Raw genomic sequence first — 71,323 nt, forward strand, 5'->3', positions numbered from 1 at the left:
AGGATTAAAAATTTGGTTGTTCATAAAGATTAAATGCTAGCTCTCCAAATACTGCTCAAAACTGAGTTCTGATCACACAAGTTTCCTTTAGTATCATAGACACACATTTTTCTAGATTTTAGTTGGGCAAATAAAGCCGAAGTAGCCATTTTTCCTCATCCCTGAGTAAATATTCTTATGATTGGTACATGAGCCCGGAATAGATTTGTCTTTGAGCTGATGTGAAATAATTATTGAGCTGATGTGAAATAATTAGGCCTGATGTTTTGTGAAAACACGTATATCGTTCCCCTTGTTCCTATTTTTTTTCTTCAAAAAAGAAGGATTGGTAAATCTAGACTCACATAACTTGCAACCTTCTGTCCACTTTTCAGATTCTTCTGAGCATGTCTGCATTGAAAACAGCAACATTAGCATGGGTTACGATGCTATCGTTCTTAAAAGTGGTTGGGATGAGTATGGGATTTCCTATGGGAAACCTACCTCAAATGTCCACATTAGATGGGTGAGGTTACAGTCAGCTGCAGGTTCTGGTGTGGCTTTTGGTAGTGAGATGTCTGGTGGTATCTCCGATGTGCTTGTAGAGCATAGTTCTCTACATGACTCCCTTTTCGGGATTGAGCTGAAGACAGCAAGAGGAAGAGGTGGTTACATTAAAGATATTCTCGTTACAAATGTTATCATGAAAAATGTGCAAGTTGGAATCAAGGCCACTGGTTACTCTGATTCACATCCAGATGAGAAATATGATCCTTCTTCGTTACCTACAGTTAGTGGCATCACCTTGGAGGACATTATTGGTACAAACATCTCCATTGCGGGCAATTTCACCGGGTTATCTGAATCCCCCTTCACTTCCATATGTTTATCAAATATCTCTTTCTCCATTGCATCCGGCCCTTCTACACCATGGCTATGCTCTAATATATCAGGTTCTTCTGAAAATGTGTTTCCTGAACCATGTCCCGAGCTTCAAGGCTCATTTTCCAGTTGTTTTGCTCTTCCAAACCCATATACTGAAGTTGCAGTTTTATAATCCCCTACCCCGATGGGAACTACTATTCATTCATTGAACCTGAGCAACGAGGCACATACCTTGTTCTTGTTCTGGTTCTGGTGTACAATCTTCCAATAAGATGCAAGTCAGAATCTTCGGTCTCATGGTTTACCAAGTCAACGTCAAAAACTCTGGTGAGCATTCTCTTCAACGCAGCAGCTGATTGTTCATGTGTACAGCATCAGTTTCTTTTATTCATGTGTAAGAAAAGTTTTGGTAGTTCAGTAAATTCAGATACGTTGTTCCTTGCTCATGTCATTCTTCATTTGATTTTTTCTTTTTACGAAATTGTCTTACATTTGTAAATTGGGTCTATGGAGATTGCAGTAAGATTGTTTAATGCTTATATGGTTGAAGGGGTGTTATTGTTGATTGTCATTGTTGCAATAAAAGTTCTAGCCATTTGATTTAAACATACAAAGCCTATTGTTCCTTCTTTGGTTCTCGAGATCTCAGCCCAAACATTTGAAGATCATGAGGGAAATTTTGTAATGCAGAACAATTGAACTGTTTGCGAGTTTTGTCTCATTCAATCCTACTGATTGAACAATTGAACGGTTCGTGAGCTTGTAGCCATTGCTGATTGTTCCTGCAAAGGTAATCCAGAAGAATGTTGAAATACTTCAGCTTACTAGTTCCTCCAGCTTAAGGAAGAGGAAACAGGATTTGTGCAGTATTCTCAAACTATACAATGAATTATTGGTAACTAGGAGCTTTCTTCGAGAAGGGGAACTTTGGAATAACGGTAAAGTTGTCTCTGTGTGATCTATAAGTTACGGGTTTGAGACGTGAAAACAGTCATTAATGCTTGCATTAGGTCAATTAGACAGTCTACATTATCATACCCCTTCAGCTGCAGTCGCATATCAAAAGTTAGCTTGCACAATCAATATCCCAAACTTCAGACAATTTGTAACTTTTGCAACTTTAGAATTACTAAGAAAATAAATGTACATAATCAAGGTTGATATACACGTCTTTTTTTGGGCATATGGCCATGAAGGGATTCATCAAAGCAGAAATTAAAATCTGAAAATTTATCAAATTCACCCCTCATGTCTAACAACAGCTTTTGAAGTTCCTCCATTGTGTTTGCTCCCTGTTACAAATTTCAATCACCAACTTATTGCAAATACTAAAATATATGAAACCAGAAAAAAAAAAAAGGTACTTAAGGAAAATTACCTTAGATTTCTCAGCTTCCATCATTGTTATCATTTCTTGCATAAACTCACAGAATCCCTGTTAACATATAAGTAATTAGTTCTTCTTTGCACAATCAATAGCAAATTCTAGTTATTATATATATACTACTCCCTCCGTTCACTTTTACTTTTCTTCTTGCACTTCTCTTAAAAAACAATAAATAAAGTACATATTGAGTAGTTAATGTTAAGGATAAAATATGAAAGACGAAAAAATGTTTTTCTCTTAATATGTTAAAAGTGAATGGAGGAATTATAATTTAATTAGAGCTGAAATAAGTCAGAATAAGAAAGAAACTGACTTTATCAACATCAGTATCATCTCCCATGAGGTGAAGCAACCCAATGTCATATTGTGATCTCTTCCTCTTGTCTGAGAGAACTGCAAATTGATGGATAGTATATGGTCAATCCAGACATATATGGTTATATAAAATAGAAGCGGAATTAGAATTTTAATTTGATGGATTCAATCGTCAGGGATTAAACCTCTTGCACTTTCCAAATTTAACATTTATCAAATTTTTCGTACTATTTCTTTTACATATATACACATACCCAGATTATGAAATGACTGAGGGCAGACTAATGAGAACGAGCTAGTAATGTTGATTACAAAGTAATTTAGGGGATGCAAATAATATATTTGACAAATCATACGCATGAAAATAAGAGAAAAGTGAAATGTTATATAAAACATAATACAAGTTCACGTGATACTTTGCTCATTAATATGATTTTAAGCTTGTGTCCGAAAAATAGATAAGGTCTATTAGGCCAAAACGAACGATAAGCACATACCAATGAGCTTGACATGTTACATGTAAAGAGCATTAATTTGGTGGGGAGGAGGTTAAGAAGGTAAATTCACATACCAGAATAAGCTTCTTGAACTTGTTGAAATCTATGTTTAGCTTCTCCCCTAATGCAAGGATCCTTCTTCATCCATCTATCTGGGTGCCATTTCTTCAAACAACACACAAAATAAAACATAAATCAAAAGAGAAGTAAGATAAAGCACAACACAAAAAAGGAAACAAAATTTTGTAATCTTAAATACGTAAAATATTGAAGAGTTATCAAATATAAGAAAGAGACATGATTAGATCTAGACGTTCATATATCAATTCACGAAAACTTAATAACTTTTGCCCTGAACCCTTTGTATATATGTAGTAAGAAATGAGAAATCTACTCGGTTAGCGTTTGACCATAAATTTTAATTAACACTTGTAAAAAAATGAGTTTTCAAAATCTTGTTAAAAAATAATTCTTTAAAAAAAATATTAAAATTTTATGTGTTATAGTGAAATTTACTCGAAAATTGGCTTAGGTCAGTTTTTGAAACATGAAAAACTCATCAAATTTCAAGAACAAACAATATTTCCACTTTTCAATTTTTTTTTTTGAAAAATCTACTTCCATAATCTATAGTCACACGGATGCTAGATATTTATAAAAATTTATTTTTTTAAAACATGATATCTTATAAGAAATCATAAACTTCAAATTTTGAACTTACCTCTAGCCATATATATATATATATATTTTCAATAACAGACTAAAAAGAAAAATAAAACGCTTAAATCGGGGGAGGGAAAGACTACCAGAGCAAGCATTTTGTAAGCACAGCGAATTTCAGAATCTGAGGCTTGTTTACAGATTCCAAGAACATCATAGTAGCAGGAGCCTCCAATATTGTTGTTGGACACAATTTCCATTTTCTTGAAACAAAAAAAAAAAGGAAAATCTTTTTTTTTTTGTTGGTGAATATAATACTATAATATATTACTCACTTGGTTTTAGCGTACGAGGAAAAAAAAAAGTGGTTACTTTGTTTAGGTTTTGGTGGATGCAAGAAATGAATTTAATAATAATCACAAAAATCACATGAGCCTAGAAGGAAAATTTATTCATAAGAAGGTTCTAGATCTTTATTACTACTTTTAGAAACTGTTTGGATTTCTGAAAGTATTGTTATACTCACAAATTATGCAAGTTGAGGAAAATGTGTATGTGGTGTTCCTATGAGGGAGGGATTATGTGGTCACCGTTTTCTTCTAGAAATTTCTTGCATCTTATAAACTTTCTTGTTGACGGTTTGGATTGGGATAATTTGGTAGTTGATTAGAGTTATGTATGTATTAGTATGCAGAAATTAGTTACGAAGAAATTTATTTATGATTTAAGATGGTGATTGAAAGGTTTTGGTAAATGGGTAAATAGGTCTCTTATAATCAAATTTCTAACTAATTTAGGATTTGAGATTCAATTATTTATTGATCCATTAACAATTTTTTGAATAATCATTTGTAACGTTACCATGTCATTGAAGCTTGTGATTAGTTGATGGACAACCTAATGCACAAAAATGCAGATGAAATTGTTGAGACTTCACATACTATTCCCCAACTCATTACGGAGGGTCTTATAAAAATAATTTCTAAAAAAATCCATCAAAAATTATATCACCAAAATATTCATAGGCTAACACACACAAAAAAATTGAAGAAAAAAAGTCTAATTCCTATTAAATGGCTCCTAAACGCTCTAAAATGCCGTGAAAATGGATGAGGTTTCACGTAATGCTCCCCCAACTCATTGTGGAGGGACCTATAAAGTTTTTTTTAAAATATTGACTGGAAACTACATCAACAAAATATTCATGTGCTAACACAAGAAAAACTGAGAAAATCGTCTAATTTCTATTAGATGACTCATAACTGCCGAAAAAATTATTGAGGCTTCACGTACTGTTCCCCCAAAAAATTACGAATGATCCTAAAAAGCTTTTTCAAAAAATCGATGGAAAGCCATATCACCAAAATATTCATAGTCTAATACACAGAAAAAACTAAAAAAATCGCCTAATTTCTATTAAATGACTCCTAAAACCCCAAAAATGTCCTAAAAATTGCTGAGGATTCACGTACTGCTCCCCCAACTCATTAGGGAGGGTCCTATAAAAATTTTCAAAAAAAATCGAACGGAAGCCATATCACCAAAGTATTCATGGCAAACACACACGAAAAACTGAAAAAATCTTCTAATTCCTATTAAATTGCTCCTAAATGCCCAAAATGTCGTGAAAGTTGTTGAGGTTTCACTTACTACTTCCCTAACTCATTATGTAGGATTCTATAAAGTTTTTTTCAAAAGAAATCGAGCGGAAGCCATATTACCAAAATATTCATGAGCTAACACACACGAAAACTAAGAAAATCAATTAATTCCTATTAAATGGATCCTAAATGCCCAAAAATTCTATGAATATTGCTAAGGCTTCCGTACTGTTCTCCCAACTCATTACGAAGGGTCCCATAAAGTTTTTCCAAAAAAGAAATCGACCGGAAGTCATATCACCAAAATGTACATAGGATAAAACACACGAAAAATAAAAAATATGCAATGCATGTTCTTTTCAATACACCAAATCAAACAATGCTCGAGATAATTCCTGCAAATTCTATGCAAGCATTACTAATATACTACATTTAGCATTATTCTTATACATCCTACCAAACGACCTTGAGAAAAAGTTATTACACTTGACATGACTCACATGCACTATAGCAAGGACATGTAGGGGCTGGGCATATTTTGATTCAAATCGAAAATATCGATCGAACTGATTTTTTATTAAATTTTGATTTTGACTTTTCGATTTAAACGATCGATTTTGGTTTGAAATTCAAAATTTCAGTTATTCGATTTGGTTTTCGATTTTTAATTAATTAAATTTGATTAATCGAAAAATTAATATTTAATATAGTTGTATACTTGTATATACAGGCTGAGCCCATTGACCATTGTAACTGGGAGTGACCCGGTTCCGTTGTTCCAATGCCCACAGTGCCACTCCACATCCTAACCCAATTCCAAATTACTTTAAAAATCAAATTGAAATCCCAAGTTCTCATATTTGTTTTTAACTTATTCTTGCTTTTATTTGTAATTGAAAATGTTTGTACCATTGCTTTATTGTTTATTGAGGAATAGCATAAGTTGTCGGATTTTCAAACAAAAGCTTTTCTGGAGATGCGTTGTTTGCTAGTAGTGTATTTTTCGAAATAATAAAAAGTTAGCAACAAATCAAAAATCAAACCGGAATAAACTGAACTGAAATTATAAAAACCAAATCGAACTGGATTTATTTCAGTTTGGTTTGGATCAAAAATCAAAAAATTGAACTGAAATTTATAAAATCGAATTAAACTGACCTAATGCCCAACCCTAAGGACATGCCCCTAGATAGAAAAATATGGAGGATTATGATAGAAGGTTAGTAGGTCGAACAATGTCTAGTTTCATTTTTAGTATTGTTATTATTACTTTCTTATTATCTTATTCTTCAAATTTAGTATTACGAGTTGTTTCATTTGCTTCAGTTATCTCTTCTTCTTTTTTCTAGCGTTGTGACTGTTCTCTTCATAATTGTTTTTAGCATGATTTCTTTGTTATTGTATTCGTTTGACATACTTGTCTTTTATATTTTTTTATTTGAGTCAAGTGTCTATCTGATACAACTTCTTCACTTTCATAAGATAGGGGTAAGGTTGTGTGCACACCACCATTTTCAAATCCTGAATTACACTTGGATACGTTGTTATTGTTATTTTTCAATAGGATAAATTCCGAATAACGCACCCAAGGGTGTGACCAAGTAGTCAATGAAGTAGTTTAAAGCCATGAGGTTTCAAGTTTGAATCCCAATGAAAATAAAAATACTAGGTAATTCTTTCCATTTGTCCTAGCTTTGATGAACAGAGTTACCTGGTACCTGTTGTTGGTGAGAGGTGACAGGCATCTCGTAAAATTAGTTGAGATGCGCTCGAACACATTTTGCTATAATTTGAACCCATATACACACACCACTCAATTTGCTTACTTTTGAGCAGTTTTCACTTCATTCATTGACCCCTTGTACGTTCCTTACCTTGGGTGTAGCTCAAATTTTGAGTGTTTACCCAAAATCATTCTTAAACTATGTTTCAAAATTATATTACATTCTTAAAATATTATTCTTGGCAGAAAACATTCTCCAAATATTTAAAAGTTAACAACTTTCATCCTTCTGGAGTCCCGACTAAATCCAGATAACACACTGTAGGGCCCATTTGGGAGTGCCGCTCCCAATATGATTTTTTTTCATATCCGGAGCTCGAACCCAAAACCTCTGGTTAAGGGTGAATCACAATGTTATCATCATTGAACATACCTTGGACAAAATTGTTTCCCACTATGTGATAATAGTCTGTACAGCCAGGACATCAACAAAAGTAAGAATCAGAGAAAATTAATGGTTTCATAATCAACTTCAGTTTTTTACTATAAAGCACCACCAAACTAAATTGAATATGTGCAAAATGTACATGTCAAATCCTCAATTGTGACACAAATGTTATATGGAAGTACAAATTGATCTCTACAAATCTAATGATGTAAAAATTACACGCAACGGAATTATTGCCTTTTCAGATAAATCAAACTACAAATTTTGAAGGGAAAAATCAAATAGGCCAGAGAGACTTTGTTAGTAAAGCAAAAACAACTCTCTCATACACCCTCCGAAATAATAACAAAAAAAATAAAAGAATTGGAAACAGCTTGGCCACAATACATCCCTCCTACTTCCTGTTTCCTGCTTTTCGCTTAATTTCAGTTGGCATGGCGTGCCTCCCATTCCGCTGAGGTGTGTGGCCAATTCCATTTGTCTTTCGTGATGGTGAAGGCCCTACTTTGTAAGGCATGGTCCTGCCACAATCAGTTAAACGAAATGTTAAAGATGAACTGAGACCAAATAGAGTAGAACAACTATGGAGGATTCTTATGACTGACCCTTATTAGTTTGGAGATTGAAATGTAGTTGATTGATTGATTAACTATTATGTTACTTTTGAAGTGCAAAATAAATAGGTGAACGAGAGACTACCTTGTTTCTGGGCTCTTCGCATGCTTTGGATTTGATCTCTGGATCTTTGACTCATTCCCATTGGTCAAACTTTTTAGTTTGGAATTATTGAATTGCCAAAGCAAATCTGGCTCAGACGAATCACTAGTCGTAGCATCAAATTCTTCCAGCTCATCAGCAGGAGTGATGTCAAAGTGGTCACTCAATGGGAAAAGATTACTTGATTTTTCTTGGCACAATTTAGATGATTCTGAAAGATATTTCTGAGCAAAGGCATCAGACATGCCATTTTCAGATTCCCAATATCCAAAGGGCTTCCCCACACCATGGATAGAGTCCTGTTTGTTCACCATGACTTTGTCTACCCACTCACCTGTGCCCATGTCTTTATCGTATCCTATGTAGTTTTCACAAGGAATGTTGACTGGTGGCCAGGGAGGGGAATTTCCAAGTAACTCATCAAGATCATAGCTTGGCCTCTTTTGTCTGAATGCTGAATTACTAGATATCTGCACATTAGTAGATGTCAATCAAGGTCTTTGCATATTAGAACCACATCAAAATGGATGATCATAAAAAAGATTCACTAATGGTATCTTGTCCTCTAGTTTTGATATAAGCTTATTCAAGTCTCGTGCTCTTCCAAGTATTGCCACATCTATTTATTGTTTGAGCTAGAACACCACTAAACACTAAAAGACCTCGATATAATTGCATTTACAGAGACAGCCAAGTCTAAAGACTTTACCTCTATGTTGCCTACATCGTCCATTGGTCTCCTCTGGATATTTGAATCCGCTAGAATTTCTCTTTTCTGTGGGTTGGATTGAATGGGTGATGACTGCATGCCACATGGACTGCTCATTACCTTATGGTGCATGGGGACCGACTCCTCTTCCTTTTTCGCTAGTGCTGCTTTCAGAGTTGCAATCTGATAAAACCAAGATATTGTCCTTGAGAACAAACCAATCTATACTAGGAATATTTTTTTATACTAGAGAGAGAGCAATAAAAAGGAAAAAAGAAAAACCTGCTCTTTGAGCTCTTTGACATCTGTAGAGTCTTTATTTACTCGTGCGGCGCCTAGTTCAACAGTAGAAACACGTTCTGCAAATTTAAGTGTGCTAATTGTTTCTCCTACTGCTTCAGGTTCAGGGCTAATGTGAACGAACATCAAAGTTTTGGCTTGCCCACCTACAAGAAAGTCACATCCCAAAAAGCAATCTTTACTAGACAGAAAGAAGAGAGTCACAAGAACAATCGAGTTCCATGATTTAGCTTATATCCTACCTAGTGAGTCTTGCAGAAGCTGTGTAAGTTTGCTGTTACGGTACGGGACATGTGCATTCTTTTGGGCAAGAGCAGAGATAACATCACCCAAAGCTGAAAGAGACTTGTTAATGTGCTGAGCCTCTTTAAGTCTATCTCCTGTTACTTCAGATTTGTTCACTCTCTCACTTCCTGCAAGATCAACCAAATGCATACAACCACGAAGAATAGCTCCAGAAGCCAAGTTTCTTCCCTGAACATGCACTGTTAGGCAACTGCACATTCAAGACCAGACAAGTTAGCATCTCTGCTACAAGTTTCTTACGAAGCAATAGAAAGTAAATTAAGAGAGAAAAGATTTGGCATTCAAACCTGTGAGAGCGACTACTACGGTCATTGAGTGCTGTTGCACCCACTGAACGATTCTTCTGCCCTAGATTCATCAGATCGATAACGTCACAAGTTGAAGCCACACGAATCAAGCTTGCATCTGGTACAGTTAGTCCTTGAGAAGCACTACGTATTTCTAACGTAATTTTAGGTTAAGGAATGCAGGAAGCTTAAGCACGACGGGGTTGAGAATGAACATGTTGTATTAAAGTTACTTAAATAGTTCTAAATATAAGAATGTTTTATTGCCAAACATACAATATGTCCAGAAGAAGAATAGTAAAGATCGTTAAAATGCAAGTGACAAGATATTGAGAAGGATATCTTTTATTTACACCATCAGAAATTAGGAGATCCTTAACTTGCTCATTGTATATCTCGATCATCTGCACAGACACATCATAGTGGACGGTATCCTTTCTTTGTTCTGCAAGAAGGAATAGATCACCTAAAGCCCTGTAGTTTACTCCTTGACTTTGTTCGGTGAGATTGTTAGGTCCTGTCTGAATACCGCAAAAGAGCTTCTTAGCACATACAACAGAGAGAATAAGACTTTACTTGTGATGGAAATACATTTCTTTAACTAACCATTGTGTAGGTTTTTCCTGATCCTGTTTGGCCATAAGCAAAAATGCAGACATTATAGCCATCAAGAACTGATCTTATCAGTGGTTGCGTATCAGAAAATACTTCGCCTACCAAAAATTAAGAAGTGGAAATCACTGAAGAAAGCTGAGGGATAACAGAATTAAAAGTACAGTTCCAATCTTAATAAAAGGTAAACATAAATACCATTTTACCAATAATTTCAGATACAATATTAGATGCTCTTTTATGTTTGACATTTACCTTGAGTTGAGCAAGATCCAAATACTTTATTGAAGTTGAAAGACTTTCTCCCTCTGCCATTCTTTGATGGAATACTAATTGTAATGGTACCATCTTCTATGTGATCCACACAACTAGCAGAATTAGATTGCCCGGGCAAAAAGGGTCTTACTCGACAGTAAACCCTTATGCTTCCTAATCAAGCAAAAACAGACAACCTTCAGTTCAAAGCTTGAGTAAGAGATGAAGAAAGACACGATGACGCGGTCCAACACATAAGAATGTCACCTTTAAGGTCCTGAACTTGATTATAAAGCTTGCGATTTTCTTCAAGAACTCTATGATAACCAGAAGCTGCATGAGCTAGGCCATTTATGTGCATGCCTATAATGCAAGATATAATTAGGTGGAAACACCAATCAAGGAATCCACATAAACCCATGAGATCCCCACACCATACAACCAAAAAAAATAAAGAATTGTGCAATATTCCTACCAATGTTATGCATTTCCTCATGAAACTTCATCTGCATGAACTGCATACCCGCTTTCGTAGTTGAAAGAGTTTGCTTCAGGTTCTACAATAGGACAGTAAGGCTCATAAGAATATAGGGGAGAAATTAATTTTTCCATGTTTAAGGGTCTAATCATGCCTGTCGATCTTCAATGCTTACCTTAATGTCTCTTTGCTGTTGGTCAACAATGTTGTATTGCTTCACGTATCTTCTTTCAAGTTCTTCATCTGGCAAGGAGTCCACTTTCTTCTCTAGGGTCACGTTCCTTTGGTCAACCTGATTGAGAAGGAAGAAAAAATTGCAAGTAGGAGGGATCATGTCTTTTGACATGAAATTATACTTCTCTAATTAAAACAGTTGGATATTGTAAATTAGATACCTCACCTTTGCACTATCAGAAGTATGTCTCACGAGGGATTTGTTACCACAAGAACCAGTTGAATAATCTGTAGTTTCTTTACTCTGATGGAAGGATGTTACATGGTGTGTCAGAGCATAAGATGACACATGTAAATAACATAAAGAAAGTAGAGTAACTGTTCCTACTTCTTTTCACTTGTGTAGAAGTAGATATTGTAAGAAGGAATCAAAGGATGGAGTCAGTAAAAGAAGTTTATCCAAGCATAAAAATGGAAAGAGAAAACTGAGAGCACTGAATCAATAGTGACTAATAGGGAAGTTATAATCCAACTTCAACAATGAATAATCTTGTAATTGAACAGATAGATGAATATTGATAAACCTACCAGTTCAATTTTGCTTGCAACACGATGCTCAAATTCCTGAACAACCTTATTTAACACCGACTCCACAAGCTGTAGCATGCAGAACATTGCTGGAGTTTAGAACAAATGGCACTAGATACCAAATAAAATCACAGATAATAGCTAATAACTCTCCAGCAGTTTACAGGTGGTGAACTGCATGAGTCTGTACTATGCAGGAAGTTCTACCACCACATGCCTATCATAGGTTAATGAAACAAAGATGTTATATCTTTAAGGTAAATGATTAAGGAAAATGTTTTTCTAGTTAAGACAATGTCTAGATAATATCTATGCAGAAAAAATTCTGGTGCAGGACTTGACTTTCACGAGTTGTTGTGACAAATACCAGATAAAAAGAATTTAAAAGTCATCAGAGAGGACATCAACCATATCTGAAGAGCTAATCGTGTACATTGCTTTTAATGCAGAAGGATCAAGATTTCTGGTAACGAGGAACCAAAGGATATTGAACTTGTGAATTAAATAAACACACGTGATTTAAAGTAAAATCAAGAATGAAGAAACTCAATATTTTTCAGATGTCAAGCTAACAAGGAAAAGCCTGAGTGACAAGGCTGGGGTTCCAAGGACTACAAGGTCCAGAGTTAAATTCTACCAGACAACAAGGTCATTTGTACACTCTATAGTAAATTAACTTCGCATCTCCAATTTCCCCGACAGAGAATAATTTCCAATCAAATCAAAAAGAAAATTCAACGTTATGCAATGTTACGAGAAATAAAATCTCAGGTTAGTACAATGTTATACAATTTCTTACTAGTCTAAGTTCACTTGATTGCTTTTCTTTGTGTCTACCAGACAACAAGGTCATTTGTACACTCTATAGTAAATTAACTTCGCATCTCCAATTTCCCCGACAGAGAATAATTTCCAATCAAGTCAAAAAGAAAATTCAATGTTATACAATCTTACGAGAAATAAAACCTCAGGTTAGTACAATGTTATACAATTTCCTACTAGTCTAAGTTCACTTGATTGCTTTTCTTTGTGTCTAAGCACATTTGATGCTTGTGTGACACTCCCTACTTCAGCTGAAACGATTGAACAAGTGAAAGTAATTTGGAGAAAAATGTAGGAACAAGTGAAACGATTGAGGCTTTTGCAGAATTGCTTCCACATTACCCTACAAAAATGTAAACGGAAAGTTAATCAAACTTAATAAATTCAACTTACGTTAGGAACCTCTTCTGGCTTCTTATCAGTTAGAATTGCACGAACAAGCATGCTCAAGGAAGAGCTGGACTGTAAGGAGAAGAGTTGATTAAAGAATAGTCCATTGAATTCATTATTCTCAACACATGTATGTAATGCTTTCCTCAGTCAAGCAGAGGTTACCTACCGTTTTGTTTTTTTCAGCTTCAATGCATGCACCATTTATAGGTTTCTCATACATACTCCTTGACAAAGAATTTGTGAATGGCTCAGAATTTTTCCGCACAATTTGTTTCACTGATGCATTTGATTTTATATTTCCACCAAATTTCCAGACTCCGGTACCACCTTCTAGCTTCCAATCACTGTAGGATTTAAGTCCCAAAACACAATTCACAATCCTTGATGATTTTCCTCCCTGACAATTGTCAAGAATGCAGCTGTATCATTCAACAACTCTAATACTTATATAGAAATTCCAATAACAATCATAACAATGCCTATACAACAACACTAAGACTCAATTTACTAAGAGTCCCATTGTGATTATAGACTACTTTGGACCCCCATCAAATGCACTTAAGACTTACCTGCTCAAGATCAGATGCCTCAAACAAGGGAATCCCCAATTCCTGCACAGCAACTAAAAAATTTCTGACATTCTCAAAGTACTGGTATGCAGACAAAGCAGGTCCATCTGAGATAATTGCAGAGTCACATGGACTTTCAACAACCTGCAGTAGTTGATCAATGATAAAGGTCAAATCTCTGAAGTGAAAAACAACAATTCAAAGCCACCAACAAAAAGATCCCTTATCAAGAATCTTCTTTAACTTGAAATTTTCCTTTTTGAATGATCAATCTCTACTAGTATTGTATTGAGGGATTATTGTTTGATTGGTTGATTTGCTTTATTACGATTCGGAGGTAGATGGGGTTGGATTGAAATTACCTTGGGCACAGCCCCAGGTTGAATTCTATTGAGTACATTGCAAAGTATCATTCCACTCCTTAAACCAAACCTGAACTCTTCCTCAGATGGTTCAGCTGGCAAACTTTTAGCTCCCACAATTCCAACTATCTTTCTTATCCACGCTGCTGCGTCATACCTCCTTCTTGCTACAGAATTCAAACATAGGATCATCAGATCACTCAACATCAATGATTTGGAGATGATAATTCAAATTTCCAATTTATTCATAAAATTACATGAACACGCTAGTAATTACATTGAATCTACAGCCTAATCACTAATGATCAACCACAAAGTAAAAGACACAAAGGAGCAGAAGTTACCAGCTTCTTCTGCTTTACGGGCATCCAAATCAAGATTTCTTGATCGGCTGTTGTTACCATGCTGCTGAAGAACATCCTCTACTACAGACGTCACCGAGAAAGACAATGCTCCATCGGCCGCCATTTTTTTAGTTCAAACAGCTAAAGAAAACACCTTTATCTTGATAATAATGAATTCCTAAACATCAAAAATCCCTAAAAACCAACAAAACCCCAAGCAATAAATTGTCTGAAAGAACCCAAGAATGAAAGGTCAGACATCAAATCCCCAAAAACCAACAAATCCCCAAGTAGTAAATTGTCTGAAAGAACCCAAGAATGAGGGGCCAGACATCAAATTCCCAACAACCAACAAAACTCCAAGTAGCAAATTCTCTAAAAGAACCCAAGATTAAGAATTCAGAGCTCAGAACAAGATCTAAACTGATTGAAAAAAAGTATAATAAACCTCACCGAGGACACCCAAGTAAATGAAGATTCAATTTTTTTTCCTGTAATCTTCTTCTTGTATACACTACTACCCCTTCACCAAATACAAATTACACTACAAAGTACTAGTAATGTGTTAAAGACTTCAGTGTTGGCTTGCTTGATTCCTCTTTTTCTGCTTTTTTTCACCCACCCCTCAACTCAACTCACCTCTCTCCCCACGAAATGCAAGAAAAGCGCTTTATTTGCTTTATACAAACAACGAAAAAAAGAAAGAAAAACTGCTGCTTTGAATTGAATTTGTAGAATTTTAGAGCTACGTAGTTCCGAGCCTAATACCGGACCCCATTTGAATCCATTTTCTCTCAGCGCGTTGTATGACTCTTTTGTCGAGCAGGTGGTTAAATATTTGAATCAACTAGTAAGAGACTAGGAAGAAGCATTTTAATTCTAAAAGTAAAAAATGTATCAACTACGTCTGTATAATACATTATTTTTTAATATAATTTATATAACTGTGAATTCAAAATTTGAAGTTTATAAAAAATAATAATTATATCAGGTTAAGATACAAATAATAAATGGATTTACAGTCGAATATTTAGTACAACATCAATAATGAGTGAAATTCCACAGTAGAATGTGAGGATGATGATATAGCGTATGTCGATTTTATTTCTGCCTCATGGAAATATAAATATTTAGTACATGTTTTAATACATATATAAGATTTGATCGAAAGTTATTGAATTCTCATTAACTCATATATTACCTCTGAATTTGCTCCGAACTGTCATTAAGCTGTTTTAATTTCTTTGTCCGTTTTTTCTTCTTAATTCGTTTCAAATTTTTTGCAACTTCGTAATTCTAACTTTTCATATTACATGTTTTAGACCATAAGATTAAAATACATTTTGATATAGTCTAAATGTTTTTAATTTAAAATCATAAGATTCAAAATTTATTTTTACTTTTTAAAATTTCATATCAAATTAAAATGGAAGGAGTAATAAAGAACCAATAAAGATTATGACGAAGTGATAACTACCTCTTAATTTTAAATCGGAAACTTTGGATTTGTAGATTTAATCGGATCCAAAATAAACATCGGGTATTTGGGTGAATTTTTTTTTAAAAAAATAATAATAAAATAATAATAATAATAATAATAATAATAATAATAAACAAATTATTATACATAAATTATCTATTTAAAAAGTTTTTTTATCTGTAAATAGTTGATTCTCATATTGTCAAAACATGTATTATAATTTCATAATTTACCCCGTTGTCGCGGGGGGGGGGGGGGGGGGGAGGGGGAACGATTCCAATTTTTTTTTTTTAGAGTTTCCATGCTTCTCTGTGCTCATGTGCCTACCTCGAAATACTTTACTTCTAACCTTATAAGGTTCCGAAATGAAGCTTCCTGAGTCGCCCATTAACGTATTAATTAGTTAGTATCGCTAACCAAATGTCGCATCACGCATACATGATTATATTTATTTTCTTTTGCGACCAACTAAATTTTGCATGATCAAATTGTTAGTACTTATTAAAATTAAATAATTACTTTGCACAAATAAATAAATTAAATTTGATATGACAAGAAATAAAGGTTCATCATGTGATGTCAAAAGTTAAGGGAAATGAATGTTTCTTGAATAGATTGATTCGCACCACAATGCAAAGAATCCAATGTGGCAATCGAGGAGGCAAAAGAAAAAAGATTATGTGTGTTCGGTGCGGGAAAAAATATATTCTTAAAAAATAAGTAAATTCATTAAGTAATTATAAAATATTATTTTAAAATATATTTATATGTAATTTAGCAAAATATTATAGAAGTGAGAGATGGGAAGTGAGTTCGAAGATGGCGTGGGTTGGGGATGATCAAGGGATAGGAGTTGGGAAACAATAAACTTAAAGTATTACTTATGAATTATTATTTTTTTCTATTTTCATAACTTGTTTTCTAGAGAAAATATTTTTTAATGATATTTTAACCAATTAAACATAAAAAAATTAATTTCCTTCGTACTGAACACACAATAAGGAAACATTTTTTTATGTATAGAAATTTGAAAAGTAAGTAAATTTTTTACTTATTTTCTTATATATATTTGGTAAATAAGCATTTAATATTATTCAAAAACATTTGCATATACTCTAGAGAAGCATTATAGGGATTTAGAGCTATAGTCGGAACGGATGAAGTGATATGAGGGGTGGGTAGAAAGCTAAATAAACACATGAAGAAGTCAAAAAAATTCAATATCTAAATATAAATATAAAAAAATAACGTTAATCTTGTATATACAATATAATTTCCCACCTAAAAGAGTCTTAGGTTCGGATAAATCCCACACCATTGCTCCAGAGAAGTGTTTAGAGATAGGGGAGACAATCGACATGAAATATCATTGATAAAACTTGTTATCTCTATTTCCAATTGAAAAAATACTTTGATCAATCAAATATCAAAAAATTGGGCTAATTGAAATTCCAAAAAGTTAGGAATAAACTTTGTTACACAATTCTGACAGGAATGGGTCTTTTATAATTTTTTGGAGCAACAACAGCTACATTTTCAAAAGTGTTACTGTTTTATCCCTTTATTTCTCAATAATTATTCAATTATATTCAAACAAAAAAAACAAGTCTTATCTTTTGAAGCTTCATGCATGTTTATATTATAAATGGAGTAATAAATTTTTGTTATTTGAAATTTAAAAAATTGGCCAGCAGAACACGATGAATATGTCACCTTCAAAACAACTTAATATCACTGTTTTATTAGCCCACCTAAATGTATACAACTGTAGTAGTTGAGAATTTGTTTCCCTCCCAAATTAAATTCAAAAAAAGATTTCAAAATTTTGTTATTATTCTTAGTCAAGAAGAAGCTCTTTGATTATTGCAACAGTTATATATGCAACTACTTTCCTATCCAAAGGAATGGTTAGATTTAATTTCAAATTAAATGAGCGGATTGAATTGAAATTGAGGTAGTTAAAATGAGTTAAACTAGTAAATAACTTTCCAAATTTTACTTGGGCTAAAAACCAAGTTGGATCATGATACGCTCAATTTAACATGATTAATCTAAATAATATTGATGTACTTATATAAGAAGGCAATGATCAATAAGCTTATAATAATAATAATAATAAAAATAATATATCCCATTTTTTCAATGAGAACTTAAATTATTCACATTTTAAATTTATCATTGAAAAATATGACCTTACTTCAAGATGGTTATAAGCAGGGTTAAGATTATGATTTCTTTATCTAATAAAAGACAACTTACTAAGTTCTGAATAAACGATTTATATATTTTAACACGAAATATGATCTAAACTAAATTTACTAAATTTTGTCGAATTCGTAAATAGAACTGTAGCTTCGTCCTAGCCTTATAGTTACTCCTATTTAATTTTTGTCATGTTTTTGCTTTGTTCTTTAGGACTTTCCCTTTTCTTTTAAGGCACTTTCTCTTTGCGTCACTATTACTGTTGTTCTTCAGTTTATATCCCTTTTTCTATAAGTCCATAGCTTCCTGCAGTGTGTTCATGTCAATTTGCAATTGCTATCTTTCAGATGCACGGTAAATTTATTTTTATCAATAGTTTGCAAATAACAAACTTCATTACCAAGTGCAACGAGCTCGACTAAAAAAACATTCAAAAAAAAAATTAATTTATAACTTCCTTTAATAAATACGATATATTACACCAACTCAACCTCTTCCTAGTTCCATACGTAATATTGACCCAACCAAATGAAAGGACTCATTTAGAAAGCCAAAATAAAATTCCAAAATGTCTATATCTTAAATATTGTGCCACCCCTTACTAATTAATGGGCCACGTCTTAGTTAGGCTGAAGGTAACCATCAAATTTGTTGTTAGACAGTTACCTATAAATGAATCATTCACAATAACAAAATTAACCAAGCTTAATTCAACAAACTTTGCACTAAAATTTCATTGGACTTCCCTTTTAAAATCTTAGAAACAAAGCATCATTAACACTCCAGAAAAACATCATTAACTAAATTTTAATAATTCAATTTATATATACGCTGATTTTACGAATAATTACTTGTAGTTATTGTTTAGATGATTTGATAGTATTTTTTTAAAAGGTAAACTCGCAATTTGATTAACCAGTTGGAGATGTGTTTTTTATTTCTCTTATTGGTTAGTGGAAAAATTTATTAATTAAAAATTGTGTAAATAAATAAAATTAATAATAAAGCCAATAAAGGCATACCAGTTTTTAGCTAACGTTCGAAAATTCAAATAAGTGGCTCGGATACGAAGCTACTAGGTTAGGAGATAGGTACACATGGAACTTGTGATGTGGTGCTCACGCGTTTGTAGGGGCGTTAGATTAGCCTCCTGAAAATTACACTTGACCTATATTAACCCCCGCCCCCCTCCAACCACCCCCTCGCAATTTAAGATTTAATTATAATTTAGAAATTAACTTGGGAGGAAAGGCCAAAACTTATTAAAATAAAATAAAAAATGAAAAAAATGCGGTTATCTTGTTTGGACCTATTTAATACGCATTTCAAATAATATGTGTCTGAAATTTTGTCATCTTAAACCTCAAATACTGCATATATAATTATTCCAAAATGGATTTTAAAAAAATATTTATTACGAGCAAGGGTGTAGGTAGAAGTCCAATTCAGTCGTATCCAGTATCGTTTGCTCAAATAATATATTGTCTTAAGAAATTTATTATATAAGCATAAATATTAAGTTTAAAACTCAACTATTAACATTTAAAGTAATTATTTTAAAATTTAAAATTCATAAAATTAAAATATAGGCTCTGCTTCTAATTACGAACCGGATTAAAATAGTGATCCCAAAATAGGGTACTTGTACACTTCGTCTGACTGAACAAAACAAAAGAAAGGCTGAAGTCATAATAAGAGAATTTACAGATTTGATTAATTAAGACATCCACGAGATACATAGTAAGCATTAATTAATTGTAAATTTTTTAGGAATCTGATAGTGTAAGGAGCTAATTATATTTTATTATTATTATTATTTTTTATAAAAAATTATTAAATTTAGTGAAATTCGGATATATTTCAAATCACTCTGATACATCATGTTCCGATTTCGGATACTTTCCTCAACGTCTTAATACATTGTGTCTCATTTCAGATACATCACTCAACGTTTCGATACCAGTGGCGGATTCAGGAATATTATAAAGGGGGTTCAAAAAAAATTAAACACGCTAATTAGAAAAAAAAAATGTGCTTATTCGGATTCAAACCCGCGAGCTGAGACAAGCTAAGACGAAATATTGAACCCCATTTGCCACTGAGCTAGTCCTTTAGCTTATGCTCAGGGGGTTCAATGTTAAATATATATACATAAATTAAAAATTTTATCTTATATATACAGTGTAATTTTTTAACGAAGGGGGTTCGGATGAACCCCCTCAACTACACGTGGGTCCGCCCCTGCTCGATACATCGTGTACATCCTGATACATCGCGTAAAGTAATGCATCCAACAAAAAGTGACGTATCCAATCGATACATCGCGTAAAGTGATGTATCTATCCGATTGATACATCACGTAAAGTGATGTATCCAAGAATATGAGAGAGTAAGAATTTTTATAATTTTTTTAAATGATAATTTTTTTTAGAGAATATGATAAAATAAATTGTGTATTTAAATAATTTTTCCTTAATTAAATTGCCTACTGATTTTGATCTGGATTCATAAAAGTTTACAGATCTAACATCGTAATAAAACAGTATTTTATGACTAGATATTCATATCCCTGTGATAAAATAAAAAAATACATAAACAGTTACTACGTTATTATATTTATATATTTATAATTATTTATGAATAAGTTAATGTACGTAGAGCACGAAGCTTTAGAAAAAGAATAATTTGTGAAACTTGTAATCTAAATAATAACTTAACATTTATATAGCTACAAGAATATATCATTTAGATAAATTGAGAAATTTAAACTCAAAATTCAAAAGTATAAACTATATGTCTTAAGGTCGTCTAATATGTATTTATATCGAAAAATTTCACATTTTCTATCAAAGATGATACATCTCGATACTCGAATCTGAAATCTTTTATTAAGAATGAAAAATACTCCACATATAATCACATATAGCGAAAACATCATATCTCTTTCTTTTTTTTTTAATATATTTTTTTTGAGGGGGGGGGGAGAGGTTTAATGGTAATGAACTAATTTTTGGTATAGTGGGTATTAGGAGCTTTCTTGATTAGTATATGCGCATTAATATTGTTTTTATAGATGTATAGCTATTATTAGGAATATTTTTGGATTAATACATGAGCTGAAACTGACCATGAAAAAAAGGAGTGGTTTCCACTTAAAATTAACTATACATTATCTCTATCACAAGATTCACAACTAACATAATAAATACTAAAATAATTAAAATGTATTTTACCAACCCCTCGTTTAATTATTTCTAGTTTTGAAAGCCTCACGGGCTGAGCAACTGTGACTTTTGATGGCATTTATACTCATTCACATTTAAGCAATCACGGGAGTTAATTTGAACAACAACAATATTGAGTGAAATTTTACCAACTCAAGTTTAAGGAGGGTTGAGTGTACGCAAATTTTATTATAATCTTATGGAGGTAAAGAGGTTATTTTCGAAAGAATCTCTGTTCAAGTGCATCAAACTCAAGTAAAAAGGGAAAAAAATAATACAAAAAGCATAACAGTTAGTAAGAAAACCAGTGTAGACCTATAAGAAAAAAAACAATACCAGCAGTAAAATAGTATTATAATCGAAACTCAATACACAACATATGGCGATAGATAACAAAAGTAAGGCAAGAGAACACTCTACCCCTACTTATAACCTTCTACCCTAATACGTGACTTCCACTCATTCCTATCTAGAGTCATGTTCTCGATAATATGAAGTTGTGTCATGTCCTGTTTAATCACATCTCCTCAATATTTTTTTGGCTTATCTCTACCCCTTCCCTACAACTAGCCTCTGGTACTTCCTCACTGGGGCGTTTACACACCTTCTCCTTATATGTCCAAACCATCGTAATCTCGCTTTCCTCATCTTGTCTGTGACAGAAGGCACTCTCATCTTCTCCCGGATAACCTCATTCCTAATCTTGTCGCTCCTAGTATGCCCACACATCTATCTCAACATTTTCATCTTTGTTGGGATATATACTATTAACCATGAGTTTAGATGTAGTATTTATTATAGAATAATTGTTTATTCAATTTTGATATAAGTTTTAATAGATCATATATTCGTTTATGTGTCTATTTACTTATATAGTAGATGATTTAGTGTATAGAGTTTTAGCTTATACATAGATGATTAAATCATCGATTCTTATAAATATAAATTTTTTTGTTCACAATCTAAGATAGCAATTGGACAAGCCATCGGTATGATTGTAGCACAAGATTATATGTAATTTATCTTGATTATAGAAACGGTATAGTTTCAACTTCTTGTACTAATACATTTTGAATGTATTAAAGGGACGAGTAGAGATAGTTGTTTTAGACTGACTCACAAAAACATATTCTCTAAATTATTAAATATACTTATATTCTCAATCCTGATATAACTATTAGGATCTGTATATATTAATTATTGTTTTAATTTATTAAAAAGTGAGATTCTGAGATGGGTCAATATGCCTGATAGATTGGTTGATAATAATATATATAATAAGTCAGTTGATGGAATCCATGTCTCGATATAGAGATTGATGATATACCTTTTTGAGAAGCTTATAAGTTTTCATTGTGTCAAACCTTGCAAGTAGATTTATGAATCCGATACATGAAATAAGTTAAGCGGTGCTCTAAAGCAGTAATTTAATTTATTGATTAGTATCTGTAATCTTAACATGAGGAATTACATAAGTGTTTAATGGAGAATTTTGAAATATAAATAGAGGAGTGCAATTACGAATTTCTAGTGGAATGATTTGTAATTTATTATGGTAAAAATAATTCAAATTAATTATTTTGAATTATTTCCATAATAAGGAGCCTTAGTAATTGATTTTGTGGTCCATATTTAACTAGAACTCACAATCCTATTTTCAGTTTTAGACTGGAAAAAGGTCCCTATAAGTAGGGGTTTCTCCTAACCTAGGAAAAAAAAAGTTTTCTATACAATACTTACCCACTCAAGTATTGAGAGACATCGGCTGTGAACTTGGGATCACTGTAGAAAACTACAGAACTACAGTCTAACTTGTGGATTCGCTTGAAGGTATCTACTCAGGCTTCAAAAGGTATTTATCGAATTAAATTTCAACAAGTTTATGTATTCTATCATGATTATATATGTTCTAGCATAAACTTATGTGTTATCTACTATTCATGTAAGCAGTAAAATTCTTATTTCCTTCCGTTGTGCATATAATTTTTCAACAATCTTCATAACATGCATCTTCTAAATATGTGAATTCTTCGCAGGCCAATAGCCCACCCCCATACAATAAAGACATGAGCTAATTTGACAATAATTAAAACTCTACAACTATATTACTAGCAGCAAAGGAGGTACATTATTTTTGGAGCTACAGTATATAAATACAGTTAGATTTTTTATAATTTTCATTGTAATTTATAATAATATTTTACCATGACGTTCAAGTTCTTTGAATTGATTGTTCATGACATCGTTAAAGAGATTTTGACGATATATCACTAGACCCATAATAATAAGTTCAAATCATCTTAGTCTCGCCTCCCTCATCACAGAGACCACTCTAATCCTAGTATGTCCACACATTCATCTCAACATTCTCATCTCCGCAACATACATCTTCTGAATATATAAATTCTTGACTAGCCAACACTCCACCCCATACAATATAGACAAGAGCTAATTTGACAATTAAAACTCTCCAACTATATTATTAGCTGCAAAGGAGGTACATTATTTTTGGAGTTAGGTATATATATAAATAATGTTACATCTTTTTATAATTTCCATTGCAATTTATAATAATATTTTACTATGACGGTCAAGTTCTTTTGAATCGATTATTCATGACATTGTTATAGAGATTTTGAAGATATATCACTAGACCCACAATAATATGTGAGAATTTATAAATAGATCTGATATGGTAACTTGAAATTTAAAATAAAATTGAAGGAAATATCTCCCACCCCCCTTCACCCCCAAGGTCTTTCATTGGTGCCCTAAAAGTGAATCAACTAATTATAGATCATAATTTGACTTATATAGTTCAATACTAATTATATGCTTCTGTCAGTTCTGTTGGTGGATTATGCTCTCTTATCTCTAAATATATTGTTATTTCCCCCCTCTAACCACTCCCATTATGTTTCCTCTTTTGATTATTTTTTTTACTTTTAGAATAATAAAAAATCATGATAAAATTCCCTCAAAAATAAAATAAACTAACAAGAAGACATTAGAGAACTAAATAACTCTGCAGAGTCCCATTTTCACTTTTTTTAAAAAAAAAATAATTATAACAATGTCGTTCGAGTCAGCTAGTGCACCTTGACTAATTCATGAAATACCTACTATCTTAGTAGCTCACATTGACATAGGTATCTGATAACTTTGTCCATCAAACTTGAATATATGAGAAGAAATCGTCTAATATTTGTGTTTAAGAAGATTCATAGAACAAGCTATCAAGCAATTTCATCAAAATTGTGTCACAAGTTGCAGCAATTAAGTGGAAGGGAAAAAAATAAAATAAAAATATTATTTATCATACCTTAAAAGGGGCAAAAGAAAGTGTTAGTAATATAGAGCTTTCCCATCATGGTAATGCTTTGGAGTTGGCCCAACTTATGGGAATGCCAGGGCAAAAGTTAAGAGACAAAAAGTGAATGTGATTAGCAGTGAAAATCTAATGAAACTAATATATACTTAACACTAATTAATATTGTATTCTCTAACAAAATTCAATACATCTTTTTTTGTGTACATTGTAAAGAGATCACAATTCAAATCTTAGTATCACTAATCAAAGTTATAATTTATTTTGTAGTCATTAATACCAAATTGAATTTCCTTAATTAACTATGTTATTGTATGATAAAAAAAAAATAAGAGAGGGTAAAGTGGTCAATTTCCAATAACATCATGAAAGCCATAGCACTCCTAACATTTTTTCCCCTCACTTTTGTTATTTTGTTACTTTAATTTGCCCACCGACCAGACTTCATAAAGGGTGTGGAAAGCAATTCCCCACATTATCCTTCTTTTTCTTTAAATTATAGAGATATTACAATGACTTATCATGGCCAAAAATTACTACTAATAATTGTTGAAAGAAACCAAAACCTTCATGATACACTTGTAATGTTACAAGGTTATGCACAACATTGATCCTTCGGAGTGGAATTGATTAGTAGTGCTTAGTTGAAATTTCATTAGATAGCTACTCTTTTTTTAGAAAATAGTACGTGAGACTTCCTCCTTATATGGCTCTATTCGAGCATTCGTTGATCCGTGATTTTAAATCAAGAGGTGTAGAATATAATTGAATTTTATTATTTATTTATTTATTGGAAACGGATACTAACAATATATAGCAACTATATAAATATAACAACTTTTCATTATGTAATGTGTGTGTGCTTCCTACATTATAAATATTCAATTACAATTGCTTTTTTAGAAAGGAATGGAAAAAGTTGAAGATTTATGTGTAACCTTGCTTATGAGAGAAAGCAATGAAATTAGAAATAGTACTAAAGGTCTCCTTTTTGAATCATAATCTTCGATCCATCAAGGGATTATTTTTTGTCTAACAAAGGGTGTTTTGTTTGGGGAAAAAAATGAAGAAAGTTGGATAATAAGACTTGAAGCAAAAGATGAACTATCTCAACTACAATTTGGTGAAGTTGAAAAACAGGATCACTCTATTCTTGGATACCCAACTTTAGAAGAAAGCAAGATTAATCCTATTTCTATTTTATATTATATATATATAAGTAGTTTTATAATACATGCAACAACAACAATTCTTGTGTAAGTACACTTATAGAGACGTGAGAAGTTTTGCTTTCGCTATCGACTGACTGTCACGTTAGCAGTGCTATATTAGATTGGCACCCTAATTGGAGTGTTGGGAAGGGTGATGTGTATGGAGCCTTATCTGATTCCTATTTTGTGAAGGTAGAGATCATGTTGTTTTTTTATGAACCCCTCGACTCAAGTAAAACATATCAAACTCAAGTATGGAAAGAAAATATAGTAATGAATAAATCATGCTAAAAATAAAAGAGAAGAATATTAGCAAAAGAACAAATAGGGCGTAAATAAAGCAAAGAAAACAACAGATAATAAAATAGAAGAATAAGATAGTAACATGGAAAACTAGACAACACTCAAATACCTATTAACCTTCTACCCTATCTCTCGCCCCTTCATACCCTTCTATCTAGGGTTATGTCTTAATAGTAGAAAAACTAGACAATGCTCAAATACCTACTACCTCTGTTCCAATTTATGTAGCACCTTTTGAATTTCGAGATTCAAACAAATCTATTTTTTATCGTAAATTTTTCATACATCTTTTAAATATTTTGAATTGTCAATCATGGTAACTTATAGTACTTTTTACGTAGTTTACAAATATATAAATTTGAAGATTTCATGCGCAAATTCCAAGTCAAACTTAAATTGTTTGACTCTTAAAAAATAAAAAGTATCACATAAATTGAAACAGAGAAAGTATTATCTTTTACCCTATTCCTCACCCCTATCTAGGATCATATACTCTATAGTTTCTATATATTTTTAAAATTTTCATTTATCAAAGAATTTGATGTCTGAATTTACATTGGACATAGATTCTGCTGTGACCTTGCAAATTTGCTTCTTCCTTTTTTCCTTTTTTAAATGTAAATAAATTGACATTTCATAAAAAGTTTAAGATATTTCAAGAATAATGTGACCTTTGCAACTGGCAGCCAATCATCTATTGGAGTTCTTTTGATACTAACAGTTATTTAAATATCAGAGATATTTGTTCCTTCAGATAGAATTTTTCCTTTTCCAAAAAATTAGATTCCTCTTGCTTTTAGAAAGTCCTGAGACAAATTCTCATACAATTTCTCAGGGCCAGCACTTCATAAAAAGAAAGAAGTCATCAGTTGCAACAATACGATCGGTGTATATAATTTAAATTCTTTTTTATGGTTGTAAATATTGATAAATGAATTGATTTTGATAAAAAAAATGTTGCAAATAACAGTTATCGTATTATTTGTTGTTGTTCTTATTTTTTTCCTCCATTATTTCAACATGATTTTTTTCTCCATTGTATTTCCCTTTCATATTTGATTTAATATGTTTTACTTGAGCCGAAGATCTATCTTAAACAATCACTTTACCTTCATAAGATAGGAGTAAAATTGCGTACACATCATTCTCATACTTACCTACTCCCTTCCGTCATTTTTACTTCCACTTTGAATTTTACATATTTCTTAAGAAATAATTATTGATATAAATATTCTACCACAATATTCATATTTATTGATGTTTAATCTTAGATCTTGAAAAATATATTTGAAGAATAAGTAATTAATGTTTGAGGGTAAAACACGAAGAAAAAAAATATATTTTTCTCTTAATATGCTAAAAGTGAAAAGTAAAAATGAATGCATTTTTAGTATAATTAACAAATAAACATGACCATAGGAGCAATATGATATAAGGTGGAAAGCCGAAAAGCGTAAATGCCTCAAAAAGTTCCCTAACATTCAATTTCTCAAAGTTCAGTATAATTTCTGGTCTTCCTACATTTCAGCTCCTTTTATCATCATCATCAATTTCAGTATAAAAATGGTATGGCAAATTTGTTTCACAATGGCTTTTCTATATTACTATGACAGCTAATAAGAAATAAGATACACAACCAATGAGGAGATTGCTGCAGATGAATCAGTCGCCACACTCCAAGGACTTGATGAACTAAACTGCTTCTACTATGGTGAATCAATCCCCAAGTCGGCGTGACTTCCTATAATGTGTGAGGATGAGGATCAGAGGGGAACAAGGTTACAAGGAAGCGGTGAATCATCTCAAAACTGGTAAATGTGATAACAGCTGCAGGGGTAGTCCGGATTAGGTTGGTTGCACAACCACGGTAAAAGCCTGTGATACCTTCTTGATGAAAGACCTTCTTAATGCAGTCAACTACACCAGAGTACCGTTTTTCAGAATGGTGCCCTTGTTCTTGAAGCCTTGAACGTACAACCTACAATGAAATTCCAAAGAATGGTTTTGTGAACGTATGTTTTTGTCATACACTCGATTCCCTAAGCTTTTTCCCAACACATGCAAAATCTAGTGAAGTATTTCAACCATAAATTGACCAAAAAACAAAGCCCGAGAAGCAGAACAGATATGAGAACACGGGTGCTTTCCCAGCAGAGATAATTTGGTAGAATTTGCCTGTTAGGAATATAATGAAAGCAGGGAAGGAAAATGGAAAATAAGGTATAAGTTGCTGGAATAACAAATTTTCATGTATCCACAGAAGATGGTATAAACCCATCACCCCAGAGCTAAATATCCCAACAAAAACAAATAAGAGGTAGGCAGATCTTGAATTGCAATATTTCTGTAAAATTGTGCACCAAGATGTCAAATAGTATACCACTTTATGTTTCAGTTAACCATTTAAAGTAAATTAATAATGCAACCAACGTAACATACCTCGTGTGGATACGTCAATGTAGAAGCAAATATTTTGGAGACTGATGATGCAACGGCAACATCAGGGGCCCCAAGCTTATCCGTTGAGGTGTTAGCTGACATCATCAAAACAAGCCAGCATTCAGACACGATGACATCCTTTCCAAGAGGTGGGAAAACAAATCTAAAGATACTGAACTAACTAGAAGTGGAAGGAAACATTATGACCAGAAGTGAGTAATCACCTCGCTTGGCCAAGTAAATCTTAATTTTCTCATACGTCGGAAATTGGATAGCTACATGACTAACACCAGCCAAAGCAGGCACCAGACCGCTGTCCACCACAAAGCAATATAAGTCAGCAAAAACAGATGTAGACAAGCAATTTGAAACATTACGAGCGACAAATTTCATGAAATAGCAAACACTGACCTGTACAACCCACGAATACCCTCTTCATATGCTATTCTCCTTAAAGCAGATAATGTACCCCTGTAAGGCTCAAATCCTGTTCTCATTCCTTGCGTCTACAGAAAGTTAAGACAAATGAGTACGGGTGAGAATATGACTAATGCTTTGTTTGGTGGAGTACATTTAGCTTATATCTTTGGTAAACACATCTTAACCATTATTAAACGGCATAACTAATTGACATTAAACAATACTGGTCCAGCCAAAAAGATCCTTTTTACCATATCTTTTTACACCAGAAGTACATAGACATTAATTAATCAATTAAATTGTGTAACAATTCTCACCACTACATTAGCTACATATTCCTCACAAAATAATAGAAACACTAAACATGGAATGTTGTACTTGTTTATATAAGCTCTCCAACTTGGGTATGAAAATGCAGCCGAGCCAAACAGGTAATAAGTTAGCTTGGCTAGCAATAGCCCTGCCCTGAATGCCTAACCTGTCCTCCTGTGAACACCCTCAATCCCCTACCACCACACCCGCATACTCACAATTTCTAACTTTTAAGCAAAAGTAGACTGCTTAGAACTAAAAAGACCCATCTGGGCATGAAGTAATATTTTCACTATTTGAACTTCAAGAAAAATATTGAAATAGAGATTTGGTTTTAATGTGTTCTCAAGTGAAATATTTCACTCATAGATCTCTAACTTTCACAAAATTATATTTCACTGAAGTTCAAATCTCACACTTTTTAACCAACTTCAACTTCAACTCAAGTATTGTCCAAACGCCTACTAAACCACAAATGAACAGTGACAATTAGGCTGATTTAGAACTCAATTAAAAAATCTTACAAAAATCAAAGTACACACATATCATGCACACAACAATCAAACTTGGGAAATTTTAATAGTAAAAAACAAAACAAAACAAGTGGATCACAACCATTCAGAAGCAAGGATAAGAAATTATAGACCAGGAGATCAAATTCTAAGAAATGCCCAAAAGTAGAATACAGAACTGGAATGGACCTAAAGCAATTAGATCCCAACTGAGATAGAACAACATTGTATTGCATTCATCTATTCTGCTTTTAGCCAGCAACAAGCCTGCAAAAGCCACCCCCAAGATGCAAAGGCACAATGACATTATTAGACGTAAAACTCTTAGGGGCTGTTTGGTTACTGGATAAGGGACAAGTTATTCAGGTATAAAACTTTGAATAAGCTTTACAATGTTTGGTAGTACTTTTATGTCATGTATAAAATTCAACACACATATTACTATGTTTGGTTAGCAAATTAGAATGCCACATAATTAATACATGTATAAGTTATGAGTCAATCTAAAGGGGGCAGTCCGGTGCACTAAGCTCCCGTTATGCGCAGGGTCCGAGGAAGGGCCTGACCACAAGGGTCTATTGTACGCAGCCTATTATGAGTCAATCTATGTATTATTTTATGCGGGGTAGAAGGTGGAATAACTTATACCTGAATAACTAATACATGAATAGAAAAGTTAAAATGACTAAATTACCCTTTATAATTCCCAATTAAATACAAGTCTTTTTTGTGTTATAATTAGCCAGCAACATGTTATATAAAAAATCGCTCACTTTTTTCTTTCTCGTCTTTGAAATTCCTCTCTCAGCAGCTGTTCTGAGTATTCTAAGCCGGAGTGTTCAAAGTGGCCTTCAAAGTGTTGGAGATTTTAAGGGAATCGGTGAAATATGCCACTTCTCGCATTCTCGTCTTCTTGAATAGTGCATCTCCGAAGGACAAAATAATGAAGGTAAGATACTGGAAGATTCACCTATCAGATTCTAAGGCTTTTGCAGATTCTAGGCTCACCCAAAATTCACCTATCAGATTCTAGGCTCACCCAAAATTTGTTTTAAAAAAACAAAAAAATTTAGGTATCAAATAGTAAAAACAAACTTCCTCATATATATACTCACTGGTTCAACTATATGAGAAAGGTGAAAAATGTGGCATCCAAGTTTCTATCTAAAACTTTGCTTAAACAAGATGCCAAAATTATTTTAAAAAAAATAATTAAAAAAGTAAGAAAAATCAAGGGTATTATGGTAAACAAATAATTTATTTTTAAGAAGTATATAATGTTTATTACTTTTTAATATAACAAATCAACATTCAAAGAAATTATTAAATCTTGCATAACTAAATCCTGCATAAATAAACCATGTATAACTAAACCCTGCATTACTAATACCTGCATAACTCTAACTATCAACCAAACGGCCCCTTAGGGTATATATTATATAGAAGTACCACCTTGAGGCAGTTTTCTGCAGGCCTGGCAACCTAATCACTTTGTCAGATCTCATGGTTAAGAAAGTGTGCCATAAAAGCTAAACTCACACTCCCTCTCTCAGTTGGTTACTAAAAACAAGGAGATATAGAACACCCTCACATTTTCTTGTGAGAGATCTCTTCCACTTTCTGTTTTCCTCTTGTAGGATAAGGGAAAGTCACACTGGTACATGTCTTTCTTCGAAAATCCCCCCCCCCCCAACCTGACCAATTCTATAGTTATTAGAAGAAACCGGAAGGCCCTTCCAGCTGCTTTATTATTTGTAGCTTTTGACAAAATATTGTTCCACTCCATACCACAAAGTCAATACCAAACACTTTAGTAAATTCGCTCTAATGTCAGACCCAGCTTTCGTTTAAAAGGATTATTACCAACATCTTTAGATCTTTCCCCAAGCCACACAAATAACAAAATCAAGCTAAATATTTTTTTCTGAAATGGAAAGGAATGGGATCATATAGGATCAGAAGGATTAGAAATCAAGCTAAATATTAAAATTTGGATTCATGAAACACACCTGAAGACGTGTCTTCACAACCCAGAGAGGATTTGTTGCAATTGTTGTTGCAGCTCCCGCACCAGAAGCAGCTAACATGTTTGCACCTATTGTGAGTTGATGAGTTCCATCTACAACAACCACCAAATGGAAAGTATTTACAACTAAGTGCAATGTAGTTTATCAAAAATTAATTTGAAAAGTTAATCAGTCAATGGAATAACATCTTTGAGGAAAGAAGGTCATCTACTGACCATCAGAGCCAAGAAATCTTTTCAGTTGATCATATATAGTAAAATACACCTGCAGAAAAGAAAAATATGTGTGAGATCACTCTTTATATAAACTTAATTACTTCTCTATCAAATCGAGGAAGTCATGATCAAATCTTTAAAACTAAGTGCATAAACATGATAATGTAATAAGAATTGAAGCACACAACTTTAATTTTAATTAGTGGAAGAGAAACAGTAAGTGACTAAGTGTAAGCCTCCCTTTGTCGCCATGTGCGGCCAACACTTAAAAGAGTTGACTAAATGATATGATGCTGATATGCAAGGGATACAGGAAAAGTTTCAGAAAGACCTTTTCATTGGAACTAAATAGAACTCAGGAGATTCAAACGCATTGGGAGAGTGTTCGAATTAGCTTACCTAATCCATTTTCCCATACGAACAAAAATGAATGGGACAAAGATTATGACTAGAAGCAAAAGAATCTGAAATGACAAAACTACCATCATTTCTTAGAAGTTACCTTTCTGTGAAAACAGTTTGATCCTTTTTTCCTACTTACGCATCCCCCTCCTACTTCAACGGCTCTCCACTGCTTTTGCAACTCAAGTCTAATTTCTGGGACTTTAGTGTAAGTAGCATTAACAGTAATATTTTCGAGAAAAGCAATGTCATTTTAGATAGGCTGTAGCACCAGAAGTATAATGCACTTAATTTACACTAGATATTAGTACAGCCTGTGCTTTTGTAAGCAAATCAATCAACCCAAGACAGTTAGGATCTGCAATATGAATTTCTAGAGAACTTCACTTATAAGTAAACAAAATTTTTACTTATAACAAAGCCAAGCAAGATAGTGTTGGACACAACTATGCCTAAGCAGGACAATGTCAGAGGAAGTGGTGGGAGGCCAGCAGCAATACTGACGTGCAAATCATTCTCTCCACTAACATAGTCTGTTCAAGTTTAAAACGAACTATTGAAATATATCACAGTATCCTCTTCATAGACATTATTGAAATATATCACAGTATCCTCTTCATAGACATTCTGTAAAGTTCACCATAACATTGACAAGCTAATATGTTTTAGACTAAAACAGCAAGATGTAGCTTTACCCTCAAAGCATCAGTAGTTCCTTTCTTTCCACATCAATGCATGGAATGTTCTACAAATATTCGTTAGTTCCTTTTTCATCTCATATCCTATCCAGGCCCAAAATACTTCTTTGATGATCTGTCATATTATCCATTTCTTCCCGAAATCATCTAAAACAGGTTACACAGTTGTGTTGCAAACAGGCAATGCGAGCAGAAGTGCTTATTGTCTTCATCTCTTTACACACACATGGCTTCTACAGCTCTGCATACCTTTTCTCCATAGATGTCAAGTGAGACAGGCTTCATTTACTATCACCAAACTGAAGCATGGAACTTACAGGAGTGTCGTAGCCCAATCATTTTTTTGAGGCATTTTTGGACACAAAGAAAAGAAAAGGAAATTGGAAGTAAGAGAGTTAAAAAAGATAATTTGGTCCAAAAGAGGAGAAGGATGCAATGGGTTGAAGTCCATCAATTACGCTACCTACATGCTTCAAAAGAAGCTTTATGGAACACAGCAAATAGCTTCACTTGCAAACAAGGATCAGAACTGAGAAAATAGATGGAAGAAAAATTTTGACCCAATCACCTAGCCACCTCAAGGTAAGTATTTATGAATAGTAATTCTAACACTTCAATTCATGTACTAATCAAGAAAACACAATTATTGATTTTCAAGATTAAAACCTATTGAGATAATTCCACCTACTCTACTCCATTTATGAAGATAAAAAAGATTTGTGGTGGAGAGGTTGAAATAGATAAATCCTAAGTTCTACCATTAATGAAGTTTGTCGGGAGAATGGGGAAGATGATAGAATCCTTGAATGGGTGTTGATTATTATGATTTGGCGTGACGCTAATGATAGTTTTAAATCCATTAAATACAAGAATTAGAATGGGTGGAACCTACACTTAAATTAGCTAAGTTGAATCATTTGTTACTGATTATGGGATTGAGTTGAGTTAATGTGTGCTGTCGATTGCATTTGTGAATAGAGAATGGTTTGAAAGCCGTGTGAAGCCTAATTTAAGCTACAAGCTAAGGTAAGTAAGTTAAGGCTAACTTCCTAGTTGGGATTTTTGTTAAAATTCATGCTTCCTACGTATTTCATAAAAGGTTTTAAAGATTATCTCTAACTTTAAGTGCTTGTGAGGGTAAGTGGGCCTAACTCTCCATAAAATCAGTTAAGCTCACATGATTTAAAGGTTTCTAAATGTTATACATATATATGTATGCCACTTAGTTCAAATTTCAGATAAGCAAATAAACCTCAAAATATGCTTTCTGAAAAAGTTTCAAGCAGTAGCCTGTGTGTATGGAGCTGTCATAATACACGAGGAGTGTTGATCTATCTCCCATGGAAAAAGCTTTACAATGGTCCTGCGTGTATGGAACTGTCATCGTACACGGGGGAGCGTTGGACAGTGAGCCAATGACATATCTCTAGATTCATTTTCTGAATTTAGCCGAGTATAGACCTTTGTACTATTTTGCTTTCACTCTCTTTACTAATACTCCCTCTATCCCAATTTATATGATGTAGTTTGACCAAGCACGGAGTTTTAGAAATATGGGAAGGCTTTACAATGTTCAAAAACTACCCTTAATAAATAATTTTTTAAATAGAAAAGTACACCTTTGCCAAATAAGTGGGACCAACAAGGGTAAAATGTTGATAGTGTCATCAAATATTTGTCAAAATAAGAAAATGTGTCATTCTTTTTGGGACTGACTAAAAGGAAAGTGTGTCATATAAATTGGGACAAAGAGAGTATTAACTTATCTTTCTATATACACATGTGAAGGAGTTACCAAGCAACTTTGTACTATTATGCCTTAGCTATATACTGGGGCTATAACTACAATTACCGCCCAAAGGCATTAATGTATATTCACAAATGCAATCTGCAACGCAATCGTGTATTTGTGTTCAATTTGATCAATACAAGTGCATTTACCAAGCCCATTCAACTTACCTAATTTAATCCATTAGGTGCCGCTTAGTTCCACCCGTACTAATTCCAATATATAACGGGGTTAAAATTATTATTAACACCTGCCGCGCAGTGGTGAAGCTAAAATTTTCACTAAGGGGCTCAAAATATGAAGTAAACATGAGAAGAATCCAAAGGGATTCAACATCTATTATATATAAAAATAAAAAACAGCTTATATATTATTTGAAACTGAGAAAAAATTATATGTAACGTTTTTTCATATATAATACTTCCTCCGTTTCAAGAAGAATGACCTAGTTTGACTTGGTATGGAGTTTAAGAAAATAAAAAAAACTTTTCAATCTTATGATCCTAAATTAAAGTTATGTCAAATATACCAAAATGCCCTTTAATCATATGGCCTTAAATATGCCACGTGGAAAGTTGAAATTAAAGTGTTGCCGAAAAAGGAAATGGGTCATTTTTTTTGAAAATGACTAAAAAGGAAAGTAGGTCATTCTTTTTGAAACGGAGGGAGTATATATATATATATATATAGTGTAATTTTCCAATGAAGGGGTTCTGGATAACCCCTTTGCCCCCAACTTGGCTCCACCCCTGACGCCACTTCATAATGATCAAATAACCAATTAAGTGGTCCATTATCTTCCTCATTCCTCCAACAAACTTCATTGATGGAGGAACTTGGGGTTTATCTATTTCAACCTTTCCACCGCCAATTAATGCCACAAATATCGTCAACCTTCATAAATATACATCATAAATGAAGTAGAGTCGGTGGAATTACCTTAATAGGTTCAAATCTTGAAAATCAAGAATTGGGTGTTCTTGATTGATTTAATGTAAGGTATTAATACATAGATTAAAGTGTTAACATCAACTCATGAATAACCATAAATAATGACCTTGAGGTGCTAGGTGATTGGCTAAAAAATTTCTTCCATTTTCTTTTGTTTCCAAGTTTCCTCCGTTCCAGGCTCTGTTCGCTGGCTTCACTTGAAGCTATTTGTTGCATTTCATAAAGCTTCTTTTGAAGCAAATAGGCAGCGGAATTGATGAGCTTCAGCCCATTGCGTCCTAGACTTCTTTTTTCCCTTATTTTTTGGACCAAATCATCCTATTTTAACTCTTTATCTTTCAATTTCATTTTTTTGTGTCCAAAAATGCCTCAAAAAATAGTTACACTATTACATTCTCTTCCATTTAAAATAACATTCAATCTTGAACATTAAACGAGCCATAATCATGACAAGAGGGGTGTGGACGCTTTGCCTTTACATTTATCTTGTCTTTCAAGTTTAATTTTAGCCACTCTTTTGATACTCCACACTCTTCTAGTTCAATCTCAAACCATTCCTCACATTGACTTTGTCTCAGGACTTTAAAATTAAATTTTCCAATCTGTATACGCTTTAACAAATGTCAAAATTGCCCGGGGTCTTTTAAAGCAATCCAAGTTGTTCACATGAAACATATTCTGAGGTTTATTTGCTTATCTGAAATCAGAATTCTGAATCAAGTAGCATACATATGTACATATGGCATTTAGAAATCTTAAAAGGAATATATAAGTTTAGTTAATTTTCTTTTTGTTATGGAGAGTTGGGCACTCGCTTGCCACCACAAGCACTTAACCTCAAAATAATCTTTCAAACCTTCTATCAAACATGCAGGGAGCATGAATTTTAACAAAAATTCCCGCTGCAAGTTAGTCTCAATTTACCTTAGCTTTAGATCAAACTAGGACAAGAGAGCTAGTCGACATCCTCGGGAGTGAGTGTCTGGAGGCCAAGGCTGTTTGCGGTAGGAGATAAACTGGCACTCCCTTGTGTACGATGATAGTTTCATACACGCAGACCCTTGTTACCATTTTCTGTGGGAGATAGGCCAATCTTTACCGTAGGTGCCAAAAAAGAATGAGAAGTAACCCGGAAAAAGAGTAAAAGAGAACATAACCTCTGATATGATAAGCAGAAAAAAAACAATCGAGGTCCTAATTGTATGACTTAGGTATAATGTCCTTCAAATGTGGACTCCCTGTTTACAATAACAGCTCCATACACACTGGTTAAAAGTTTTTCAAAAAAAAAATATTTATTATCAGTTAAATCAGTTTTCAAATTGGATTCAAATATCAGCTTTTAGTACATACTTAGACTCTCAATTTATTAGTTAATCAGTTTATCAGCATACTAGTTAACAGCTTTTCAGTTACAGTAACAATTCAATATTAAGCTATGATCTGCACATTATTATCTTTTCAGCATTTCATGCTTTCCTCAATAAGTCTTACTCCGCCTTCTGGGGTAGTCAATGAGACTTACTTAGTACCATGTTGGTAGTACCCAGCCCGTATAGGTTTGCTTCCTTTTTGGATGCAGATATAGGTAAAACTGAGCTCGATGCTACTACTCGTGGATTTAGTTTAGCTTCATCCCACTTAGCGTATGCAATAATCTGGGTCTACATTACACAAAAAATACTCTATGAACAAACATACCACCACCAGCATGCACACAGCCAATGGAAGGGATTTGGAAAATCTACCATAAGTTACCCGAGATGACAAGAGAATTTGGTTTTGGTTAACAGGTTAACTTTTATTTATGTATAAATATATATTCTGTGGCAGAAGGAAGAAGGAGAAATTACAGAACACAATGCGAAGGTGAAAATGGGAAGTGGACTTTTTGATCACCCGATCAATCAACTACACCTCAATCAGAAATTAATATGCTTGGCTATATGAATCCACTATGTCATTCACTTATTTGTGAAGTTCAGAAAATAGAGGTTGCCACTAGAATTAGATGAAAGGCTTCAGCTGAAAAACAGCAGACAAGAAGTCAAATGAAAAACAGAATTTTTGACAACAAATTCAGGAGGTTGGACTTTTAACAAGAAGAAAAGGAGGACAAGTCATGGATTAAACCAAATAAGTGTTACGGGAGAACATGACATGGGGGAGATCTGCATCCCGATTTCAGTGGAATCATTCACCACGACCAAAGATGCTCAAATCAGCTTTCTTACTTGTTGACATCAAATATGGACAGTAAAAAGAAGGTAATGACTAAAGAAAATAGACAGGGTATATAGCCATACTCTAAGGGCACATAGATAAACTATTGACTTATCAATTACATGTAAGCATCTTTTTTTTTGGAAGTGGGGGTTATTGCAGAATGACATGATTTAAATGTGTAGGCAAAAACAGGCAAGTACATCGAGCATGACCTTGGAACAGCACGATTATGACCTAAGAACAGGATAATCAGAGTCCAGGAACTTCAACTCCCTTATTAACCAATTACTAAAAGAAATAACAACAAGAAGTTAACGTGCAGAAGCTAAGAGAAAAGTTAGTCTATAAGCAACAAGGAGATGGAACAAAAGCTAGTAATTTCCATTAGGCTCTACATTTTCCAGATTGCACATCCTTGTAGCTATCCATTATTTTTTTTGACAAGGTAAAGGTTATCCTTGTAGGCTGTAGCTATCCATAACAACCAGATCAATAGCACGAGCCACGTAGAAAACAGACTTTGATCTATCCATATAAAAGAATAAAGAGACTACATAACCAGAAGTCAGTGTGATGCTAAAGTTAGAATTGTAAAATAATCTGACTCACCGCCCAGTTTGGAAGTAATGCTAGCACTGTTGGGGAAAGCCCTCTGTACATTCCACGCAACCCCTCTTTTTGAAATATATGCTCCAAGTTCCCAACTATAAGACTACCTGATTATAAGAAGAAACAAAATCAGCTACCGCTGATATATTCACTATGTAAAATTTTGCTTCTCGACTCATTTTTTCATATGTTTAAGTGTAACTTGATGATAGATAATTATCTGTCCCCAATATAAGCATGCATGTGTAAGTGTCAGTGGTGGATTTACAATGTCACCAACGACTGTGATAGCATCCACGTTGACATACCTTCATTAAAATTAATGGGCTTCAATGGAAAATCAAGAATATGTTTATCACGAAAGAAGTGTCCAAATTCAAGCCCAAAAGGAAGAAGATTGGGCCACGTGAAGCCCCAAAAGAGAGCCCAAAAAATGGACGTTCAAAGTCAAAGTTTCCTAGTTTAAATGCTCCTTATTTGAAAGTTTCCTAGTTTAAAGTTCCTAGTTTAAAAGTTTCCTAATTTAAAGTTTCATAGTTATTATTTTCATAAAAGTAGGATTTGAATCCCATTCTATTTGGGATAGGTTTTCCCTATATATAGGAGTAGGTTTTATTATTTTGAAAAAAAACATGATGATTAATATTTTTTGAGAGGTTTCTCTTCTTTATACCTTTGTGTGTGGTGACTATGGATTTATCTTACAACCTTATAAGAACGATTCGAGGTAAGATTAATTCTTAATTTGATATCTTTAGCTCTTATTCGTAAATTAAAGAAGGTGATTAGTCTTATACTAATTGTTGTCTCTAATTTCTTAGAAATAGGGATCTAGATCACTTTTGATCTAAGTTCTTGAATTGACTCTATTTGTATCATAATTAGTTTTAATCCGCTAATTTTGAATACTAAAATCAATTAGGGTTCTTAGCACTTTTCTTGAAATTTAGGAATTTTATTCTCGAATTTCACATATCTTTCAATCTCTGTCTTTAATCTATATAATTTCGATTCCACATTATTTTCTTCTTTATTCAGGCAACCCGATTCTTATCAGACTGCCTTCCATCCAAACTACATATTAGCTGAACCATTTGGTAAAGTATACACTTATACTGAATCTACACCTATCGCCACGAAGTAATGGGTTAAAAATCTGAAACGTAATCAGATAGAAAGCAGCTTAATGGGAGATATAAGAACCTCAACTACATCAAGAACCATTTTAACAAATCAATAGGAATAGAATAAGGCATTACCTCTAACGTTAGCATTTCCTAGCTTTGGCAGCCCATGAACCTGCAACCTAGTCTTAATAACATCTAAAGGGCACACAAATGTAGCAGCAATTACTCCTGCAACATATCAATTCCCCAAATCAGAACAAACGCTTGGATCATGTGTCAAAAAATTATATCCATATATACGTTTAAGCATATCCATGAGAGGGGGGGGAAAGGGGTGAGAGATCTTCCTTAGAAAGTACAAAATAAAAATAAACCCCTATTTCTTTTTTGGAAAAATCTTACCAGCAGCGGCACCAGCACCAGCATTACAAAGTACCCCTTTGGGAGTAGGTCCATGAGTAGTATCAGCAGCCATTGCTATATCTAAAGAAAGCAGCTGCAGAGATATCAAAGACTAGAACTTGATTCTTGGGGTCCTCTCTTGAGAGGGAGATCGCACAAAACCACAGTCGCATGGCCAGTGGATATAACTCCAAATAATCAAATTCAACAACCCACACACCCAATCTCTTAGAGCACCAGATTTTCCTTCCAAACACTACTAAAGGGGCAATTCAAGATTCAATTAATTTTTTTTCAAAAAAAGGGTTTTTTGGGTGTCGATCAGATCAAGAATCGAAAATGGCATCTATTGGAAGAGGGATAAGGTCAGAAATTGAGCTTCAAAATAGTACCACCTCGCACGCTTGCAGTGTCATCAACCACAGATAATCACTCAGATGGGTCCTCCAAAGTTTACTTCATTGAGATAAGAAACACACACATTTTCTTTTTTCCCCAATTATTTTTTGCACTTTCTTGTCTGGGCTGCTTGCTTTTGCTACCAATCAGTGACTTCGATTTCATTATAATTTTAAATATTGCCCAAATCTTTTCCTAATTACCAGAAAAATCAGATCTGAGAAAATGATAAAAATGGTCTCTTATTTTATTGTAGTAGGTTCAAAATAATACAATTTCCTTTTTAAGTATATAATAATTTGAGCAGTTTTCATCCTCTAAGTTTAGGTGAGTATTTTTTATTACTAATAAATATTTTTATTTAACTCTGATTGTTAAATTTAAATAGAAAAATACTAAGTGGAAACTTATATTTGGACATACAGATTTTGTACTTTATTATGTTATTTTGGTCTATATCAAGAGTTTGGGGTAATTTTTTGAAGTGCAATTTCTGTTATTTTTTGTATTTGGTGTAATTTCAATATTATGATTTGTGAAGTTTTGATAATTCTTTTTTTTAATATTTCTAGATAATTTTTGTCATAATTTCGAATAAATTTAACAATCAAAATTTGATAAATATTTGATGGAGATCAAAAATATTTATTTATGACAAATTTAAAGAATCAAAACTGTTCAATTGATCCTCAAAACGCTATTTTAAATCTACTACAGAGATAATGGACCGTTTTATCATTTTCACTGTAAGATACTTGGATATAGTTTTTAGTAGTCACTTGGACAAATAATTGATTACAACTAGAAAAGAATATTTGAAGTTAAATTTGATTTTTTTAAAAAAATAATATTATATTGACATAAATTTTGGCTAGAAAAAAAGTTAAATTTCTGTTAGAATTTCACTTTAAATGTTCTTCAATTTTATTTTATTTTAATATTTCAAAAATTGAAGTTCTATGTAAATAATGACCTCTTGATTTTATTATTTGTATAAAAATATTATTTATCGTTAAATATCTTAGTTACCAAAATTGTTTTGGTTTCCTTTCTCCTTTCTATAATTTTTTTTTTACAACAAATTTGGTCCCGTACTTGGAAAGAAAAAATAATACACATGGCTAAACAAATTAGAAATTGGTCTAAGCATGACCTAGTTATAGCAAGAGGCTCGCGTTGTGTGGAATTTTATGCAATGAACATATAAATACAAGCATGTAAGATCAAGAAATGAAATCAAGTATTTAATTGAATTATCATAGAAAATAACGAAAGTGAAATATACATATTGCTTATGATACACCTCAAGGTATGCTTAACGTCTTTGAGGCATTTGTGTGTGCATACAAAAATAAAAATAGATATTCATATTAATTAAGAAAAAATAAAGTAACGTTATCAATAAATGTTATGAACTAGGATCGATTATGCACGTCAACAACAAATGTAGCATTGTGTGTGTATTCATTTATCCTCATTTGTTATATTTCATTATCTTTATGTTAATTCAATATTATTTCATAATTATACTAGGCATTAAAATGAGTTCAAATTCATTATAATTATGACGACTTAATGCACACTTTAATTTTTGGTTATTTTTTTGAAAGTTTCAATTAAATCATCAAATAATTATGCGTATGATACAATGAAATGAAAAGGCTTTACAAGTAAATGAAAAAATGATGGTTCAAAAAAAAATAAGAGGCAAAGGAATGATGATCTTCTTACAAATAAATTGACTATTGATCCATGTCGATCAAATTTTATTTTAAAAAATGGTATTTGCTATAGTCACTAATATTGAGATTATTAGAAGAGGACATTTAAAAATATGTAATAATTATATATAGAATAGAAAAAAAACATGAAAAAAAAATAAAATTACTACTTTTTAATTAATCTAAAATACACCCTAACATTGAGAGGACGGAATCATTAGTTGTGCGACTAATATGATCTTATTAATATTAATTGATAACATGACACAAATACGTAATTACAGTAACAATTTGTTTCAAATAAAAAAAAATTAAAATCATCGAATCAATTTAGAATCGTTTGTCCACAATCATAAAATAAATTTTAGAGAAAGATACACTTACAATAATATTATGAGGATAAAAAAAAACTTCTGTTACAAAAAAAAAGTATCACCTTAGTTAGAAAAGCATCGTTATATTCACGATAAACAAATAGAACCTTATTAACTATTTCATTAGGTTCGTATATATCACTGTTAAAATTAAAAAAAATCTAACTTTCTCATAACTGTCATAACAGAAACACTTAATCTCAATAGCTCAATAAAATCAAGATACTGATAAGTATTGAGAAACAAAGCATGCCACCAACTTGAGAAATTGATAATGTTATCTTAATTTGACCAATTGATAGAACATAATTTTCTTAGTAACTGAGCTTTCGAACACCTAAAAATATTTGATCAACTGTTTTGATTTTAAACTACATACCTTGTAAGCATTGCAAATATAAGTCAATTTCTTAAAAAAGACAATGTTAACTTGTAAGACATTTAGAATGCATTTTCTCAAAAAAAAAATGCTTAGACTATATTTATATTTTACTTTTAAGTGACCACAAATAATTTCAGAAAAGATTTTGAAATAGACCAAGTACTAATTTGAGGTCTATTAGTACTCACATTACTACAAGAAGTTAGACGGCTAGATGGTGACCAAAATTAATTTCATACTTATGTGACTTTTAAAATGCCACATAATTTTATCAGATATTTCAGTAATAAACAATGTGATGGACATAATATAATTAATATCATTAAGATTAAAAGAATTATAAAATTCGTGAATAATTCATATATGATTTTGTTGATCATAAGAGCATTGCCCTTCAAATGTAAATTTACATGGATTTGTCCTTGGAGGGATTTAAAATCATTTCAATTCAAAATTCATGGATCATATCAAATTTTAATATTTTTTCTGTTTCCAATTCTCCATCTAATTCCTTTTTTTTTAGCAGTAAATCTCTTCTACAAATAATGCTCTTCCAAATTCAAGAAATTGAAGAGGAGCAGTCGGCATTAAGAAAAGAAGTATTCGAAAAGTATTTATTTTGTAGTATCATATGAAGCAAATAATATTTTTTGAGTTAAAATTCTACATGAAAGCTTAAACAACAAATTTTTATTAAACTGTTTTAAATCTCTAGGGACTGAAATCAAGACATTCTTTAGATTTTGCCTCACAAATTTTTTGCTAATTTTCATAATGTATTTTTCCTCTCTCTTCATTTCGTCCCCATCAGAAATCAGAGAAAATAAAAATAATTTCTTTACATAAGTTCTCATGAAATTGAAAACAAGACTATGCATACGAAGGAATAGCAAAAAGCACGTACTCAAGCATTACTTTTTTGGCCCCAGGACATGCCACATATATGTCAATTTGGGGTGTTCAAATGAATATTAGTCGAATAGAGGCATTTACGCAACAATTCATGTCTAGTTTGATGGTCTATTGAGGTATTTAGAATGCACAATTCATGTCTAGTTTGATGGTCTATTGAGGTATTTAGAATGCGTATTTAGAATCCGTTTGAACATGATATGAAATTATGACTTGAAATTAAATTGATTTTAAATTAATTTTTTGTTTGGACATGTAATTTTATTTTTTTAAGTTTATTTTTTTCAACATGAAAAATCTGTAAGTTGTGAAAACTATCAAACTTTCCCCAATTATTGTACAATTTTACCAAATGAGTAAATCATACTTCATAAACAATATGTCATAATATCCTAACCCGCCGTATCAATAAATCACTTATCTCTATGTTCCTTTTATAAATAAATATTTGTGTCTACAAACTTTTAAATATATAAAATTTTATAAAGATCCACTAATCACCAATAACAATAACTAACTATTTTTTTTTAATATAATCCGTTAATATGATAAATAGAATCTCTTCATGCCAAGCATAAGCCTTTTTCATATAAAATTTTAAAAAGACATAATACATAAATATGCCATTTAACTTTGTCTCATTTCACATCTATGCCTTTCAACTTTGAGTGTGCACAAGTAAACACTTAAACTTGTATAAAATTAAACAAGTAGTAGACACACATATCCTATGTAGCACAATACACGCAGGACGCCACATAGGACACAAAATTGCCATGTAGGATGTCATGTAGGACGAATGTGTCTATTTGTTCAAGTTTTGGATAGTTAAAGTGCCTAATTGTGTACTCGTAAAGTTAGAGGTCATAATTGTCAGTTGAAGTCAAGTTAAGAGTCATATTTATGTATTATGCCATTTAAAAATGATTAGGTCTTTTATACAAAATATAAATTTTTGAATGAAATTTTTTAAAATCATGATTTGTAATTCAAATCATATTTTTTTATTATAAAATTTGATATTTAAAATTATAATTTTAAATTACTTATCTAAATATAAATTTTAAACTATAATTTCATATCTCATGTCAAACGGAATAATTTGAATATTTTTTTTTCAAAGGAAAAAATTGTGGCAAAAAAATCAAGAACCAAAAGGGCACATGGGAATATTCAAGTACCGAGGGGTAGGTAATACGGGTCAAGGCAGTGTCTCTGATTGGCTGAAGTACACACGTGTCACTAAACGACTGCACCTGAAAGTAAAGGGAAAGCTCAAGGTCCTTTTCTCCTCTCCACAACTCCGCTTCTATTTTTTTTTCTTCTCCATTTTTATTTATAAAAATAAATAAATATATTTTCTTATTTTTCCGCCTTCAGAAACTCCGAAAAATCAACAAGTCATTGATGCGAACCTCCAAAAACCTCAAAAACCCTAATCAGTGAAGTCTCAGATTTTGATTTTTTCGCACTTCAATTCGAATCTCATTTCGCAAATCTCTCCATTTTCAGTTGCTGAATTTCACCAATTTAATAGATTTTAGTTTTAAGCGCACCACACACAAATTGGAAGTAAATAATGTCTGGTTCTGGAAGCTTCGCGGTGTCGCGGAGCAATGGCGGTGACCGATTTTATAACCCTCCGGCTATGCGCCGGCAGCAGCAGCAGCAGCAACAACAACAACAACAGTTACAGAAACAGCAACAGCAACAACAGCAGAAGCAGCCGGTTCAGAGAGCAGCTAAAGGTGAGGCGGTTGTAGCTGAAGTGGGGAACCGGACGGACTCGGACGATTCGACTAATACTACCACATTGTCGAAAACGCCCTCCGTATGCTCGGCTTCACCGCCAAGGCCTCCAATAAATGTTACCAATTTGGATCGTTTGATGGAATCTGTTACTCCCTTCGTGCCCGCCCAGCATTTTTCTGAGGTATAAGAGGCTTTTTCTTTGTTGAGTTATTTCATAGTTGGAGAAGAGGCTCTACATTCATTCTCTGAGTTATAAGCTAACAATACAGCTATTGATTTAAAAAATAACAGTTTCTTCTTTTTTTGCTCTGCTTAAACAATCATCAAATGTCGGAGAGCTGCTTATGGATTTATAGTTCTTATTTTTCGTTACACTTGCTCTTTCATATTGGAACAGAATGGATACTGAGGATTCATATCAACCCAACTGAACTAGTTCGAGATTGAAGGGTAGTGGTTGTACTCTCATATTTAGAAAGCAAATGCTGTTTGCTTTGTTTACAAGATCTTAACATTTCTCATTGTGATTTCAAGATTTTATTTTTCCTTCACATTTCTCATATTTAGGAATCAAGTGCAATTTGATTTTTGAATGGCATGGTTAATTGTATGATTTATTCGTTGTACTAAGAATGGAATAGCATCACAGTAAAGAATATTTCTTGTTTTATCATACTTTTGATGGACAGGTGAATGTAAGAGGCCGTAGAACCAGGGAAGCAGAGCCAAATCTATATTATTGCCTTGGGGATCTTTGGGAAGCTTTTAGCGAGTGGAGTGTCTATGGTGTGGGTGTACCAATATTGTTGAATGGGAAAGATTCAATTATACAATATTATGTACCTTTCTTATCTGGCATCCAATTGTACATAGATCCATCAAAGCTGTCTTCACGCGTTGGGTAAGCCAACTTTTGATGCTCTTTTTCTTTATTTGTGCTAATTTGTCTTTCTAATTAGTCTATAGTTATTTGCCATTTCTCTTGATGCTTATTCTGCTTGCCAAATGCCATCTAAACTGGTGGCCACTTCAGCTATCCTTTTTAATTTTTCAATTGCTAGTTTCAGTTTGAGTAGATTAAATTTAAAGAAAAAAAGAGTTTATGTTTGAGTGGATTACAACATAGAATCGCAAGCTGTAACTTGGAAAGGAATCAAGGATTAAGTTAATTGTTTCAATTGGCTAATTCTTTGAGGCGAAGATATTGATTTTTTCTTCTATTTTTATCACATAAAATCTAATTTTATAAGTAACGGGGAAATACTTTGGTTGCATTTGATGAAGATCATTTGAATAGTTTTTTTTATTTTCTAGAAGTTGTGGATGTACTTAACCTTTAATATAGTCAAATTCGTGATGGTAAATTAAATAATTCTCCTTTAATTAACCACAAGCGTATATATGCGGATGTTAAGATGGTATCACATTGGATGGAAGGCATAATAAGCACATGTAAAGGGAGAAAAAATAAAACAGGGCCACTTCAGAACGTTTAGTGACTTTAACAACAACATACCCAGTGAAATACCGAAAGAAATCCCACAATTGGGGTTTGGGAGGGTGGTGTGTAAACAACTTTACCCTCACAATTATGAGGATATAAAAACTGTTTTTCGATAAACCCTCAGCTCAAGTAAAACATGACAAAATAAGAAAGAAAAGAGAATTCAGTAGAGAATACCAATAGCACCAACAAATAATGCGATAACTGAAGCAAAAAGAAACAACATGTAATAATAAAATCGAAGTATAAGAAAATAGGAGAAAAAACAACTGATAAGGGAAAGTAGCTAGCGCGATTACCTACTAACCTTCTACCCAAACATTGACCTCTATATCCTCTTATTTAGAGTCATGTTCTCAGTAAGCTGCATGTGTTTTAAGTCCTATCTAATCAGCTCTCTCCAATACTTCTTCGCTAGATCCACTATAGCCAACCTCTCATATCTCTTCTTGACATATCCAGACCATTTAAGTCGCTCTGCCCTCATCTTGTCCACCATTGAGAGACCACTCCCACCTTGTCCCGAATATCTTTGTTTCTAATCCTGTCTCACATAGTATGCCACACTTCCATCTCAACATCCTCATTTCTATTACTTTCATCTTTTGAATGTGCGAGTTCTTGACCGGCCAACAATACGTCTCATACAACATAGCTGGTCTAACAAACACTTTTTTAAACTTACCCTTGAAACTTGGTGGCACATTCTTATCACAAGACATCGGATGCGGGCCTCCATTTCATTCATCCTGTTCTAATACGATGTGTGACATCCTTGTCTGTCTCACCAGTTTCTTGAATTATAGACCCAAGATACTTCAAACTTTCTCTCCTGGCTATGACTTGAGCATCAATCCTCACTTCCACACCTACTTCGTGGGTAATGTCATTTAACCGACTATTCTCGCTTCCCTTCTAAAAATTGAAGAGTGTGATTACGCAACCTCAATTACATTTTGACCAAGCAATTACTTGGTCAAACCAATATGGCAAAATTGTGTAATTATGCCCAAATGCAGTTACTGACATTCCAAACATGCTCTTAAAGGAATCTATGGTTCCTGGTCTTCTCTAACATGGGAGCAAAAATCGTAAGTAAAACATTAATACACTCATAAAGATTAATAACTAAACTATTATAAAAGGCACGAAAAACAATGTTTGTGAGATCAAAATAGCCTTAAAATATTGATAGACTTTTATACCCTTTTAGTCTAATTCTACTGTAATTTATTGACTGATTTGGTGAATAACAAAAATCCACATTGAAATTGGAGTTCTAAACAAATTCTACTTCTAAATTTTGATTCCCAAACTATTAATACCTTAACTATTCAATGAGACAAAAGAACATTGAAATAAACCTATGCGTCTTAGCTAACTTATCTTATTGATATGAACACTTTTAAAAAAATTAAATAATTCCCTTACCATTTTCTTCTAATATTATTCAATAGAGTCAAAATGAGAAAAAAAACTAATAAAATATTTTTTCTTTTGCTTTAAAAAATAGACCAACTTCAGATAGCTGATTGTTTAACATATTTATAAATAAAAAAATCTATTACTATTTAAATTTACCACGTATCGATTGATAATATATACTTGCTATTATCATCTTTATGACCAACAATAGATTTATGTTAGATGTAATAATACATCTGTGATAATCATATCTTGGGCCTGCCTCTAATGGTTGTTGAATTGATTTGGTCTCAATATCCAGAGTGAATACGCTTTATTATCATTGTAAAACGAACTTTCTTCTTATATATAACTTTTAATTATATATAAATTTTAATAAACGTAATCTATTGCTTGTTCATAAATCCTCTGTGTATGCTCTACCGTCCCCATACCTCACTTTGTGGGATTAAACTGAGTATAATGTTGTTACTTGTTTCATAAATAATTAATTGAAGATCTATGTGCTTTGCACGTAGGTAGGAACTAGTACTAATAAAACAGTAAAATACTAGTTAATATACTCATACTCCATCAGCAGACCTTCATGTTCCACTTGATGTGCTGTTGAGTACTTGCATTTGCCGGTCCTCAATTACCCCGAAAGGAAGCCTTGTCTGTGTGAAAAGATATCTCAGAAGTCAAACTAGTAAGTAGCGGTGTTTCACTTTCTTGCTCTCTTGATCATACTCACTACAAACTCAAGCTTGTGCTGTTAATGAAATAAATATCAGGTAATATGATAAAAAAATAAATAGATAGTAGGTAATACGATCATATTACACTAGTTGAGGCTGTTGTGTTCCAACAGCGGCAGATTCAACGTGGACTTGATGATTAAAATTTGCTCATAACTTGATTTGTGGAAGAAGTTCTTGCAGAGTTATAAGTACCTAAGCAGCAATAACCTCTGTGTTTAGCCGACTCATTCCATGAATAAATCAAAGTTCCATTTGATCTTTGAATAAATTAGTGGTCAGCTTTGTATGTTGCTTGTAATTTCTGTTTTCCTGCTGATACTTGTTAATCTTTAAAAAGTTATAATGAAATGATAAACATTTTTTTGTTGCAACAACACAATTTTTTTTAGGGGAATTTTCGCATATAGCCACTCAAAAATACCTTAGTTATGTTCCATAGCTACATTTTGCTAATTACGATTCGTAGCTACATGTTAGAGGGAGGAGAGAGGCGAGCGAGAGAGAGCAGAGAGTGGAGAGAGCCGAATTGTATATGCATATCTGTCAAATAATTGTATATATGTAACTGGTATACATATGTATTTGTATATCTGGCAAGCGAGATTGGGAGAGGGAGGAGAGAGGGCAGAGAGTGGAAAGAGGCTAATTGTATTTGTATATATGTCATATAATTGTATATGTATATGTATAATTTGTATATGGTATATATATGCATTTGTGTATCTGGCAAGCAAGACTGGAAGAAGGAGGAGAGAGGCGAGCGGCGAGCAAGATAGGGCAGAGAGGGAGGTGAGAGGCTAATTGTATTTGTATATCTGTCATATAATTGTGTATGTATATGTATATGTATAAACGAGGAGAGAGGTGAGAGAGAGGAAGAGAGGAGAGAGGCGACGTAATTACAGCTAAAATTAAGCTGTGAGCCGTAATTAATTCAAATTATAGCTATGTTAGCTAATTAACTAGTATATGTTTGCTTATTTGCATAATTTTCCCTTTTTTTATCACATTTATCATGACTTGCTTGAGCATTGTTGAGATTCTAGTCTGGGTGCCCTCGAAGCTTCATTATTATTGAACTAGTAGCTGTATTTTAGTATATTCCACATCATCTCATTAACCATGTAAAACATTTTTTTCTCAATTGGATTAACATTTGTTTCTGAAAGTAAACGCATGGTTCTCTCTCCTTATTTTACTATTAATATCCTTCTGCTCTGTCAAGGGTGTGTTATGGGGGTGGACTAAACCCTACAGGCTTACCTGTATAGGTTATTCGTCGATTCCCTTGCTTGGTAAATGGTGGATGTACTTTTTAGGGCACCCAGCAGTTCACAAGTTTCTGAACTAACTTATGCAACTCATGTTGGTTCTGCTAATCCTTTTCATGAAACTAAACTTTTCGGTTTCAAGGCAAAATTTTGTATAGACAACTTTGGACTTTTTATCTGTTTGGCACTTCCCATAGGCTGGTGCAATGTTTGTTGTTAGAGATTCATGATCTGTTCCATGATTTTATCATTTCATGGTAATGAACACACACGCCAAATTAGCAGGATTCCTATGTTCTGGGTTTTTATTTTATTGTGATACCTGTGACCAATGTTCTGGGGTTTATTTTATTCCCGTGAGACTGCAACCTGGAACAGCACCTGAAAATGGTTCAGTGAGAAACAGGTTTAGCTTCAGAACTCTAGAAACCCACTTTAGCTTCTGAAGTGGCTAAAGTAACTTGGCACTTGGTACATCTTCCATGTATGATGGTGAAACTTGTCCTTATGGTACTTATCTACATGCTCTCCAGGAGTATGCTGTAAATTGAGGAAGAAGCTTGTTAACATATTATGTATTTTATTCATCTCAAAAAAAAAATATTACTAATGTGGCTGGTTCAAGCAGATTAACTGATTGCTACATGTTAACAGTCTGTTTTACTTGTATGATTGTCTGTTACTGTGAAATTTAATTGGATATTTTAGGTAATGTTTCTTTCTTTCACCTAAAGGTAACTTGAATGTGGTGCGGCTGGGTATTTAACATCTATCCTACTTTGTATCTTGTGCTCCTTTTGTTTTGTCCAGCAGGCCTGGTGAAGAGGGTGATGCTGAATCATCAAGGGAGACCAGCAGTGGTGGAAGCAGTGACTGTGAAGTGGAGAGGCGGTCCATATCCTCTTCTGATGGGCTGTGGAACCAGCATACTCTTGTAAATCTAAATGCCCAACGACTAAATAGACTATCATTGAGCGATAAGACTGTCATGGGTTCATCGAGCAATGAAGCTGAAATTTCCAAGTCTCTTGGGCAACTCATGTTTGAGTATTTGGAGCATGAGCAACCACATCATCGAAGACCATTGGCGGACAAGGTACATCACTTGTTAGTGTTTGAAAAAAATCTACATCTTTATCCTAAACGGGTATTTTGTTCTGCATACTTCTCTTCTTTATCAGATAGCAGTTTTGGCATCTCAATTTCCAGATCTGAAGAAGTGCAGGAGCTCTGATTTACTTCCTTCTAGTTGGATTTCTGTGGCTTGGTATGTTGAAAATTCTGTAGGAGTCGAGAGTAATCTGCAGCATGATGAGGATATTTGAAGCCGTTATTTTGCATTTTAGTTTGCAACTGACACAGTCTATTATAGGTATCCAATTTATAGAATACCCATGGGTCCAACATTGCGGGATCTGGATGCTTCTTTTCTAACCTTTCATGCTTTGTCCACACAATCAAGAGGTATGTCCTGTCCAGTCTCGGTGTGCACAACATATGTCATTGTTTTATGCATGTGTATTTCTACTTCCCGATGCTTATTCCGAAGTAATCTTTTTGTCATTTTCCCAGCTTTGAGCACAGTTCAACCACGCTACCATGGTGCAACTGGTAGGAAAGTTCTTGGAAATGTGAATGCATGCTCAAGAATTTCTTTACCAGTATTTGGTCTTGCTACATACAAACTGAAAAGCTCAATCTTGAGTCCATGTGGACCTCATGAATCCGAGCAAGAAAATTCTCTATTGCAAGCTGCAGACAGTTGGCTTCGGCGCTTGCACGTAATCCTTCCTGATTACCAGTTTTTCCGTCTGCACTATTCTCCATGGAAATGACAGTTGTTGATGCTCCTAGTTTTCTGCTGATCAGTGGGGAGAAGTTTAGATTGTCGGTTCGGTTGAACAGTTTTGAGATCTAGTACCCCAAACTCCGACACCAATTAAAGCTTGGGCAAAGATCCATATCTCCGTTAAGACTTAAGCCTTCCATTCTAGTAGTGTGGAAGGTTCTTGTTTTGACTTGAAGGGGAAAAGCTCGGACAGGCCTGAGAACTCTCAAAGAGTGAGTCTATTTGACTCTCTCAGTGGAAAAGTTGCTTCGTTGTACTTTATGTTTGTTTCCTGAAATGTGGCAGGAATCCTCATCCCTTGTTACCCTGCCTGTTTTGCTTTGCCAGGGTGGCTAAAACATTATTATGTTCTGATATGGATAGGGATGATGTCTTTGTTCAGTCAGGAGCAGAAGTTCTTGACTAGTGATAGTGGCGAAAAATTTGGAACCTGTATTTTGGATTGCACATACAAATTGAGAGAAATACTTCTTATAGTTTGTCAAATTCATACAACCAACATGCTGCATTCTTTCCTTATATTCTTAAATTAGCATCTTTAGATTGCATAGGCCCTGAGGATCCTCAGAATGTTGTGGAGTAACTTTGTTTCAGAAGTTCTTGACTTTGGTCTATGGTACCAAGTATCTCCAAACTTATTATAGCCGTTAATGCCAAGAGCTGCATATGCGAGCTGAATGATTTTCTGAGTTTGTGCTCCGTCAAATGTGCTGCTATTCGATAGATTATGATCAAGTTTTAAGGGTCATATTTCTCACTTTACTTGCTCTTTTTCTTGCATGCTTAGTATATAGTCTTAACTGAAATGATCTATGTAACCCGAGAAGAGAAGCTAGAGAACCAAAGCCTGAAGAAGAGTCGTGGTTCGAAGTATAGGGGGGACTGGTGAATCAGTTGGCTCAGCTCTGAATATTGAGTGAGAAGCTAGAGACCCAAAGCCTGAATAAGAGTCGTGGTTCGAAGTATAGGGGGGACTGGTGAATCAGTTGGCTCAGCTCTGAATATTGAGTGATGAGAACCTGTCTTCACAAACCTGCGGCGCCGCTTTTTCTTCACAGCAGGAGAATCTAGTTCAATGACTTTAAGGGAAGTAGCAACTGCAATGGATTTAGAGATTTAGGTACCAATCTCTTCAGTAACCACGCAGTACTGAGGATTGGATTTGCAACAATGATGAAGCTTTAGTTTTTTCTTTTTCTTGTGTCTATAAAGCTAGTTCAACTTCTTGTAAGTAATTTTATTCAAATAAATTCTACTCATCTCCCTGGGATACCCACAGTTTGAAGGAATAGAACAAATGAACTTTTTAATTGAGAAGCTAGCCAGTTTCATATACAAAGCGCAAAAATGAATGGAATCGTGAGAAGGAAAAACAACTTATTTGCAGGAAAACCTGGTGCCAATATTTAGTACTACTAGACTAAATTGTAGGCAAGACACTAATCCCAATATAATTAACTTCCAACATCGACAATTTTGATTAAAATGTTACAATATGATTTTGTAGTTTTTTACTAACTTGTTTTAGGTTACTTGTTTTAGGTTACTGCACTAGGCAAGCCGTATACATCGAGTACAATCGAGAACTTCTGCAGCAAGGAGTTTCGAACCTGAGACCTCTCATTGAATGAGATCACATGCTCAACCAACTTGGCCACCCTTGTGAGTAAAACACCTCTAAGACTTTTTCGTCCCAACTTATAGAACTCACGTTAGATAATTCTCAAACGACATTCAAGTCATAACCCCATTGAACCTCTATTCACTCTACTTCGAGACTAACACAAGGATAAAATAGCATGAAGCGAGGGACTACAACAACAAAGCTGAAGAAACTTGCACCTGATAGTCATCACAATGAATCGAAAGAATTACATCTAATTTCTTTTGCAGAATGTGACAATAACTGTAAACATGCTACTTCATAATCAAATCATTTTGGATCTAACTATAAGAATGAAGAACTACTGTTTTTAGTCGGAAAAAGTCAAGAAGCCATAGTATAAGCTACATCAGTTGGCAGGAAAAAAGGAAAAAGAATAAGCATGCCAAAGTCACGTCTAAAGCATATCAACTGGACATATCTTCACATAAGCAACCATGTCATCCAAATGGGAGTAAGTCAATAGGAGACGAGGAAAGCTTTAACTCCATCTAACAGCCTCTAGCTGCTAGTAAATTTATCAGCATGTATCGAGGAGCATCTTCAAAGAGCGTCTGTGCTAGTTAGCCATAGAACGGAAAAGCAGCAGGGTGGTTCAGTTTCATAAACAGTCTTCGAGTATGGTGGAGAACAATAGTCCTTTCACGAATTCAGATTTCTGGACCTTCTCTTCCTGATCCTTGTCCGTTGAAGGAAATGCTTGGGAGCTTCTTTGACAGGGATTTGAATGAAATAAAAAGAGTCAAACTTTTTTCAATCCAGGCATATAAAGTTAGGAGATAGCAGGAAATCAAAAAGATAATACGTGCTACTTAGGATATCATGTAACAATCATCCAGTGAGGAAAAGACACAGCTAATATTCTCAACACACTCAAGTTCCAAATTCAGCTCCATGAACACTTGAACCAAAAATCTTCCATGTGAAATATTCATCTTCATAGGAGCTTTTTGATAGTAGTCGTGACCAACAGCCATCAGCTCTCGGCTTGTTGTTTTTTCTAGCTTTCCAAGCTAAAACATTTTGGAGAAAGACCAATCATCTGTTATGTTACTTTATCATCACAAGATTTGCTTCCTGCTATGTTCATTTCAAATAATCTTTATTTCTATCTATACTTTTTTTTTTACACAATTTCAAATAATCTTTATTTCTATCTGTACTTGAGTGACTCATGAAGGAAAAATACTGATCTTGCTAAGCTATACTATATTAAAAGCATAAAGACCCTTAAAATGTTGATTGAACTTTTTCCCTTCATTAAACGTATCTCTTTTAGACAAAATCGTCTTTTCACTCTTTCTTAAATTATTATTATATTAATAATATTTTAAATAATAAAATATCCCAACTATATAAGAATATATGATTTTGAAATTAATTAAAGTTATCGTTATTAAATCTTGACTTATTTGTAACAGGTAAGAACTCTTAATATTTTTAATACTTAAAATTGACTAAAATTTTACTTTTAAAATCTTTCTATTAAAACTATATTATTCTATTATGGTTAAAGTTCAAGAATTACTCAAATATGAAAAACGAATAATAAAAAGAATTTATTTGTAGTGAAGTTTCATTATTAACTTGAGGAAGAGGAGTCCTAAATCTAATAAATTTTTTGGAAGTGCATGGAAAAAAAAAACTAAACAGGCGTGGGAAATATTTAATTTGTAGAATTCATTAGGCTTACACAGTGAAAAATAAGGACTTTTAAACTAATAAGATATACAGGAATAAGTCTAAATTATAGGAAAATTAAATGTCTATTTTTAATATTAGGCGTTTAGTTAATTTTCCTTTTAAATGCAGAATTCTTCTAAGTGTAGAATTTATTAGGTGTAAAATTTATTATATATTTAGTATGTCGTGTATATTCTTCAAAGAAGGATTACATATTATATTACTTATTTCTCAATAATTTTCTTCAGCAAACTCCAACTATCCTTGGTTGTCTTAATTCATCGTCTTTTCAGCCCAGATGCGTCCTTTCTCTATATTTTTATTGTAAAAATTTAATTTCACGCAATGATTTTTTGTTTTGAATGTTGTAAATTATTGTGGTTATTTATTCTGATTTTTGTCATGTAACAAGTTTGATTTTTTTAATATTTATTGTAAAAACTATACTTTCATGCAACGATTAGTTTTGAATGATACAAATTATTTTATCTATTTATTTTGATTCTTGTTATGTAATAATTGTTTCTTTGCATTCTTTTATCAATATGTAGTTTATCAAATTTACGACAAAGAAAAAAGAAAAACGCTATACATTGTTTGAGACACTATACATGAATTTTAGTATTGTACTTTTTCACATACTTCGTAAGAATATAATTTTCTATCTAGGATTTTGATAAAATCTTCTGTAGGATGAATTCTTGTTACATTTTTTATAATGTTATTGATTTTTCTACTTAGTGACTATTTTAATTACAATATTCTGTACTTCATTTTTTGTATACAATCTTTTATATCAACACGACACATACGTGCGACGCACGTACTCTAAACTAGTTCAAGGAAAAGAACATCAGAATAAAAAATAAACCAGCTTCTTTGTCGGTTAAGGTTTAGTTCGGGCTAATGAATAAATGTGCAAATAACTAGAACAATTAGAAAAACGGAAGGCGTTAAACTGATGAAAGGACAAACTGAAGAAGGATGATGAAGGTCGAGAAGAAATCTAGCACAAATGAAGTTAGGAAGAAAAGGAGTGAACTGGTGAATGAAAGCATCAGGTATCAAGGTTCAACCTTTCCTGGTGCTAAACAGATTGGGGAGGATAAACTCAAATGGTGTCTCTCTGACGAATTTAAAGAGAAAATGCATAAATCACCTTTTTATTGCCCTACTGTTCATCTGTGATAAGAAAGTTATAAATTTGGTAGATATCACACAAAGAGAGGTTCCATGAGTTCTCGAAGTTGGCTCTATGTTAAAAACATTCTGACTGAGGCATTTTACCTTTTAGCAAATGGATCTAGAGCATTTTCCATTGCAAGGAAAAACCAAAATCCAAAAACTTAGGGATCAGGCATTGGTATTCCTACCCCACTCCCTGCAAATGGTTGGATTTGGTTTTCTCTCACAATTTGAGATATATGTAAAGTACTCCTACAAATCCAGCATAGGCAAAATTTCTAAAGACGCCTTGTTCTCAAATTCATCTAACTTACAGCGGAGTTCACTTCTGGCATAATCCAGAAATGCAACATGCACAATTACAATAAGGCAGCAATCAAAGGAAAATCCAAGTAACAATGCCCAGTATAGATAATTATCCATTTCCATGAAATCCACTTAACGGAATTCAACCAAGCAAAAATTGACGCATTTATTATTAGTTATCTACCAAGCCTGTGTGCTCCAGTTGTCTCAGCAATCAGTTCAAGTCCAGTTCTAAGTTCAAATTTAGTTATAGCCTATTGTTCGTCAATCAGTTCACAATGACAATAATTGATGAAAAACAAGCTTCTAATAAATGGCAGAATATTAGGTGCTTAATCCTATAGATCCAGCTTTCTTTTGTCCACTAACTTGTCGTTTTTCATCATGATAATAGTTAGTGTCATTTAATGTTGGCAGATAACGAGAAAAAACACAGAGAAACAAACCATGAAGAAACTGTAGAAATTAAAACATAATAACCTTCTTACCTTTCACTAATATGGTCATCTAGGCTGTTCTTGGATAAACTTGGTTCGGCTGAAGTGCAGGGCTGTCTTGTATGAGATCTTTTGGCAGGCTGCTGATTGCCAACAAATGATAACAGTAACTGGTTGGTTTCCATATTTGAGGAAGAACTAACATGGCTGGATTTCTTTTCCAAATAAACACTCAACAACTCTTTTCTCAGTAAGGATAAGGCTGAGAAAGATCCACCATTTTTATGTTTCTTTTTGCAAAGTGCTTAAGCTTGTGTTAAGGAGAATCAACTTAAAGCTTTACATGCTCTATGATAAACAAAATATAACATGTGTTTCTCCTACAGAAAGATGCAAATCCATGCTCAATGAAAGAACTCAAATAAACCAATAAACATGAAAGAGGTCAAAGTTTCTGTATTTTTTATCGAAAAGGATTGATGGCAAAGTTTATAACCTTTGGAAGCAGCAAAGTTCTTTTAGTGCAGCTTTATTAATAAAACTTAATTTTACTGAGACAAAAAGAAGGAAGTTATCAAAAAGGAAAGATGGCAAAGTTTATAATCTTTGGAAGCAGCAAAGTTCTTTTAGTGCAGCTTTATTAATAAAACTTAATTTTACTGAGACAAAAAGAAGGAAGGGCATCCGCCACTACCTTTACTAAACATAATGACTCAGGAATATATTGGAGAACTATGCAGACAGTTGACAGAGCAAAATTTAGTAGCCACTTAACTACTTCATGCCAGTACACCATGTAAGCAAATATCAAGGTCATTATTCCAGATACCAACATGGGAAATTCAATATTATCTTTTTAAAAAGTTTATTTATTTTTTTAAAAAAATATATCAGGGAGGGAGAATGGGAAAAGAGGAAATGCATGTGCACTAATAATGGGATTTGAACCCTCCAACTCAATTGTGGAAGGTAGGGAGCTCAGCAAGTGAGCTGACACTCAACCCCAAGAAATTCGAGATTATCTTCCCAATTAACTATGAAGAACAAGTGCAAGTTTCAAGATACACTGCAACCAAGAGAATATGCAAGTGGTAGAAATTGTAGTAGCTAGATTTGCTATTCTCTTACAATCAGTTATGAAAAATAGTAACTCCTTACTCTATCCGTTACCGTGTGAAACTGATAAATTGGAATATAGGAAGTGAAGGATATTTTTAATATACTTTCATGTTGCACGATGACGTGTGTAGCCATATTCGTTCGCACCTTGGTAGAACATAGAGGACATATCTGAAGACAATGAAACACCAATTATAAAAGAATTCAGACTTCAAAAGGCTAAGTCTGAAAATACGATGGCCATCAGATAATTTCATGCAACACTGAAGTATAACCGTTTGCCCATAAGCAAACTGATCTCAGATTGAGACAGACCACCAATATGTCAAACCGTTGAAGGTTTTTGTATCTAATTCCCAAGATTATAAAAACTGAAGCATGAACTCCCATAATCAGCATGTAATTAGCTTTGACCTGAATATGTATTTGTTTTGCCAAGTATCATCACATAGAGAGAGATACTATTTTGGGGATTTCAGCTCAGTGTAGATTAAATAAAAGCACCTTTCTCCCAAAGCCCTCTCTTTTGCTTGCCAAGTGTATAGAGTTTCATACTAGCTGGTCATATTATATCGAGTGAACTGTCTTTAAAAGCTTACAGGGAACATATTACTTTATTTATTTAGGTCTGCACTACACTCCCTCGTTTGCAGCTCATTTCTTTTTTTTCACGAAACCTGGAAGTATCTTTTTTATGATAGGTAGGTGAGACTCAAACTCAAGACCTTTACCTGATTCAACTGGTTAATCTAAAAGTCTGAAGTTCAACAACTAATGAACTTCAAGATCAGCTCCAGCGGCATATATGAACAACGGGCTCTGAGGGTTAGTCTCCCTATCCTATTTCAATCCGTTCAAGAGCAATATCTCTTCTAAAAATTATCAAACAGAAAGACAAAGCCAAAAATACTTCCAAACATACAAAAGAAAATATAGGTATGGTTTACCCCGGTCTTAGCCTCTATCCGATGCTCACTATCAATGTGACAGCACAATCCAAGCATATCAAAGTCTTCTGAACAAAATGGGCATGCCAAATCCGTCTTTACATTATCATCATGAACATCTTCCTCTTCATCCTCCTCCTCGTCATCTTCTTCTTCCTCATCCTCATCCTCCTCTCCAACATACACGCCACCATCTATTTCAAGATTCAACGTGATTATGCCAATACATGTAGTACAAACAAGTAAAAACACACACACACACAAACCAAAAAAAAAAAGAACAATAAATACCACTACCTCGACCTAAACTGTTTGACACTTTTTATTTCCAAGATTCAATAAAGTAAAATTAACCAACATTCTAAAATATAACTTTTCACGAAATGAAAAGAGCTAGAACAACTAAAAACTATTCTTCCCCAAGTTTCCACATATCAAAGAAAAAAAAATCTTGTTCGATTCAGCTCCTAAACATTCAAAAATTACCAAACAAATCGGATTTCCATTAACAAAAAGAGGATTGAAAAAAGACAGTACCCTTTAAAGCTGAGAGCAGAATTTTCAAATCGTCGTCACGATCATCCATTGAGAGTTTGTTTCCCTGTGCAAGAAGCCTAGAAATGGAAAGTACCCAGAAAATATAAATACGTATATATATATAGAGAGAGACACACAAAAGGGGTTTTAGGGCACTTTCGAACAAGAATTTTTGGTCTATTGAGACCAGAGAAGAAGAAGAAGAATATTTAACCCGAAGAAAATGGATATTTGGGTCGGGTACGAACCGGGTACCAAAATACACGTGGACTCCCGCGTTTTCTGGTCAACTCTCTCAGCAGACAAATAATAAACCTGCAGCCTAACGATTTGTTTATTTATTTATTCAAGTGTAACGCGGTGTATTAAATCTTTCGTTAGTTACTTATAATATAAATATTTTTAAAGGTATATAACTAATTCTTTATTTATAATTTATTTGTCTTTTTTTATTTAACTATTAAAGAATTTATTCTATAATTTCAACATTAAAATTAAAAATTAAAAAATATTTTAATATATTCTATTTAATTTTAGTTTAAGATAATTTTAGTGACTTCAGATGGAAGGAATATTTATTAGTGACTTGATTGATCATCATACATTTTTCATTACAATACAACTATTTTGTTAGCATATCGTTCTTATCCTTGTTATTTTGTTGATTTTTTAAAACATCTATTATATTTGTTGATAAAAAAGTAAAATAATAATGGAATATTATATATTTAAGACTTTTTATTGCACATGGTGTTAGAATTTGCTCTGAATTTTATATTTTATTTGAATTTTACTATATTTGAATTTTATTTTTTTCAAAATAAAAATAAAAATAAAAATCTTCCATATTTAAACAATCCCTTTCTTGGCGGAAAAAATTTAGACTTCCATAAATTAAAGATTCTTTTTTCTTATACATTACCACAACACCATGATAACACCATATTAAACATTATGTTTAGTGATATTTTTTGAGGGAATTTTTTTTTTCTTAATAAGTTATATGCTTGTTAACTTCTGCATTATTCCTTATTATTTTGATTGACAAAACATGGAAGGGTACATTTGGAGATGAAAGGAAATAATTTTTGTTTTTCTTTTTTCCATTTCTTTGTCTTTTGTTACTATTTCTTAAAATATTTTGTAATAATTTTGCTTTTTTTCTTCTTCAAAATAATGAAACATGAGAGGCTTGTTATTTTACCAATCAATGAATGTAAATACACGTAATCATAGTATATCGCCAACCTTGCAACTTCCATTTGATGCTTTAATGATTAATTGTTTTTTTTTAATCAATATGACGTATGGTGAAATAGATCGAGATTTATTTGTTCTTAACTAAAGATCTCATTTGAAATTTCGCGAATAAAAAAATTATATTAAAAGCATTATTATCATAAATGAAACGTATTATTTGTGGAAAACAAAATTATCCGTAACATATTAAATGAATCCAGTCACAAACTAGCTTGACCCTCGTGCATGCTTTAAACAAAGCCATAAAATAGAACGAATGAAGTATTATTTTTGAAACTATACAGATTTATATTTTAGTGTGATGCATTCATTTTCAAACTATTTTATTACTATTATAATACAATGGAACATATAAAATGGAGGAAAAAAAAGAAATATATAGAAAATAGAAACAAAAACAAGAGATTAGAAAGAGGAGAATTTATAGTGAAAAGAAGACTGACCATGCATACTCCAAAAATTATTTCAAATTCGTTAATTTAATTGATTTCTATTATATATATATATATATATATATTTTATTTTTTTATTTGATATCCGAAGATTCGACTAAATTCGAATCACATACTGCAAGACTCATTTGGAGATGGCGATCCAATAGAATTTTTTCCATACTCCGAGCTTGAACCCGACATGTAAGAAAAAAGAACCAAAATTGTCCCTTATTTTTTGGCGGAAAAACCTGAGAAACCATTGTATTTGGCTTTATTTGTCAGTTGGACCCTTCTACTTATCAATTTATCAACTGAACCCTTAAACCCATCAGAACACAATATTTTAAACCTTTTTTTCACCGAATCAATGCGCATGTAATAGAACTGATTACATATAGAATTTCACGTCATTTTTTAATAACAACACGTAAGAAATTAAATATTAAAAATAAAAATAAAAAATCAAATAAGTCACTTTTGCAATTTCGGAATATTTACAAATAGCCATATTTTTCATTTTTGCTCACAAATTAAGCATCAAATTCACGTCAAATGGATGGATTTCATCCCCATTTGACTTGAAAAGAACTTCACCAACACAAACATAACAAGTCCCAATCACAATTTTAAATTAATTTCACAAATTTATAAAATTCATTTGTTGTTCTTCAAATATTTTCAAATTTATCAATGGAGTTTTAAATTTTTCAATACCACTCTTCACTTTAACTTATATCAACAACTACTCTTAGAATCTAAGTAATAACAATGGACTCAATATTTTTAAAATCTACAAAAAAAATAAAATTTAAAGGGGGTGCGGGAGGGGGTAAGGCGGCAGGTCGAAGAAGTTAAGGGATGGGTTGAGTGGGCTGAAGAAGAAGGTGGAGCAGCCCTCGCTGGAGAAAGAAAAAAATTGGGCTGGAGAAGAAAGAAGTTGGGGGTGGGGGCGGAGGGTAGAGGCTGAACAAGAAGAAAGTTGGGGGTGGGGGTGAGGGTGAGGGGAGGGATGATTGAAGAAGAAGATGGGTTTTTAAAATTTTTTTAAAATTGATTATTATCATTTTCTAAAATAAAATATTGTATTTGCTTACTTTAAAATGTGTGTAAATACGCATTTGTCCAACTCAGCAATACTAATGCCATATAAGGTAGGTCAGTGGTCAGATAGATTTAAAATATTGTGTTTTAATGGGTTTAAGAATTTAATTAACAAACTGATAAGTAGAAAAATTCAACGGACAAACGAATCTAAGTATAAATGTCTCTCAAGTCATTCCGTCTTATTTTTTTTTAGTTTAGATAGAACAATTTTTATTTTGTCTATGAAGTACTTTTAGTCCACCTAAATATTTTGTGTTATAAAATCAATACTCATCAGCAAATCAGATATTTGGAGATTCAAAACAAATCAAATGCAATACATAAGAAGCTATGGACAAATTTGTATCTAAATTCGAGATTTGAGATTCGAGTCATGAGTATAAATTTTTTTATTAGAAGCAATAACAATAATATATTTGATGAAATCTCACAAATAAATTGAAAATGCGATTTCAAAAATAAGTTATACAATGAACAAATTCGAATTAGTTGCGCTGTAACCTGACTAGCACACACAAGGTGGAAAACTATTTTTTTGTTTGGAAATTCACTGGACGAAGTTCAATGCAAATGCTTTCTAGTTTGTGAATTTTGTTAAATAGGATTCAGATGGTTTGGGTGGACTAAAATTACACTAATTTAGGGTCCATTCGGCCATACGATATTAAATTATGAGACGAAGTTGAAGTTTTGTTTGAACATGCGATTTGAACTTTTTATGTTGTATGTTTTTTCACTAACATAAAAAATTCATAAGTTGTATAACTATTAAAATTGTCCTAATTCTTTATTCAATCTTACCAAATAAACAAAAGTTTATAAAATCGCATAATATGCTATTAGCAAACTATACCATTGTGAAATTAATACCATTGTTGTGAGTTTTGTCCATTCAATATAATGATGAAAAATTATTTTTTATTAAACATTAATTTGAATGAAGTAGTAAAAAATTTGATAAAAAAATAATGAATTTGGTGAATTAAATGGTAAATTAGGAATTAATTTTATTTACATATAAAACAAATGTAAGTAGATATAAATGTGGGGTTATTTTTATAAAATATAAATTTATGGATCAATTTTTATATTTAAAAAATTCCAAATCACAATTTAAAATTCCCAAATCATAATTTTTAAAAAATTTAAAATTTCATCTCACGTGAAATCAACCTAAAAAGGGGAAAAAAGAGGATTATTACTGCGCTATATACAAGATCAAGGACTAGTTCGAATTTAAAGTAAAGAGTCATTTTTTTAGTTTTAACCCCGCTTTTTTCTCTGTTTTTGTAATTTGATCACTTGATCTTCATCTTCCAATTTTTGTAGCAATGGCGACAAGAAATCGAAGTAGGGTTTTCAAAAGTTACAGGGATACCTTGAACGAGAATCGTATACCCTTCACTTCTTCAAAGGATTTCGGTGGTCCAGTAATCGAAATGGCCACGACTTCTTTTCTCAACAATTCTAATCGTTCGTACGCTCCTCTTAGCACCGAAGAGGATCTGGGTCCTTCTACATCCAGGTATTTCTCTTGCTTCTTGTTTTCAGTAATCTAGTTAGATTATTTGGTGGAATTAGGTTCACTTTAAATTTTTTTCTTCATTTGGTTTTTAGGAAATGCAGAAAAAAAAGTTTTTTTTTAGGTCGGTAAAATAGATGCCTCATAGTAATCATATCACGTAAAATATTTGGAAAAGAAATGTTTGACGTTCGGAAGTGATTCAAATTCCAGGGGAGACAAAAAAGACTAGGTTTTGTTGAGGTGTCTGTTGCTAGTGGGAGGTGGCATGTATGCTGTGAAATTAATCGAGGTGCATGTAAGTTGGCGGATACCAAATTTATAAGAAAAAAAAAGGTGATAGTACGTCATTTGCTCACATTTGATCTAAAGTATTTTCTTTGTAGAAAGCATTGGAAAAGTGATTTAGATAAATAGGTAAACATTTTCTGCATCGAACATGCATATACTAATCTTGACTAGTCTCTCACCCTATAATAGTTCTTAGGGGAAATAAAGTAAGCACTATGTTTCTTTCAGTTCATTTTGAATTCTGTGTATTTGAATTCAGTGATGTTGTGAAAATATGAATTTTCTCCTATTAGTTGTTGCCATATGCAATAAGTGTAGCTACTCATCATTAAACAAACAGTTCTTTCTCCAATTGTTTTTTTCCTGCTTAACATATCACGGATGCAATTGCTATGACCTAGGCTCAAGATGCTAGCCTTGACAACTCATTTTCTCCCTCTTCATCCAAAATTTGGCTTCTCTACTTTTACCTTTTTCCATGTGATCGACCTTATTAGCTGAGCTATGCTTACAGTCAGTCTGGCCTGCCTTGCATGGAAAAATATGGACATATAAGCAGTAGACACATCCAAGTAATTTAAAATACATAACTAAAATGGGCATGAGATTGAAGATATTGTTTCATTAGAATAGGTAGAAAATGTAAACACACATCTTTTAAATTTTTGTCAAAAATTCTGTAATGAGGTGATCCATGTAAAAGCTGATCAATAAGAAAACATGAAATATACAAAATTCGGAAGAAGGCTGATCCCTTTACCCTCTTTGTTACTTTTCTGATGTAGTAGAAATGGTTTTGCGCAACAAATGGATGGCAAGTCTCAACATTTCTCTCACAATATCCGGTGACCTATATAGGTAGTATTGTTTATTTTGTTAACAAATTGTCAACAATTGCGGTCATCAAAAAAAAAAAAAGAGTCAACAATTGCAGTTAGACTTATTCTCGTAGGACTATTTTTGTTATCTTATTAATAGATAAAGGATTACTTGCCTGACCATCATAAGAAGCGAGTAAAAATAAAATTCTCTTTTCTTCAATTTTTGTTTATATTAATTCAGGTTGTGAGGAGGAAAAATCTCTTGATGTTAAATATCTTTCTTTCTTCCTTAGAGATGCATTTACAGTGGGCTTACATCCAGCATGGGTTGATGTTTCTGAAGAAGTTGCAGCTAGCATACATCAGGCTCAAGTAAAATTGTCAGAACTAAAGAAGTGCCATGCTAAAGCTCTGACTCCATCTTTTGGTGATGGAAGAGAAGATCAACATGTGATAGAGGTTCTGACCATGGAGATTACAGATATATTAAGGAAGTCAGAGAAGAGATTACAGAAGCTTTCAGCAAGTGGTTCTTGTGAGGATTCAAATCTTAGAAAAAATGTACAGGTAGAAATCTGATGATTTTCTTTTGTGAGAGTTCATTGTCTTGAAGCAACTTCCAAATTATTTGACTCAATTCGTGGTGATTTGTTGCATCCTCTTAACTAAGTTTTACTGGCTATTTCTTTTTCTTCTAAAAAATAGAGTTACTTCTTTCTTAGTTAGTACGGTTTTGAGCACATTGATAATTTTCTGATTTACGAATATTTTATTCAATTCCATCAAGGATGGGAGCATCAGATACTACTTTCACTATGGCAGACTTCCTTTCACTATAGCGGACTTCCTTTCACTGAACTCTGCTGTCATAAAGTTGTTTTAGCTGTTGTATTTGAATATTCATGTAGTGATATTTCTTTTTCCAGCGTTCTCTGGCTACAGATCTTCAAAACCTTTCTGTTGAGCTCCGGAAGATGCAATCATTGTATCTTAAACAGTTACAGCAGCAATCAGAGGTTTGTTAAATACTCTTAGGAGCATGTTTCGCTGTTGAATTAAATGTAGCTAATACTAGTGGTAACCAGTAAGAGAATATAGTGTAGTAAGAAAGTGGTCGAATCTCTAATAATGTGGATGGATTCTGTAGTTAATGCCTACTTAGACCCTCTTAATTATTATTTTTCATACTATCTTTAGATAGCAGGTGGATCGTTAGACCTGTGCTTATATATATATTGTATTCTATTTCCTGGCTCAGGGACATGATGGACTTGATTTGGAGATGAATGAAAAGAAGTCTAGCTTTCTGGATGATGATTTCAATGACGTGGTAGACTTTCTAACTTTATGGTTTCTGGTGGTTTCCTGCTTATATTTACGCAAGACTGGTCTCCTATTCTTTTGCTGGATTTTGTTTGTTTCGTTTTGAAGTTTTGAGCTTTCACAAGATCACTAAAAAGTAAATTAGTTAATGAAGTTTTGAGACCTTACAAGTCTTACTAGGAACAGAGAGGATGATACACTGCATGAAAACACCTTAAACTATTGACTCATCGTGGATTTTGAGTGGGATTTTACCATAATTGGGGATTACATTTGAACAGGTTTTATGCACATTACCATATTAGACGATATTACAGACACTATATTTCATGTGGTCGTTTTATCTTTCAGGGGTTCACTATACTGCAGATGGCCAGTGGTCAGAGGGATGACCAGTTCACGGCAGAGAGAGAAAGAGAGATTAGACAGGTCACCAGAAGACTTTTCCTCACTTTTTATATGTTATTCACATATAGAATAACATACTGACATAAAGTCTTTGTAGGTCCTCAAATCAGTTAATGAGCTTGCCCAAATCATGAAGGATCTGTCTGTCCTAGTGATTGACCAGGTTTTAGTGTAGTCCTTACTTGTTTGCCAGAGTTATTTGCAGCAAATTATGACCCATCAAGTTGAAATCTTTTTCAGGGGACAATAGTTGATCGGATAGACCACAATGTTCAAAGTGTATCTGCATCAGTAGAGGAAGGCTTCAAACAACTACAGAAGGTCTCTCTCGCACTCTCTCTTGCTTTCTCTCTCGTTATGCCTGCATATCATGTGCGCACACACCTTACAGCTTAGTAAATATACTTGCATATACATTACACGCTATTACAAGCAGAGTTGGAATATAGGCAGTCCTCATATCATTTCATGTAGTGATCTGGCACCATGTGAATTTATGTGTTCCTTTTTTTTCTATTTTCTGATTCTTGGTTTGTGTCAAAATGATTGTGTTGATGCCTTGGAACATTCTGCCTTATTGCTTGGCTAACTCTATGCCCCTTTTTGGAACTGCAGGCAGAGAGGTCTCAGAGGAAGGGGGGAATGGTGAAATGTGCGACTGTTCTTGTTATCATGTGCTTCGTTATGTTAGTCCTGTTGGTCCTTAAGCAGATTCTCTTATAAACTTTTCTTCCACGTCTCCCCCCTTTTTCTTGGTTATAACTAGGGCTGTAGTTCTTTCGATGCCAAAATTGTAGTTTGCTACAACTATTGGGGAGTTTTTGGAGGAAGCCCATTAGTTCACTACAGAGGTAACATGTTAGAGCAGTTAGATGTACATATATTTGATTACAATTGAATTTATGTGCTGGTTTGCAACTTGTACCTGTAAAAATGCTGGTTACCACTTCCAAATGATAAAAGGTGTCGTGGCATTCTTTTTGTTTTTGGTAACTAACTTTATTATTTAATTACCAAGAGCAAGACATTACAAGTAAGCAGCCATCACAGCATGCTTTGTTCTCAATTGAATCACTCAGTAACAAGAGCTCTACCATACCTACAGCTCAAAATTTAAAACTGTTCAAAATATTCCTTATGCTGGGCTTAGATCTAACAATAGTAGTATAAGCTATCTCTTTTGCTATGTATTCTATATTGCTACTCTTCTTCACAAAAATTCTAGTATTCCTCTTAATCCATATTCTGTAGATGCATTCTACCAATATAATCTTGAATATTTGTGCTGCTGATGACTTCCCTTTCCCATGTTGAATGCTCCATCTCAAAAATTGCTCCCAGTTGGTAGAGCTAGATCTCTGATTATTACTCCATTCGAGCAGTCTGTTCCATAGTCTTTGTCCAAACTGACATTGAACAAACAGGTGCTCTATAGTCTCATTTGTATTTTGACACAATACACATACCTGAGGCACTCCTATTCCCTACTTAGCTAATCTATCAGTAGTTGACAGTCTCTTGTGGAACACGAGCCACATAGTAAAATATGCTTTAGGTCGGGCTGCATTCTTGAACATAAGACATTTCCATTCCATTCTTGGTTGTTCACCTATCATGTGGAAATAACACTGCCTGATCAAGCTTCCTTTTTTGTTTCCAATCAGCTGCATTTGATCAACCACATTCTTGGTCTCCATGACTTTCTAAACCATCCAGCTGGCTTGTTGTGGTATTTGCCATATATTTTGATCTTTTATGTAATAATTATGTATCCATTTTATCCACAGCTTTTCAGCTTTGCTTGCTAGGTCCCAACATATCTTTGTTACTGCTGCTATGTTCCATATTTGCATATTATATCAGTCCCATACCACCTGCAGATTTAGGACAGCAGACTCTGTCCCATGCCACTAGAGCTTTTTTAGTTATATGACCCTCCCCAGACCACAAAATAACTTCTACATAATCCTTCAATTAGCTTGATTATCTTTATAGGTATAATGAACAGCTGTGCTCAATATGATTGAACTCCAAATAACACAGTTTGAACTAATTGTGTTCTGCCAGCATAAGATAACTTCCTTGCTGTCCAGGAGTTAATTCTAGCCATTATCTTCTCTATAAGGGGTACCACTGCAGTACTGATAATTTCTTTGTAGACAATGGGATCCCAAGATACTTAAAAGGTAGTTCCCCTACTGAATATCCAAGCTGTCATATGATTAGTTGCCTATCCTCTGCTGCCACCCCTCCAAAATAGATGGAACTCTTGTTCAGATTAGCTTGGAGGTCTGAAGCCTGAGAAAATTGAGAGAAACACTGCTGGAGAGCCTTAATGGAACTCAGATCACCCCTGGAAAAGATGAGAAGATCATATACAAAACATAGATGTGTAATTCCTAGCTTTGAGCATTTTGGATGGAATTTGAATGTCTTAACCTCCTTAAGTCCATTTAGAGATCTGCTGAGATACTCCATTGCTATTGCAAATAAAAAAGGAGACATGGGGTCCCCTTGCCTAAGTCCTTTAGCAGCTGCAAAAGCCTGGGAAGTAGCTCCATTCACCACAATAGAGTAACTTACTGTTTTAACTCAGCTCATTACCCACTGTGTGAACATACCAGGGAATCCTAATTCCTTTATTACCTGCTCTAAATAGCTCCATTTCACTGAATCATATGCCTTTTGCAAGTCTATTTTCAGCATACATCTAGGTGACATATTCTTCCTAGTGTATGCCTTAGCCAACTCATGAGCCAGCATAATGTTATCAGAAATTTTCCTCCCTGGTATGAATCCAACTTGACTTTCACTTATAATAGTAGGCATAACATCATGTAGTCTTTTGGCCAATACCTTGGATATGATTTTGTATAAAACTGTGAAGCAAGCAATAGGTCTGAATTCTTTCACTATGCTGGGACTATTTCCTTTTGGAACCAGTGACACTAAAGTGCAGTTGACAGGTTTATAAATCTTTCCAATAATAAAGAAGCTCTGAACTGCCTGAATAATATCTTGTTTAATGATTTGCGGAGTATATTTGAAGAAATAGGGGAGCCTTGGAGTAACTGGTAAAGTTGCTGCCATGTGACCAGGAGGTCACGGGTTCAAGCCTTGGAAACAGCCTCTGGCAGAAATGCAAGGTAAGGCTGCGTACAACAGACCCTTGTGGTCGGGCCCTTCCCCGGACCCTGCGCATAGCGGGAGCTTAAGTGCACCGGGCTGCCCTTTTTTTTTATTTGAAGAAATATGCATTATAACCATCTATACCTGGTGCCTTATCATTCCCAATTGACTGCATTCCTATATATATATTTCCTCCTCTGAAATATCAGCACACAAGTCAATCCTTTGCTGTCTAGATAGCACTGCCCCCCTCTTCATAATCTGAATGTCAATGGCAGGTAAGTTAGGTGTTGAAGAACCCGTTAGGCCCTTGTAGAATTGGACAAACTCATTCTGAATATCTGTAGGATCATGCAATCTCTCTTCTGCCAGAGAGGTGATATTCCTTATTTGTTTCTTCTGTGTTCTCTCTTTTATAACAGCACTGAAATATTTGTTGTTAGCATCTCCCAATTGAATCCATTTTGTTCTTGACTTTTTTTTTAAAGCACTCTCTTCTATCATAGACCATTTTTCCAGTTTCATCAGGATCTCTTT

At 33.3% G+C, this 71,323-nt stretch overlaps 7 protein-coding genes and 1 pseudogene across 12 annotated transcripts in view; 3 read left to right on the forward strand and 5 right to left on the reverse strand.

The window, feature by feature from the left end:
* Positions 1–1,478, forward strand: part of LOC129882974 (probable polygalacturonase) — a 4,194-nt gene extending 2,716 nt beyond the window's left edge. For both annotated transcript variants that reach the window (XM_055957500.1, XM_055957501.1), the window contains exon 6: positions 375–1,478. In XM_055957500.1, coding sequence (XP_055813475.1) covers positions 375–1,036 — 662 coding nt within the window. In that variant the 3' untranslated portion in view covers positions 1,037–1,478. The remainder of the gene's footprint in view (positions 1–374) is intronic.
* Positions 1,479–1,957: 479 nt separating this feature from the next.
* LOC129882975 (uncharacterized) lies at positions 1,958–4,292 on the reverse strand (annotated as a pseudogene).
* A 3,256-nt stretch (positions 4,293–7,548) lies between these two features.
* Positions 7,549–15,203, reverse strand: LOC129882976 (kinesin-like protein KIN-14I). Its single transcript, XM_055957502.1, has 19 exons — positions 14,412–15,203; positions 14,068–14,234; positions 13,706–13,849; positions 13,303–13,533; positions 13,137–13,205; positions 11,922–11,990; positions 11,560–11,637; positions 11,335–11,451; positions 11,157–11,238; positions 10,949–11,044; positions 10,682–10,855; positions 10,421–10,527; positions 10,157–10,335; positions 9,815–9,973; positions 9,464–9,717; positions 9,204–9,367; positions 8,922–9,104; positions 8,195–8,682; positions 7,549–8,016 (listed from the first exon to the last, which is right to left on the reverse strand). Exons 1-19 carry the CDS (start codon positions 14,533–14,535, stop codon positions 7,890–7,892), a joined length of 3,012 nt encoding a protein of 1,003 aa, XP_055813477.1. The 5' UTR covers positions 14,536–15,203; the 3' UTR covers positions 7,549–7,889.
* Positions 15,204–27,617: 12,414 nt separating this feature from the next.
* Positions 27,618–40,887, reverse strand: LOC129882977 (nicotinamide adenine dinucleotide transporter 1, chloroplastic). Its single transcript, XM_055957503.1, has 9 exons — positions 40,289–40,887; positions 40,019–40,114; positions 38,760–38,866; positions 32,085–32,133; positions 31,852–31,961; positions 29,010–29,104; positions 28,823–28,911; positions 28,599–28,693; positions 27,618–28,137 (listed from the first exon to the last, which is right to left on the reverse strand). The coding sequence occupies exons 1-9, from the start codon at positions 40,359–40,361 to the stop codon at positions 27,901–27,903; spliced, it is 951 nt and encodes a 316-aa protein (XP_055813478.1). The 5' UTR covers positions 40,362–40,887; the 3' UTR covers positions 27,618–27,900.
* A 4,538-nt stretch (positions 40,888–45,425) lies between these two features.
* On the forward strand, positions 45,426–53,363 carry LOC129882978 (uncharacterized). 2 transcript variants are annotated; one of them, XM_055957504.1, is made up of 6 exons: positions 45,426–46,009; positions 46,518–46,729; positions 51,579–51,864; positions 51,950–52,035; positions 52,141–52,232; positions 52,341–53,363. In XM_055957504.1, exons 1-6 carry the CDS (start codon positions 45,656–45,658, stop codon positions 52,601–52,603), a joined length of 1,293 nt encoding a protein of 430 aa, XP_055813479.1. In that variant the 5' UTR covers positions 45,426–45,655; the 3' UTR covers positions 52,604–53,363. The 2 variants fall into 2 exon arrangements, with proteins under 2 accessions (XP_055813479.1, XP_055813480.1); XM_055957505.1 differs by having other exon boundaries at positions 51,582–51,864.
* Positions 53,364–54,466: 1,103 nt separating this feature from the next.
* Positions 54,467–60,690, reverse strand: LOC129882979 (protein DEHYDRATION-INDUCED 19-like). 2 transcript variants are annotated; one of them, XM_055957506.1, is made up of 5 exons: positions 60,495–60,690; positions 59,958–60,151; positions 59,104–59,181; positions 57,943–58,196; positions 54,467–54,990 (listed from the first exon to the last, which is right to left on the reverse strand). In XM_055957506.1, the coding sequence occupies exons 1-5, from the start codon at positions 60,541–60,543 to the stop codon at positions 54,882–54,884; spliced, it is 684 nt and encodes a 227-aa protein (XP_055813481.1). In that variant the 5' UTR covers positions 60,544–60,690; the 3' UTR covers positions 54,467–54,881. The 2 variants fall into 2 exon arrangements, with proteins under 2 accessions (XP_055813481.1, XP_055813482.1); XM_055957507.1 differs by having other exon boundaries at positions 54,467–54,987; positions 60,495–60,689.
* A 3,852-nt stretch (positions 60,691–64,542) lies between these two features.
* Positions 64,543–68,630, forward strand: LOC129882980 (tlg2p-like protein a). Of its 3 annotated transcripts, none has more exons than XM_055957509.1 (9): positions 64,718–64,817; positions 65,894–65,963; positions 66,220–66,493; positions 66,853–66,942; positions 67,185–67,256; positions 67,601–67,678; positions 67,755–67,820; positions 67,898–67,978; positions 68,273–68,630. In XM_055957509.1, exons 2-9 carry the CDS (start codon positions 65,896–65,898, stop codon positions 68,378–68,380), a joined length of 837 nt encoding a protein of 278 aa, XP_055813484.1. In that variant the 5' UTR covers positions 64,718–64,817; positions 65,894–65,895; the 3' UTR covers positions 68,381–68,630. The 3 variants fall into 3 exon arrangements, with proteins under 3 accessions (XP_055813483.1, XP_055813484.1, XP_055813485.1); XM_055957510.1 differs by having other exon boundaries at positions 64,741–64,817; positions 65,891–65,963; XM_055957508.1 differs by lacking the exon at positions 65,894–65,963 and having other exon boundaries at positions 64,543–64,817.
* Positions 68,631–70,963: 2,333 nt separating this feature from the next.
* The window catches only part of LOC129883684 (uncharacterized), a 2,051-nt gene continuing 1,691 nt past the window's right edge, over positions 70,964–71,323 (reverse strand). Inside the window, exon 4 of the mRNA XM_055958298.1 lies at positions 70,964–71,323. This exon is cut by the window's right edge and continues 649 nt beyond it. Within this exon, the coding sequence (XP_055814273.1) occupies positions 70,964–71,323 (360 nt within the window).

Source organism: Solanum dulcamara, chromosome 3, assembly GCF_947179165.1.
Source record: "Solanum dulcamara chromosome 3, daSolDulc1.2, whole genome shotgun sequence".
Classification (NCBI taxonomy): Eukaryota; Viridiplantae; Streptophyta; class Magnoliopsida; order Solanales; family Solanaceae; genus Solanum; species Solanum dulcamara.

What these genes read in the sequence shown, in the direction of transcription:
- LOC129882976 (XM_055957502.1), bottom strand. Translation starts at nt 14,535, where the DNA reads ATGGCGGCCGATGGAGCATTGTCTTTCTCGGTGACGTCTGTAGTAGAG. An exon ending in TCAAGTTCAGGACCTTAAAG is followed by an intron (nt 10,856 to 10,948) that starts GTGACATTCTTA and finishes TTGCTTGATTAG; the next exon opens with GAAGCATAAGGGTTTACTGT. An exon ending in CGTAGTAGTCGCTCTCACAG is followed by an intron (nt 9,718 to 9,814) that starts GTTTGAATGCCA and finishes TTGAATGTGCAG; the next exon opens with TTGCCTAACAGTGCATGTTC.
- LOC129882977 (XM_055957503.1), bottom strand. Translation starts at nt 40,361, where the DNA reads ATGGCTGCTGATACTACTCATGGACCTACTCCCAAAGGGGTACTTTGT. An exon ending in TGGTGCTGGTGCCGCTGCTG is followed by an intron (nt 40,115 to 40,288) that starts GTAAGATTTTTC and finishes GATATGTTGCAG; the next exon opens with GAGTAATTGCTGCTACATTT. An exon ending in AAGATTTCTTGGCTCTGATG is followed by an intron (nt 31,962 to 32,084) that starts GTCAGTAGATGA and finishes TGGTTGTTGTAG; the next exon opens with ATGGAACTCATCAACTCACA.
- LOC129882978 (XM_055957504.1), top strand. Translation starts at nt 45,656, where the DNA reads ATGTCTGGTTCTGGAAGCTTCGCGGTGTCGCGGAGCAATGGCGGTGAC. An exon ending in AAGCTGTCTTCACGCGTTGG is followed by an intron (nt 46,730 to 51,578) that starts GTAAGCCAACTT and finishes TGTTTTGTCCAG; the next exon opens with CAGGCCTGGTGAAGAGGGTG. An exon ending in AGTTGGATTTCTGTGGCTTG is followed by an intron (nt 52,036 to 52,140) that starts GTATGTTGAAAA and finishes AGTCTATTATAG; the next exon opens with GTATCCAATTTATAGAATAC.
- LOC129882979 (XM_055957506.1), bottom strand. Translation starts at nt 60,543, where the DNA reads ATGGATGATCGTGACGACGATTTGAAAATTCTGCTCTCAGCTTTAAAG. An exon ending in GGATAGAGGCTAAGACCGGG is followed by an intron (nt 59,182 to 59,957) that starts GTAAACCATACC and finishes CATTGTCTTCAG; the next exon opens with ATATGTCCTCTATGTTCTAC. An exon ending in GATGACCATATTAGTGAAAG is followed by an intron (nt 54,991 to 57,942) that starts GTAAGAAGGTTA and finishes TCCCTGTCAAAG; the next exon opens with AAGCTCCCAAGCATTTCCTT.
- LOC129882980 (XM_055957508.1), top strand. Translation starts at nt 64,624, where the DNA reads ATGGCGACAAGAAATCGAAGTAGGGTTTTCAAAAGTTACAGGGATACC. An exon ending in CTGGGTCCTTCTACATCCAG is followed by an intron (nt 64,818 to 66,219) that starts GTATTTCTCTTG and finishes TTTCTTCCTTAG; the next exon opens with AGATGCATTTACAGTGGGCT. An exon ending in AGTTACAGCAGCAATCAGAG is followed by an intron (nt 66,943 to 67,184) that starts GTTTGTTAAATA and finishes TTCCTGGCTCAG; the next exon opens with GGACATGATGGACTTGATTT.